The 72,089-nt window shown below is 44.8% G+C and overlaps 1 long non-coding RNA gene across 1 annotated transcript; it reads right to left on the reverse strand.

Annotated features, from left to right (window-relative positions):
• Window positions 1–26,253: 26,253 nt before the first annotated feature.
• Window positions 26,254–39,228, reverse strand: LOC142107913 (uncharacterized). The gene is made up of 3 exons (XR_012680042.1): window positions 38,658–39,228; window positions 27,530–27,685; window positions 26,254–27,444 (listed from the first exon to the last, which is right to left on the reverse strand). It is a non-coding gene; the product is annotated as an uncharacterized LOC142107913 (long non-coding RNA).
• Between the last annotated feature and the right edge of the window lie 32,861 nt (window positions 39,229–72,089).

Raw genomic sequence — 72,089 nt, forward strand, 5'->3', positions numbered from 1 at the left:
AATGAGGTCCCATAGCACTACATAGAGCTCCGCTGGGAGACAGTCACTGCCTGAGGTCCTACCCGGCATAAAGGATCTAGCAGCAGAGTGCAGCTCCCCCAATGTCAGGGGGGTGTCCATAGCTTCCTTACCTACAGGATCAATAGTGTTAGTGATACCTTACAGGAATGTCGCAGCCGTGTCTGTGTCGATGTTCTTAGGGGAGTAGAGGTTGCTGTAGTAGTCTGAGATGACTCCCATGACACACTCTTTCCCCATTCTGGGATTACCGGTCTAGTCTCGCAGCTTAGTCAGGGGCGTGTGGCCAGAGTAGAATTTTCTGAAAAGAAAGAGTTACATTTTTTCCTGAATGGAATCTAGTTTGAAGAGGCTTCCCTTGATGAGTATGGCAACCCCCGCAGACTTACAGTCACTTCCTCCAGAGCAATAGGGGGGTCCATGAGACCACTGCATACCCAGATGTCTATAAGAGCTAGAAAAAGGCAAAGAACAATCCTGCAACACGTAAATACCACATTTCTGACTATCAAGAAAGGTAAACACAGACTGACGTCTAATCTTATCCATAACACTTCTCACATTAATGGTAAAAAAAGAGAAATTAGCCATTAGTTGGGAGAAAAAAGAAAGCTAGCACATACAATATATCAGTTACCATCCTTGTCAGATGGGACTTGGTCTGGTCTGCCCGAGTCCCCATGTTGAGATGAGAGCAGACCTCTCTTGTCCAGCTGATCAAAAAAGGAGAGGTTGGTCAGCTTCAGGAATTCATCCACCTCCAACTCCTCCATTTCCTAATCCTGAACTGCCAGCAGCTTATCCACCATCTCTTCCAGGGTTCTCTCCTGTGGAAGAAGGTCCTCTCTGAGTTCGACCGCTGGCTTCTTGGAAGTTGGCTCTTCCCTGTTATGGGTTTAATCTTACAAGTAAGTTTTCACTCTGTACCATATTTGATCTTGTTCATTAAATTTGTTTAACTTGTCATGCGGTTTTTGGAGACAGATGTCCCAATGGGACAGAATATATGGTGTTCTAAGTGATTAAAATCTTCTGATTATTATAGTTTATTTATAAGGAACCACAAAGGGTCTGCAGCATTGTACAATGGGGGTAGGGTGTGGTAGAGTAAACATGTGCAAAAGACTCAATAAAAAACAGCAATGAGATGCATAGTAGGGCAGAACAATTACAAACTACATGATCAACTATCAATAATGAGTTGCATAGTACATAGGGGGGTGGGTAGATGGAGTACAGAAGAGGAATGGGAACAAATCAGGGATCATATCAGAGCATAGAGACAACAAATAGGGCTAGAGATGCTAAGTGAGGAGATCAGGTAAAAGGTGCCTGTTGTGGGTGCGAAGGTAGATAGCAAATGCTAGAAGGGCCGATGGCTATATGGGCCAATCCAGCCGTCCACAGGCCCACCTGAGCAGCAGCACCTCACGGCACTCTGCTTGATGTGTGGAGACCCAGTAATGTGGAGCAGCACAATGTGACATCATGACATCACATCGCGCCGTCGCGTAGTGACTGTTTCAGTCAGACAGAGGTCAGTGGTGCCACAGGATAATGCAGTTACCATTAGCCGACAGTTTCCAAGGTTCTGTGCTTTCTCTCATTAAGTGCAGCTGCATATGCTTCAGTCTCAAGTTGAAGGCTACATGGACAAGTGAATTCAAGTTTGAAAAGCAGAGCTAACTTTGCCCAAAGTGTGACAAGCATGCCTATCTGGCCCTCTTACCAAAATGGCTAATATCAGCAGCTATGTGAAGGCCATGAACACCTAAGGCCAGCAAAAAGTATGTGCATATCTGGCAATGGAAGAGTAGTGACAGGATCTACTGCCAATATTAGATTTCCTTATCTCCCTAAGTATGGGTTTTGTGTCTCTACTTCATTGTTCTTTCTGGTTGTGGTAAAGCTGTGCTGTTTCAATATTATATTGTTGGTTCTGTCACAGTGGACTACATCAGCTTCTGGTTGAGCTGGTAATGGTCATACAAAAGTGGTTCAGAAATGGAAACAGCTGTTAGGACATCCCTTTGTTTACCTACTGGTAACATGATTATTCATCCCTGCTATGGAGGGATCTATAAATATGTCATTAGGTCGTTTTTGCTGGGAGTAAAGGTCTGCAAAGCTCCATGTGGAAGAGTAGAAAGTATAAACATTCGCTACTAGTAAATATGGCATGACAAGGATTGTAGAGCCACTATAACAATATCATGTGTCACATCGTTAGATGCACATATTCATGTCACTATAAAGATCCATTATTTATCCATTATTTATTGTTTTTTAATTAAGAGGCAAAATAAATGTATTTATTTTCTCTACAGATAAGACAATCTAGCTTAGTCTGATAGAACAAGGGAGATCTTTCCAGTGGTGGGGGGCAGCATGGCAGAAATCTTGGTTAACGGAGTGAGATGTGGTTAACAGAGGGGATGGAAGGCGATGATCATTGGCCGACCAGAGAGGTCGGGAGGGAGTATGTATGGAGATGAGGTTGGAGATGTAGGGAGCAGTGAAGTTGGAGAGAACCTTGTCTGTGAGGGTGAGGAGTTTGAAGAGGATTTACTAGGGGAAGGGGAGCCAATTTAATGCTTGGCCGAGAGGGGAGGCAGACATGGAACAGCTAAAAAGGAAGATAAGTCTAACTGCAGCATTAAGTATAGATCAAGGAGGAGCCAAATGGGAGTGGGGGAGGCCAGTAAGGAGAGAAGGTTGCAGCGAGAAATTCAGTGAGTGAATAAGAGTTTTGTTGGCATCATGGGAGAGGAAGGGTCTGATACATATGCTACTTAAAAGTCTTTTAGATTTGGGCATACAGGTGCGAGATCTATTATTACGAAAACCCATTCTCCTGAAAAATATAAAGTCAATAACTGCTGCTGTCCAGTGACAACCGCATAAACACAGACATCATCAAGCATATCCTCACACATTGTTAAGGGAGATCTTGTGACCCTTTTTACTGGCTGTATGCCAGTAATTCATTATGCAGCCACTGTGCTGATTACTACTGCTGGGTACCTTTTAGCTTCATTGGCCACTAGCAAACATATCAATTAGGCTACTCCTGTGGAGGCTTCTTGGGCTCTGTTCTGATTGGCCCTTTGTACTATTTAAGGCAGTGAGGACTGAGCCTCACTGCCGGTTATAGCGTTCTTGTCACGGGCACTAGGAGTCTTTACCCAGGGATCACCAGGTGGTAAGCTTACCGGAGCAATATAGATGGTAATAGTGTACTCTGGTAGCAGGGTGATCACGGAACAGGCAATAGTAGATGATGAGATGCTCAGGAAAGTCTATGACTAGCAGCACTGGTAATATGGAGGTGATAATACACGAGGAACTGTATGGACAAGGGCAAGTGGAGGTAGTCAGTGGTCTGCGTTAGCAAGTTGTACCACTGCTATAGTGAGAAGGAATGTCCAACAGAAACGAGGAGGTGGTGAGAGTCAGCGGTCTGCGGATAGCAAGTGGTACCGCTGTCTGAGTGAAGGAATGGAATCCAAGTGGAGGTATCCGGGAAGTCAGTGGTCTGCGGTAGCAAGTTGTACCACTGCTATGTGAGAGGAATGGAACAGGAGATACTGGAACAGGAATCAGTGGTCTGCCTTCAGCAAGTTGTACCACTGAAAATATATGTGAGGAGGTGTACGGGGAGAGACTGCAACACAGGATGTACACGGGCACATTAAACACGATCCACAGTAATATGCACAATATATATAAATGACTGAACAGGTCTGCAAATGTAGGAAGTCTCTGAAGTAATCCAGCACAAGGTAACACAGTCAATGATGGCAAAAGACTCAGCGGTTTGCAAACTCCAGAGGAGAACCAACACAGTCCAGCAAGATATGCAATACACCAGCACAGTCAATGAGAAGTATGCATACCGTGGTTCAGAAGGCAGTCAGACAGGAGTGCAGTGATACCTAGGCGGCAGGAGGCCGACAGGATGAGAAGTCCCTGGATGTAAGAAGCAGGAGTCTACTAGGTGCAGCGCACAGGTAAGTAGACCAACAGGGACACGAATCCAATGCTGACAGGAGGGTAGCGACCAGGGGAACCAGGAAGGCGTGGAGAGCGGATCAGCAGTAGATGGACGATAGGACTGGCAGCGGCAGCGGGACTCTGCGAACCCACGGGAGAGATGAGATGACGCTGAGGTGCACAGGAGCAGCGGGTAGAAATCAGTTAGCAGTCACGATGATGAACACAGGCGAGTTGCCAGCTGGAGGCTGTAGTGCACGGAGGCAGCGGATAGGAATCAGCTCACGGTCACGATGATGAACACAGGCGAGTTGCCGGCTGGAGGCTGTAGTGCACGGAGGCAGCGGATAGGAATCTGCTCACAGTCACGATGATGAACACAGGCGAGTTGCCAGCTGGAGGCTGTAGTGCACGGAGGCAGCGGATAGGAATCTGCTCACAGTCACGATGATGAACACAGGCGAGTTGCCAGCTGGAGGCTGTAGTGCACGGAGGCAGCAGCTAGGAATCTGCTCACAGTCACGATGATGAACACAGGCGAGTTGCCAGCTGGAGGCTGTAGTGCACGGAGGCAGCGGATAGGAATCAGCTCACAGACTTGATGATGAGCAGGTGAGTGAATAAGGAGAGAAGGCTGTAGTGCACGGAGGCAGCGGATAGGAATCAGCAAACAGTCACTATGGAATATAATAGCGTTGAAGTGGTATAGGAGACTGTAGTGCACGGAGGCAGCGGATAGGAATCAGCAAACAGTCACTATGGAATATAATAGCGTTGAAGTGGTATAGGAGACTGTAGTGCGCGGAGGCAGTGGATAGGAATCAGCTCACAGTCACGATGATACAGTTGATCGTATAAGTGGTATGGGAACCACAGTAGTAGAAGTGGTTAGGAAACCACAGAGGTAGAAGTGGTTTGGAAACCACAGGAATCAGCAGCGCTGAATACACGAGGAAACACCTTCAGAGGCTCATGGGGAATGAGACTCCAAGATCAGGCAACGTGGTGTTGACCACAGGTGCTTAATATAGGGAGTGTTGCCTGATCTGCCAATTGAGTTAAAGGGACATACACTGAAGTATAGGAAAGGGCTGCGCATGCGCAGACCCTCAGGATGGAGGACGGCCACGGTTCCTAAATGTCCGGGAAGCGGCACTCACGGTCCGGTGAGTGACAGTACCCCCCCTTTTAAAGGTGGGCACAAAACGCCTGGAACCGGGCTTGTCCGGATTTTTGGAATAAAACTTCTTCAAAAGGGCAGGAGCATTAAGATCTTCAGCTTTGATCCAAGAGCGCACCTCAGGACCAAAGCCCTTCCAATGAACGAGGAAACGGAGTACTCCTCGCGAAATTTTTGCGTCTAGTACCTCAGTAATTTCGAAATCCTCCTCCTGATGAACTTGAACTGGCTGCGGAGCTGAGGGAGGTTTTGAAAAACGGTTGATAATAAGAGGCTTGAGTAAGGACACATGGAAGGCATTAGAAATCCGAAGATTCTTAGGAAGAAGAAGTTTCACACATACTGGATTGATTACTTGAATGATCCTATATGGACCAATAAAACGAGGGGCGAATTTCATAGATGGGACCTTCAAACGAATGTTTTTAGTCCATAACCAGACACGATCTCCAATTTTTAGTGGTGGAATAGCCCGCCTCTTCTTATCTGCGAAAGATTTATATTTGATAGATGTTTTCTTCAAACAGGTTTTGACCTGAGACCAGATATTTTTAAAGGTCTGACAGGCCGTCTCCACCGCTGGAACTTGGGTGGGTGGGAGGGCAGGAAATTCCGGAAAAGACGGATGGTGACCGTAGACCACAAAAAATGGAGTTTTGGATGATGACTCATGGTACATGTTGTTATGGGCGAATTCGGCCCAAGGAAGCAACTCTACCCAGTTGTCTTGATTGGCTGAAGAGAACATCCTTATAAAAGTCTCAAGATCTTGATTGACACGCTCAGTCTGTCCGTTAGATTGCGGATGGTAAGAAGATGAGAGTGCTAATCGTATGCCCAAGGTTTTACAAAGGGCTCGCCAGAATCTGGAAACGAATTGTACTCCTCTATCTGACACAATCTCAGACGGACATCCATGGATGCGGAAGATCTCTTTAATGAAATGTTCGGCCAGGATAGACGAGGAAGGCAAACCAGACAGAGGGACGAAATGAGCCATCTTCGAAAATCTGTCCACCACCACCCAAATAGTGTTATGATTCTTACTAGGTGGTAAGTCAGTAACGAAATCCATACTAATATGGGTCCATGGTTTGGACGGAATGGGTAGTGGTCGCAGCAACCCTGCTGGAGTTCTGCGGGAAGATTTGAATTGGGAACATAATTCACAGGAAGCAATGAACTCTTTGACGTCTCTCCTCATTGAAGGCCACCAGTAACTTCGAGAGAGCATCTCAAAGGTCTTGTGTTCACCGGCGTGTCCAGAAAAACGAGAGGCATGGAACCACGAAAGAATTTTCCTCCTTAGAGTAGGAGGCACGAGAGTCTTCCCAAATGGTAGCGTTTTGGTGGATGAAGCAGCCAGTGAGATACATTTGGGGTCTAGAATGGTATGGTTGGAGACCTCTTCTATATCAGAGGACGTCACAAAAGCTCTAGATAAAGCGTCAGCTTTTTTGTTCTTGGCAGCTGGTTTGAAGGTTATTATTAATTCGAAACGGGAAAAGAAAAGAGACCATCTTGCTTGGCGAGGGTTCAAGCATTGGGCAGACTGAAGGTATGACAAGTTCTTATGATCCGTGAAGATCGTCACTGGATGGCGAGCTCCTTCCAATAGGTATCTCCACTCCTCTAATGCAGCTTTGATAGCCAGTAACTCCTTGTCCCCGATAGTGTAATTCTTCTCTGCGGGCAGAAGACCCCGAGAATAGAAGGCACAAGGATGGAATTTTTGCTGTTCAGAGCGTTGGGAGAGAATAGCTCCCAAGCCCACATTAGAGGCATCTACTTCTAGAAAGAAGGGGAGTGTCACATCAGGCTGTCGAAGGATTGGAGCCGAAGAGAAGGACTCTTTGAGTGTTTGAAAGGCTTGAGAAGCCTCAGGCAACCATTGCTTAGGATTAGCCCCTTTTCGAGTCAGGGCCACAATAGGAGATGCAATGGAAGAAAAGTCTTGAATGAAGCGTCTATAGTAATTGGCAAAACCTAAAAAACGCTGAATAGCACGAAGAGTAGTTGGCTGGGGCCAATGTAGTACAGCATTCACCTTGTCTGGATCCATCTTCAGGCCAACTCCGGAAACTATATACCCCAAGAATGGAATCTGGGGTAATTCGAATGAACATTTTTCTAATTTACAGAACAATGAATTTTTTCGTAGCCTGGAGAGGACTTCTGCCACATGTTGGTGGTGAGAAGGCAGGTCCTGGGAAAAGATCAATATGTCGTCCAGGTAGACGACGACACATACATATAATAAGTCCCGAAAGATCTCATTAATGAAGCCTTGAAAAACAGCGGGGGCATTACACAGCCCGAAAGGCATTACCAGATATTCGTAATGCCCGTCTCTGGTGTTAAACGCTGTCTTCCATTCGTCACCGGAACGGATTCTGATTAAATTGTAGGCACCACGAAGATCCAACTTAGTGAAAATACGGGCTCCCTTGATGCGATCGAATAGCTCAGTGATCAGCGGAATGGGGTACCGATTCTTGATCGTAATGGCGTTGAGTCCACGAAAATCTATGCAAGGGCGTAATGATCCATCCTTCTTTTTGACGAAGAAGAACCCAGCTCCAGCGGGAGAGGTGGAAGGTCGAATAAACCCACGCTGGAGGTTCTCCTGTATATACTCAGATGTAGCTTGAGTCTCAGGTAACGAGAGTGGATAGACCCGGCCCCTGGGGGGAGTCTTGCCAGGTAGAAGGTCGATCGGACAATCCCAAGAACGATGAGGAGGAAGACGTTCAGACTGAGCTTTATCAAACACATCAGTAAATGAAGCATATTGAGGAGGGAGTCCCGGTGAGGTAGATGAGATGGAAGATTGCTGTACTTTGAGAGGAATAACTTGGGAAAGGCAACGATGGTGACATTCAGGCCCCCAAGACGTGACTTGAGGGGTGCGCCAGTCAATCTGGGGAGAGTGACACTGAAGCCATGGAAGGCCTAAGACAATCGGACTTGTCGTAACAGGAAGGATTAAAAACGATATTACTTCATGATGCAGAGCACCAATCTGAAGTGTCACTGGAGACGTACTCTGAGTGATGAGACCGTTGATGAGACGTGAGCCATCTATAGCCGTCACAGTAATGGATGTTTTTAAGGTAATCACTGGTAGAGACCATTGATTTACTAAAGATTCGGAAATAAAATTTCCTGCTGCTCCGGAATCAATTAATGCCTGTGACTCAAAGGTTTTGGTAGCAGAGGAAATCGTAACATCAAAAGCGCAGACTTTAGATTTCATGGAAGATGGAGAGGACTCCAGGGACCCTAACTTCACCTCTCCAGAACTAGTTAGGGCCTGGCATTTCCCGATCTCTTAGGGCAGGAGCTGAGAATATGAGTGGAATCAGCACAATAGATACAGAGTCTATTCTTTACTCTTCGTTTTCTCTCCTCGGAAGATAATTTGGAACGTCCTATCTCCATGGGAATCACAGAGGGTGAAACTGGACGAAATTGAGGGTTAGAACGAAGAGGTGCTTTAGCAGAAGTTGTTTTCTCAGCCTCTCTTTCACGAAATCTCATATCAACACGATGGCATAGAGAGATCAAATCTTCAAGTGATGAAGGAAGCTCTTGAGTAGTCAGTGCATCTTTAATTTTATCGGAGAGCCCCTGCCAGAAGGCGGCAACTAGGGCTTCAGTGTTCCACTGAAGTTCAGAGGCTAAGATCCTAAATTGAATGACGTACTGGCCTACTGTATGAGATCCTTGTCGTAGGCGGAGGATGCTGGAAGCAGCGGAGGTCACACGACCTGGTTTATCGAACACACTTCGGAATGTAGAAATGAATTTGGCACTATCTTGTAATATCGGATCATTTCTTTCCCACAGAGGGGAGGCCCAAGCCAGGGCTTGTCCTGAAAACAAAGAGATAAGATAGGCCACTCTGGAACGATGGGTAGAAAAATTTTGAGGTTGGAGCTCAAAATGGACTGAACATTGGTTCAGGAAACCCCTACAAGTTTTGGGGTCTCCATCGTACTTTGACGGAGTAGGCAGGTGAAGCGTGGAAGCTGTAGACACCTGGGATGGCACTGGGGAAACGGAGGAAAGCACAGAAGCCTCAGGAGTAGCTGTCACAGTCTGTCCAGATGTTCCTTGGGAGGTTAATGACTGATAACACTGAAGTAACAGCTGTTGGCGGGCATCCTGTTGCTCCACACGGCTGACCAGATGCTGCAGCATTTCTTTGGCGGTAGGTTCCGTATCTGGGTCTGTCATGGCCTGATCTTACTGTCACGGGCACTAGGAGTCTTTACCCAGGGATCACCAGGTGGTAAGCTTACCAGAGCAATATAGATGGTAATAGTGTACTCTGGTAGCAGGGTGATCACGGAACAGGCAATAGTAGATGATGAGATGCTCAGGAAAGTCTATGACTAGCAGCACTGGTAATATGGAGGTGATAATACACGAGGAACTGTATGGACAAGGGCAAGTGGAGGTAGTCAGTGGTCTGCGTTAGCAAGTTGTACCACTGCTATAGTGAGAAGGAATGTCCAACAGAAACGAGGAGGTGGTGAGAGTCAGCGGTCTGCGGATAGCAAGTGGTACCGCTGTCTGAGTGAAGGAATGGAATCCAAGTGGAGGTATCCGGGAAGTCAGTGGTCTGCGGTAGCAAGTTGTACCACTGCTATGTGAGAGGAATGGAACAGGAGATACTGGAACAGGAATCAGTGGTCTGCCTTCAGCAAGTTGTACCACTGAAAATATATGTGAGGAGGTGTACGGGGAAAGACTGCAACACAGGATGTACACGGGCACATTAAACACGATCCACAGTAATATGCACAATATATATAAATGACTGAACAGGTCTGCAAATGTAGGAAGTCTCTGAAGTAATCCAGCACAAGGTAACACAGTCAATGATGGCAAAAGACTCAGCGGTTTGCAAACTCCAGAGGAGAACCAACACAGTCCAGCAAGATATGCAATACACCAGCACAGTCAATGAGAAGTATGCATACCGTGGTTCAGAAGGCAGTCAGACAGGAGTGCAGTGATACCTAGGCGGCAGGAGGCCGACAGGATGAGAAGTCCCTGGATGTAAGAAGCAGGAGTCTACTAGGTGCAGCGCACAGGTAAGTAGACCAACAGGGACACGAATCCAATGCTGACAGGAGGGTAGCGACCAGGGGAACCAGGAAGGCGTGGAGAGCGGATCAGCAGTAGATGGACGATAGGACTGGCAGCGGCAGCGGGACTCTGCGAACCCACGGGAGAGATGAGATGACGCTGAGGTGCACAGGAGCAGCGGGTAGAAATCAGTTAGCAGTCACGATGATGAACACAGGCGAGTTGCCAGCTGGAGGCTGTAGTGCACGGAGGCAGCGGATAGGAATCAGCTCACGGTCACGATGATGAACACAGGCGAGTTGCCGGCTGGAGGCTGTAGTGCACGGAGGCAGCGGATAGGAATCTGCTCACAGTCACGATGATGAACACAGGCGAGTTGCCAGCTGGAGGCTGTAGTGCACGGAGGCAGCGGATAGGAATCTGCTCACAGTCACGATGATGAACACAGGCGAGTTGCCAGCTGGAGGCTGTAGTGCACGGAGGCAGCAGCTAGGAATCTGCTCACAGTCACGATGATGAACACAGGCGAGTTGCCAGCTGGAGGCTGTAGTGCACGGAGGCAGCGGATAGGAATCAGCTCACAGACTTGATGATGAGCAGGTGAGTGAATAAGGAGAGAAGGCTGTAGTGCACGGAGGCAGCGGATAGGAATCAGCAAACAGTCACTATGGAATATAATAGCGTTGAAGTGGTATAGGAGACTGTAGTGCACGGAGGCAGCGGATAGGAATCAGCAAACAGTCACTATGGAATATAATAGCGTTGAAGTGGTATAGGCGACTGTAGTGCGCGGAGGCAGTGGATAGGAATCAGCTCACAGTCACGATGATACAGTTGATGGTAGAAGTGGTATGGGAACCACAGTAGTAGAAGTGGTTAGGAAACCACAGAGGTAGAAGTGGTTTGGAAACCACAGGAATCAGCAGCGCTGAATACACGAGGAAACACCTTCAGAGGCTCATGGGGAATGAGACTCCAAGATCAGGCAACGTGGTGTTGACCACAGGTGCTTAATATAGGGAGTGTTGCCTGATCTGCCAATTGAGTTAAAGGGACATACACTGAAGTATAGGAAAGGGCTGCGCATGCGCAGACCCTCAGGATGGAGGACGGCCACGGTTCCTAAATGTCCGGGAAGCGGCACTCACGGTCCGGTGAGTGACAGTTCTGTTCCAGTACTGCTGCCTGCTCCTGTTCCTATCTTTGGTGTTGAAACCTATGATTGATTTCCCGTGTATGACCTTTGCCTGTTCCTGGATTTTGAACCTGTGCTTCTGACCCTGATCTGTTGCCAGTACCTGGATTCCGAACCTCTGCTAGTGACCCTGACCTACAGCCTGCCACTGGATCCTGAACCTGTGCCTGTGACCTTGACCCTCCTGCCTGTACCCGACATACTCTCTGGTGCTCTGTCCCGTCCGCTGATCTCTGGCCTCCGTGTGCAACCTCCTATACCTGTGCGCTGCCGTGTTAGCATAAACTCATACTACTCTGAGCATAAGACCTGGGGGCATCTGAGTACCTGTGAGCACAACCAGTCTCTACGGGAAAGGTGGCTGCTAAAGGTGAAGACCTCTTCTACTTGTTCTATGAGTTTATGCCGCACTGGTGGCCATAATACACAGGTTCTCAAAAAACCCTTATCTGGACAACCCAACATCCCAAGTGCTCCAGATAATAAAACAATACATTTACCTGTATTTTAGATTTAGCGGTTGTGACCAGATGGGCTTACTTTGCTACCCGGTCTGTGGGAGAAGAAGGTTTTTCTTACACAGTTTATCTGATTTGCTTCTCACCATCAGTAACCCACTGTAACTGACCACTCATTCTGTGATCACCTGCCACCAGACACTCACCGACTTGCAATTGCCAACTACGCAATAGTTGTTGGAGGATTTGGCTGCCACCACCAAGGTCCTTCGAAGGCACCTAAAACCATTTACTTCTGGATAGCTGGTATAGTTGCTGCAGCGCTTCTTTACTGTTGTCTGTCTGATACCTCCTGACCACTTACTATGGATCAGGACTGCTGGGTAGTGGGTAGAGCGTTTACACAGAAATGTTGGTTTCAACACAGCTGGTGAACTTATTACAGTGCAAGCTCTTATCTGTTGGTCACATGATACAGCAAGCAATAGGCATCAGGCAGAATTTTCACACAATGGTGATTATTGTTCAAGATACACACTAGTTAGAGGTACTAGTGATCTCCAGAAGTTCAGATATTATAACACAGTTAAAATACAAAATACAGTGCTTTATATACAGTTTCTGAAACACATGTTGACAGGGGATAACCCACCCACCTGATCCAAGATGACATGTTACATCCAATGTTTAACATCAAGATGTAATATATTCTTATATTCTGTAAACTTGGTTTTAACGCAATTTAAACTTAACAAAATTCACATCACTCTGTGATCTCCCAAATTACTTGCTTTTTCAAATAGAATCCCATCTTTTAACAAGACAGAATGCAGAGGAAAAAAGATAGTGACACCCTGTAGTGTATTCAGGCTAGAAAGATGTGTTGGTCGCTATGATGAAAAGACTTAAGTAGCATGGGTCTTCCTTTCTTCAGAAGAGTGACAGAAATAAGTTTCCTCCAAAATCTCATAACAAATCAATACATGACAAAATACATTTACATTCCCATTACCCAGCACTGGCACTTAACCTTTTCAACGCTGCACGGCGGTTACTTACCTTAGCGCTGGGGTTCAACCCTATGGCACCAGGTATTAACCCTCCTGTCGTCAGAGTACATTTCAAGATGTACCCAGACACAGAGGCCTTTTAAAAACAACGTGCAACTGTCTCAATGTACGTGTTTTTCGTTGCAGTTCTTTAGTGCACAGTACTTCAATTGCCTAGCTAGGGTAAAAAATCCCAACAAATTGTAATATAAATGAAAGAAAAAGTGTGCTGATGCTTTATGTTGCACTGCACCAGCATGCAACAATATCGTGCATGGAGCCCAAAGCAGGTGGGCCTGTGTGCTTTAAATGCCAGGACTGATTTTTAGTCCCAGTCTGGCCCTGGTAGATAGGATAGTATAGTCAGGAAAACAAGAGGAAAGTGGGCCTTGCTGGTGAGAGCATATAATCTAAAGAGTTGGGCAGATACAGAGTCAGTGACCCTGAGTGGGGAGTAGTGGGGGAGGGCAGATTTTGATGACGTCTTTTCATCTCCATCTTCCAAATCATTGTGATTCATTATGTCACATTTTGGGTCTGATTCATGTATAACTTACATTAGTTTGTGTAGCATATCCTGCCTGATTCCACATTGTGCATGCACAGAAAAGGTGGTAATGCCATTGAACGCAATTGCATGCAAATAATTTATGAATACAAATGATGTTTATGACTCCCTACAACTTGAGAACCGGAACAGAGGAGTGAAGGCACGGACTAATGTAGGCCATGTACAGTAAGGGGTTCTGACCCAGATGCAGCCGATTCAAATCATTTGTTATAAGTACGTTGCCTTTCAGACATATGGTTCAAGGCAGAAGTAACTGAGGAATAATAGTCATGGCCAAACACAGCATTGCCTCTCACAATCTAATGGGATGACTGCCAATTCACCTGCAAACCTAACAGCACTCACCTCATTAAACAACACTATATAACACCATTGGAGTGATACACCTATTGTGCAATTTTGTTTCTAAAAAATAAAAATATCACACATGTGTCTCAGTAGCAACAAACAAAAGTAAGCTTTTTGTTAATTAAACTATTTGTATACGTTAGCATTGCGGTTTTCTTGTGTTTAATATTTTATCAACCTGCATAAGTATTTGCATACGTTAGCATTTAATAGTTTTTTAAAAACATTTTTAAAATAACAACCGTGATTATACTGTATGGTAATTAAATATTTTATTATATAAAGTATATTGTTATTTTTGTTCCCACACAGCACCCGAAAAAAATAACATTCTGAAAATATGAAAGTTGTGCTAGTTGTATGTATTTATGTTTATAATATGAAATTTCAAAGAGGCCAGAAAAATCTTCAATGCATAAGATAAATATCTCCCCCCCATCTTTCTCACATACAGCGATATCTTGTATGACCGTGTGATTATGGAGGACGACAGACGTTGTCCACATCAAAACTAGCAACTGGTACACTGTTGTCGGCCCAGGGAACGTGTCTTCAGGACATGTGTCAGCCTCTTTGGGATGTCAGATTCGGAGGTGATCTGTCACTATCGGTGAGTGTTGCAGCTACATTGTCCAAACCTACCTTTAGTCGTGTGCTGAAGGTGGTGCTGCAGGCCTTCCTGTCATGCATCCTTCAAGTGTCCATCTGCCACTTGATAAGGAGTCCCTTTTGCCCATGCAAATTTGACACCATAGCTGTCTTTTCACAAGCAACAGGGGCAGTAGATGGCACACGTATAGCCCTGATCCCATCAGGTGGAATAAGAAATGTTTCCACTTCATAAATATTCAGGCAACATGTGCTGTATCACTGCAAATTCAATGCCTGTTTGCTATATGGACTGGATGCAGTCATGATTCCTTTGGAGGAATCATTGTTGCAGGGACGCGCAAGGCGAAATGGAGACTCGTGGCAATTAGGTATTATTTGATTTAAAATGTTTGATTATTGTAAGTCAATTATTTGTCCGCTATATATAGTTAAACATTATGACAACACTCTTTGCATAATGGTGTACTTTTTAAAAAATATTTTGACTACAGTTTGATTTTAATAGTGCCTTATAATGAAAAAGTTTTAAATTCATTTAGACACAATTGTGCTCCAATACGCTCATGTTAATATTTTTCCCCTCATTTTATTTCAAAGTAGATAATACTTACTCTTGCCATCTTTGGCTCCTCACTTAAATTTTTCATCCACACACAGAGGTCGCATTCAATTCCAGGCATATCTCAACCAGATTGTTTCTAGAACGGACTTTCTGGCTTTTGTGGCTCTGTTTGTGATATTTCATAATATTGCCTTCTAGAGTAGGATTCCAAGGGTGGAAGAGGATGAAGTTGATGGCCAGAAGGAAGACGAAACCGGTGCTGTTACTCCAGAATCACAAGACTATGTAAAAGTTACATATAGTTGCTTCATTACTCATGTAAGTACCATTTTGATTTAGTTCAATTTAATTGCAATTTTATCTTATAATAAATGTAAAAATAAATGAGGAAAGCAGATATATTTTCAAACAGTTTATAAAATAGTGACAAAAACAAACAAAAGTGAATCACCCAAATCATTGTGTTTTGTGCAATATTTTTCCTCCTTTCCCAATATTTGAAGTGTTGAACCGCAACTACTTCTGATTAACTTGAGCAGGGAATGGAATAAGCTCAGAAACAGGTGGTACAGTCTCTGGCTCTGCCTGCCCAGGCTCCCCGAAAGCCAGCAGGTGCAACAGGTCCCTTCCTGATGGGAAGGGACCTTGTTTTGTAAATGACTTATCATAGTCTGACAAATATGCTTCAAAATGTGCTGCATTTTAGTTTAGCAGTCTTTCAGGTCCTTTAATAGTTGACAGATCTGCGTTCCTCGCCACTGTCACGGGGTTCCTCACCATGTACAGCTCGCATGGTAAAAAGAAACATTAAAATCACATCCTTTACATTCTCCAAGGGATAATCACATAAAATACATAATAAACTTGACAATGCTTTATGTGTGATGTATAATAACTACTTTATTGTATTTTTTTTAAATAAAATTATAGCTTCTATGTAATTTTTAATTATTTAAAAATCGTGACTTATTTGATCACTTGATAAGATAAAACAGTTTTACACATTTTAACAAGTATTTTCCCATGTAGTTATATTGATTTCTTCACACCATTAAAGTGTTTGGAATAGTTAATGCATGTATTATGATATGATATTTACCTGTTGGTGATTGTTGTGTAGCTTGGTGAGGACTTTCACCAGTGTTGATATATATTCCACTCCCTACAGTAGTTGCTCTTCCATGCAAGCCAGTACTGTGCGCTCCAGAAGTGTGAGGTCCAACGATGCCATATGTCCACCACATGTCCCCCTCGGTGGTAGTTTCACGATACTGACTACCAGGCCCGGCGCTCCCATTAGACAAGGTTAGGCAATTGCCTAGGGCGCCGGGCTCTGCAGGGCGCCTCGAAATTAAAAAAAAAACGGAAATCCACGGGGAGGAGAGGAGGGAAGGGGCTATTGAATCTTACCTGCATGAAGCTGCTCCTCTCTGCTCTGTCTTCTCCCCTCCGCTCACTGACAGTGACAGGCCGTGATGATGTCATCATCACGGCCCGACAGTGTCTGTGAGTGGAGGGGAGAAGACAGAGCAGAGAAGAGCAGCTTCATGCAGGTAAGTTAAAGAAAGACATGGGGAGGGGTGGGGAGGGGAGCTGAGGGGAGGGAAGCGCAGCGGCGATTTTTAAAGGGGGGGGGCGGTGATTTTTAAAGGGGGGGGCGGCGATTTTTAAAGGGGGGGGGGCGGCGATTTTCACACTGTGCCTAGGGCGCCAAGGACCCTAGCACCGGCGCTGCTGACTACCCCGACAGAGGACAGAACGCCATGAGGAGTGCTATTACCTAGTACACCGACCTTCCAAGAAAACTACTGATTGCAATCCAGATGACTTCATACTCCGAATAATATAAATAACAAAGAAAAAAAGAGCGCTGGGTTAAATATAAACACTAAAGTTTATTAGAACAAATTGCAATAAAAATATATGCATAAAAGACACTGTGGGGTAAATGTATCATACTCTGGTTTCTTCAACTCGAGGGAGTTCGGCGACATGACAGCTAAAATTTAAAGCGGCGCTGCCTTGTAAAGGCAAGTTTCCCTTTACAAGCTAGCACTACATGAAAAAACAGTCAGTATTTAACTTATGTGCAAAACAGAAAACTAGTTTGCACCCCTTGCATTGTAACATGGTTTTGTCCAGGAGACTGAAATAAGATACCTCTTCATTTAAGATCCTTAATGAATCAGGCCGAGATCCTGAGTTCATCGAGAAACTGGACACAGTTGAAGTGTGAAAGTGTTTATGCTGTAAGGCAATAAATAGCAAGGATTAAAAATGCATCACATACTCCAGCCTGTGGAAAAAAGAGACAGACAGCCGTCCTGAAATTCAGCCCTTAGGCTAGTGTCAAGACCAAAGTCAGTGTTAGAACTTGACACAATTGTATATGGGAGCAGGAAACGATGATACCATATAGCAGTGTGATGAAAAAACTGCAGAAAAAGCACCAAATTGTGTATTATACTTAGCTGGTGCCACAGCCTGCGGAGAAGGAGAGCAAGCATCCGTCTTAAAAACTAGCCTGTCAACTGTTCCTGAGAGTATAGTTCAGCGCAGTGTAGGAATAAACTCCAGGGTTATAGGACACCAATATTGACCACAGCTGTAGCTTGACACTTTTCTCGGCCAAGTGAAGCCATTTCATGAAACGGCTTAACTATATTTTTATTGCAATTTGTTCTAATAAATTTTAGTGTTTATATTTAACCCAGAGCTCTTTTTTTCTTTGTTATTTATTTTAGTCTAGTAGGTTCCAGAGCCTAATGATAAGAACTGCAGGCTTAATATATATTTTTCAGGTCATTATTAGCGCCCTATATTGTGTGTGTTCCCTTAAAGAGGCGCTGGACGGAACCGCCTGTTACTTATATCCTGTAAGTATTATTTTAGGGGTTAAGGTTAAGATTAGGATTAAGGTTAGGGTTAACCCTAACTCCTAACCCTAACACCCCTAACCCCTAAGATAATACTTACAGGAAATAAATAACAGTCATTAGCATACAGAAGAACCTGTTTCGCCCTGAGAAGCAGCTCACATTTATATATCCAATGCTCTGAGCCACACCACACACAATGACTGCTTTGTGTGGAGTTCTGCGCATGTAAGGCAGTTTATGATGTGAAACTGTTGGTTTTGTAACGGAGTTTAATTATTTATTGTTAGAGTATGGCTAAGGATACAGAGTTTGTACTAGTTATAATGTGAAACTGAAGTAACGGAGTTTGAATGGAAAAGTCTGTCTATGTGATTGTATGTGACAAGAATGAAGTTAGAGGCAGGGCCGGTGCAAGGTTTCTCGGCACCCTAGTCACAACTTCAGCCTACCGCCCCCCTCCCCCCAATCCCCACTTTCTAGCCCCTCTCACACTTGACATTTGTAAAATAAAAATAATATCTCTTACCTCCTCCTGGCTGACTGGTAAGGCTGCAGTTCAAATCCACTGATGTCCAGACGTACTGATGTCTGTCGCAGAATGCTGTCCAGACTTCACTGCTGCCCAGGAGTAAATGCAGGATACCTAGAGGGGAAGATCCAAATGTTAGATTTCAGAACAAAACCAAAAGAAAAAAAATGACATCACACACCTATTACATACTGTCCCCTGCTGCCCACCAACTTTTCTTATACATGCCTATCTGCCACTAGCATTTCTCACATAAGCTTTTGTCACTACCCACATAGCACCAGCTTCATTAACATGCTCCCCTGCCCACTAAAGATCCCTCTACCACAATGCACTCCCTATAATGCAGAACATCAGAGTCAAGCTGCGAAAAGCTAGACTTTTTGGAGCTTGTTAAATTGTCCCAGACCGCCGACCCCATTGCAAATTATGGGGACTGCGATTTAAATAGAAACTTAGCCTAATGCTGGAGATATCTATGATACCTCCTGTGTTAGGCTTTTGTTAGCCAGCTAGGTTACTTAACAGTTCCTGAACCATGTGGAAAAAGCCATTTTAGTATGGTTTATGGCTTAATAAATAGGTCCCCATAGGCTGTAACGCATTGGGGATTTCTGAGCGCACCCTTCCTATTTTATCCCATCACATATCCCTAATATTTCCAGCCTTTCCCCCCCTCATTTTCTGTAGCCCCACCCCCTTGCTTTTTGTAGCTTTTTCCTAACCCTCATTTTTTGTAGCTTTCTCCCCCCCCCCTCATTTTTTGTAGCTTTCTCTCCCCCCTCATATTTTGTAGCTTTCTCTCCCCCCCCCACATTTTTTGTATCTTTCTCCCCCCTCGTTTTTTTGCAGCTTTCTCCCCAACATGGTTTTTGCAAATTCCCCCCCACACATTTTTTGCAATTTTCTCTTTCCCCCCCTTCGTTTTTTGCAACTTTCTCTCTCATTCGTCACCTCCCGTTTTTTGCAACTTTCTCTCTCTCCCTCCCCCACTTTTTGCAACTTTCTCTCCCCCTTCCATGTTTTTTGAAACTTTCTCTCCCCTCCCCCATTTTTTGCAGCTTTCTCTCCCTCCCTCGTTTTCTGCAGCTTTCTCTCTCCGCACCTTATTTTTTGCAGCTTTCAGTCTCCCCCCTGTTTTTTAGCAGCTTTCTCTCTCTCCCACCTCCTCAGTGTTTTGCAGCTTTCTCTCTCATCTCTCCATCGTTTTCAGTATCCACCTTCACTCCATTTTCTGTAGCCTTTACTTACCTTCTCTTCTTCTTTTCTTGCTTCTCTGCTTCTTAGATCTGCTTTCACTTCTCTTGACTCCTCTCACTGATGTCACAATGCTGCCAGTGAGAGGAGCCAGAATCTGGCTAGGGGAACACAGTGGAATGAAGCACCGCAATGCAGACCTGTCTGCAGAATTGATAAGTAGCGGGCTGGCGCTTGCACAACATGCGTTAAGTTCACTAATAGTGTCTCATTATGAGACATTATTAGTGTTTTTAGGTGGCCACAGTGGTGCCCCCTCAGAGCCGGCACCCTAGGCAGCTGCCTAACGCTGCCTAATGGTGGCACCGGCCCTGGTAATTGAAATTTATTTTTGTGATTGTATATTATATGATTGAAGCTATATGCATTATAGTGTTAGCAAGAAAGTTTCACAGGATTGTGGATGTTAGAATCTGAACTCATAATGTTATAGTGTTAAGAGGAAAGTTTAATAAGATGTCAGATGCCACGCAGGGATCTGAACATATTATAATATTGAGAAACATTCTCTCCTACAAACATGCATATGATGTGTGATATAAATGGTAAAAGTTTCTGCGTGAAGTTTGATTGAATATATTGTTTAGCACAATGTGGATAGTGTGCGATGGCTTCTACAATGCATGATGATTACAATGTACATGTTATGAGTTTGCTTGAGATAGCTGGAATAAAAGAGTGTGAAAATGGTTTTGGTTTATTTTTAATAGAGATGGGCGGGCTCGGTTCCCCGAGAACCGAACCTGCTCGAACTTCACCTATCCAAGTACCGAGCCGAGCAGGCTCGGTACTCTGGCTCCAATTCGGAATCTAAATCGAGGCAAAACGTCATTGTGACGTCGTCAGATCTCGGAGCTCGGTTCTCGCAATATTTGAAATCCATAAATACGCGCCTCCACGGCAATCCATCACCATTTGACAGAGGGAGAGAGCAGGGTTAGGTCGCAGGCAGCATTAGAGCAGGGAGAGAGCAATTATTATTGAAATTCTTCTACCAATTCTTCTAGCAATTGTTATAGCAGGAAGAGAGGAGGATAGAGGAGCCATTTTTTGCAAACATTACCAACATTTTGGGGTGTCATATTCTCTCCTCCAGAAACTATTTTCTGGCTGCAGAAAGTCTTATCTAGCAGCACTATCTATTGAATATTTTGCACTACAAGTGCTTTGGGGTATCCCATATTCCCCAGTGTGAAACCAAAATTTTTCTGGCTCCAGAAAGTCTAATCTAGCAGCACTATCTATTGAATATTTTGCACTACAAGTGCTTTGTGGTGTCCCATATTCCCCAGTGTGAAACCACAATTTTTCTTGCTGCTGAAAGTTTTATCTAGCAACACTATCTATTTAATATCTTGCACTACAAGTGGTTTGGGCTCATTAAAATGGATTCAAAGCAGTCCACATATGAGCAGGTTCAGAAAGCAGGTTCTGGCACCAGTCCTGATGGTAGTGTTCTCAGTAAGTCATCTGGAAAAGCCTATGTAAAAATACATAGTCTTTTTAAATCAGGGAAAAAAACACACCCAAAAATTTTTTTTACCGTGTTGAAGCGAAAAAGAACTGTAACTGAGGAAAAGTTAACTGCCGATAAAAAAAAAATTGCTAACATGCCATTCTACACACGCAGTGGCAAAGAAAGAATGAAGCCTTCGCCTTTCTCCATTAGTACCAGATCAAAAAATGTTACTGAGCCTTCTTCTTGTACGGTCACTTGTGACCAAGCAAGACCAAGTAATTTGCAGTCCAAAAGTGGTGCACAACTACTGTTACGCGTGAAAGCCAAGCTGCAAGAAAACAGTAAGGCATTATAGGAAAATATATGTTCAGAATCAGAAATGACACCAATCCCTGTGGAGAGTCCATGCACCAGTGGTATGTGTAATTGTGAGCATTCTGATAGTGTACCCATAAAGAAGGGCCCTTTCAGCAGTTCTGCTGATGTGTGTCTGAACAGCCCGAGTGTAGCCGGTGATACACTAATTGAGGATGCCACTTTGGAATTAGAAGAGGATGAGGGGGAGATTTGTGCAGGGAACGAGGGCGCTAATGAGGATGTTGATGAGGATGAGGTTGTTTGTGTAAGTCCTGCACCAGTGGCAGCAGTTCTGTCACGTGACAAGAAAAAGGCCAATATCATGCCTGGACATAAAACAAAAAAATCCACTTCTTATGTGTGTAAATATTTCTACCCAAATTCTGACAACAGTTGTATAACCATTTGTAGTGTATGTCAAGCTACAGTCAGTCAAGGGACGGATCTTAAGCATCTTGGTACCTCATCCATGTTACGCCATTTGACGAAAGTTCATAGCAATTGGTGTTGGGAAAAGCTGAAAGTTCTTCCAAAAACATTACAAGCACGCCATCATCAGATAGGACCCTTCGGTCACCGACATCCAGACGGCTACAAGATACACCCACTACACCATCCTCATCAATATCCTCAGTAGCGCTCAGAGTTAGCCCTGCATCCCACTTAGTAAGGCTGGATGTCTCCTGCACTATAATTGATTCCTCTCAAGAAAGCGTTAGTCCCACTGCTGCTGCTGCTGGGGGTGAATCTTCATCCCAAAAGAAGACCAAGAAAAAGAGCAGTCCTACATTACAACAATTAACTGTGAAACAATCATTTGCTAGGAGAAGCAAATATGACAGCAGTCACCAAGGGAATCACAGACGCCATGGCTATTATGTTAGTATTTGATCTGCTTCCAATATCCACAATAAACGCAGCTGGTTTTTCACAGTTATTTAATGTTTTGTGTCCGCGTTACAAAATTCTATCGCGACACCATTTTTCCACAACTATAAAGCTATTCCACAACTATACCAAAAAGTGTGTTAAAATGTAGTGATTGCACTGAAAAATGCCATTCTGCTAGCTGTCCACTTTACCACAGATATGTGGACAAGTGGAAGTGGGCAAACCAAAGACTATATGACTGTGACAGCCCACTGGGTTGGTCATTCGCCTTCACCAGGAGGAACAGTAGCAGCATGTACAACACTACGTAACATTTGTCACAGGCAGGCCACTCTTTGTATCACCGGCTTTACTAACAGGCATACACCTGATAAATTGTTACGAAAACTAAGAGATGTGATTGATACATGGCTTCTACCACTTGGACTCTCCCCCGGATATGTCAATTCTGATAACGACAACAATATAGTGCGAGCATTACAGCTGGGTGAATTCCATCACATTCCTTGTTTTGCTCACACCATAAACTTGGTGGTGCAGAGCTTCCTAAGAAATAACTGTGAGGTGCAGGAGATGCTTTCGGTGGCCCGTAAAATTTCAGGCCATTTTAGGCATTCTGCCACAGCATGTAGGAGATTGAAGCAACTCCAAGAACAGTTTAACTTGCCCTGCCACCAACTTAAGCAAGAGGTGTTAACTAGGTGAAATTCAACCCTGTATGTGTTTCAGAGGATGGAGGAAAAGCACAAAGCCATCTAAGTGTATTGCACAAGCCATGACATTGGGAAAGGAGGGGGCATGTATTTCACTCTTGCACAGTGAGGAATCCTTTCAGTGCTGTGCAAGGTGTTGAAACCATTTGAAGTTGTAACATGTGAAATGAGTGCAGTGCTAGCTTGAGCCAAGTCATTCCTTTAATTAGACTATTGTAAAAGCAGCTTGAGAAACTGAAGGAGGAAATTAAAGAAAGCAATTCCGCAAAGTATGTTGGCCTTGTAGAGCAAGTACTTAATTCGCTTCACAATGATCCTCGAGTTATTAAAATCTTGAACTCGGATAACTACGTTTTGGCCACTATTTTTGATCCAAGGTTTAAGACCTACATTGAGTCTTTGTTTAAAAATGAGCGAGATGTGAACTTTTCCAAGGAGATATTGCTCAGCAAGTTGTCCGCTGAACTGGGCCTTGGCTTGACAACGTGTCCTCCTTCAGTTTCTCAAGCAGCTGCTGCTCGTAAAAAATTAAATTTTCAAAAGCGAAGCAGGGAAGACGCAGGGGGCAGACCAGAACAGTTTAACATCTGGGCTGGTTTGAAAGATTATTCAAAAAAATGTGTGACCTTGCCCATAACTCCATCCAATTTGAGTATTAACATGCAAAGGATGGTGGAGGATTATTTTTAAGAGGTAATTGATATGGAAATGTCAGACAGTCCCTTTCCTTACTGGGAAGAAAAGCAGGCCATTTGGAAACCCATGTACAAACTTTGCAATACCTAAGCTGCCCACCCTCCAGTGTGTACTCTGAACGAGTATTCAGAACAGTCGGGAACCTAGTCAGTGATCAACGTAGGAGGTTACTTCCAAAAAATGTGGAGAAAATGATGTTCATTAAAATGAACTACATCTTCCATGGGGAAGGTCTTTACCATCAAAGACATCCAAGCACTGACAGTTCTCTAATGGCGGATTCAAGCGAGGATGAATTGATAGTCTGTGTGGATGATGTACACACTAATGAGGGTGAGGATGATGCTGAAGATGATGATGATAACATCTTTTTAAAACTTTCTATATAAGTGTAGGGTGTAATCTACCCCCAAATAGGAAAGGGACTTGGGGCATTTCTATATCACGTACAGTCTTGAAAGGCTGCTGTTTTGTCAATTTCACGATAAGGGTAGGGTGTCATACACAGATTGCCACAAAACTGCCTTTGTCCATTTCTATTTATATTATACAGTCTATACCGGCTGAATTTTTTCTATTTAACTACAAGTGGAGGGGGGATCTGATACAGACTGCCACCAAACTACCTTTGTCCATTTCTATTTATATTCTACAGTCTATAATGGCTGAATTGTTTTCTATTTAACTAATAGTGGAGAGGGGGTCTGATACAGACTGCCACCAAACTGCCTTTGTCCATTTCTATTTCTATTCTACAGTCTATAATGGCTGAATTGTTTTTTATTTTACTACTAGTGGAGAGGGGTCTGATACAGATAGAAATCAAACTGCCTTTGTCCATTTCTTTTTATATTGTTCAGTCTATAACGGCTGCTTTTTTTCTATTTAGCTACAAGTGGAGGGATCATAGACAGCCACCAAACTACCTTTGTTCATTTTGTTTTATATTGTTCAGTCTATGCAGGCTGCTTTTTTTTCTATTTTACTACAAGTGGAGAGGGGGGTCATAGACAGCCACCAAACTACCTTTGTCCATTTCGTTTTATATTGTACTGTCTATGCAGGCTGCTTCTTTTCTATTGAACTACTTGTGGAGGGAGGGGGTCATAGACAGCCACCAAACTGCCTTTGTCCATTTCATTTTATATTGTACAGTCTATGCAGGCTGCTTCTTTTCTATTGAACTACAAGTGGAGGGGGGGTGGTCATAGACAGCCACCAAACTACCTTTGTCCATTTTGTTTTATATTGTACAGTCTATACAGGCTGCTTCTTTTCTATTGAACTACAAGTGGAGGGACTCATAGACAGCCGCCAAACTACCTTTGTCCATTTCGTTTTATATTGTACAGTCTATGCAGGCTGCTTTTTTTCTATTTAACTACAAGTGGAGGGGGGCCTATACAGATAGACACCAAACTGCCTTTGTCCATTTCTATTTTTATTGTACAGTCTATACCGGCTTTTTTTTTCAATTTTACTACAAGTGGAGGGGGGGGGGGGCGGTGGCTGATGCAGACAGAAACCAAACGGCCTTTGTCCATTTCTTTAGATATTTAACTATAAGTGTAGGGTGTAATAAACACCCAAAGACGATGGCTGCATTGCCTATAGGCTAAGATGGAGAGGAAGACAATCAGGTTTGTGTGCAGAATTAAGGACGGCCTACCAGGGATTAAACTGTTTTTTTCCTAATTTACTAGCTTTAGAATTACCTTACTTATCCAAGAAACAGGTGGAACACTAAATAAGCTTAATTTAGGCCAAAAAAATTTGATTTTTAAACAAAATTGCAAAACAAAACCAAAGAAAACCAAAACCAAAACACGCAAGGGTGGTTTTGCCAAAACCAAAACCCGAAGGTAATCCAGATCCAAAACCAAAACCAAATCACGGGGGTCAGTGACCATCTCTAATTTTTAATGATTGTGAGTGGTATGGTATATAAATGGTATTTTAGTTTTATAGTGTAGTGAGGGTTATGTGGTATAAATAGAAGTTTTTTTTTTGGTTGGATGTTTATAATGGAGGACAGCCTGAGTTTGTCTCCCTACCCCACACACAATACAAACTTGTCCAAAGAGCACAAAAGATAAAACTGATTCAGAGACACCTTCACACCATTCAATACAAGCACAAAAACACTCCTTTAAACAGTGATTCTTACACACCAACACACTCACATATATATGAAAATGCAATGTTTTGTATTAACATCCATGTTAACATTTATGATAGCTTGTATGCTAATAGAGGAAACAAAACTCGTTGATGTATAAAATTTGTTTACTACACTGTGTTGTAGGGCAATTAAGGAAACACAAGTAGGTGTGTTCAGATGCGAATTCGGAGTAAATATACAAATAGGGAAAAAAGCAATTACTTCCTCCCACACTCGAAAAGCATACTAATAGGCTAATTTGCTGCTCTTAAATTGATCTTGGTCTCTGTTTGTGGTAGGGAATTTAGACTATAGGCTCCTGCTGAGTATTATCATAGATACTATCACAACAAAATTTTACCTTTCTGGGGCACTATCACTGGCATATTATATTTTACTTATAGTATGTAATATTGATAATATTATTAATCTTCATTACCAAGTTTTAATAGCACACCTAGGTACTGGCATTAGGCCAGAAGACAATTGCCACTACCGCATTAGTGTGTACACTGCAACGATGAACGTTTATTGTTCCAAAGTTCATTGTATTGTTTCATTTGATCTTTAAACTGAACTAATCTCATTCAATGATGGAACAATGTCGTTCTAATTCTGCAGTGTGTATGCACTCAGGATCGGCAGTGTTTATAGATCTCTATGGAGTGTACAGAGTCACAATCTTTTCAACTGATGGTTATGACAGATAAAGAGTACAGATTAGAAGGTAAATCTTGTAAAATATGTATAGTGTGTACAAATGAATTGGCATGCTGATCTGGACTTTTTTTTTAATCGTTGGTAAAATCATTAAGGATATCGCTTCGGAAAAAGTTTGTATAGTGTGTACCCAGCCTTATACTCAGTTGTCCAGTTTTATATTGCATATTTGTGGCTTTATCCCTAGGCACAGCTGCCTGGTCTCTCATTTGTATTATCTAATTCTTCAATCATAAGGGGTATGTGTAGGAGTGGTTTGGGACCAGAGTTACCACATGAGATTTACACTTTGATTTTGCATGAGGTACTGACACGGACTGCAAAACGGGGAAAGTGTACTGGCTGAGGACATCTACATTCCTGCATACATAAATTAATATATAATAACAATGGTAGAGAAAAAGTTTGTGTATTCTGTCCGTTTGAGGACATCCGCATGCCATGGAGGCTACAGCCCTGTTCAACCACTTGAATCATTTCAACAAGTTTGATCTCTCTTTAAAGCTGCTATGCTGTTCTTTATGTAGAATTTCACCCCCGACCAGTTCCGATCTTTGAATATGGATGGTTCAGCCATGAGGCACGCAACACAGTCTTGCTTTCCGGGCATCCAGCATGTCTGTATAAAACTCATCAGGTGTTTCTCCACAACCTGGACCTCCTCTCTGTCCCAGGATTTACTCCGCACTTCTTTGCAACCTGAAAGGAAGTAGAGTGGTCCATTATCGCAAAATACAGAGAAGGCAAAGTTCTTCTGCCTAGCAAAACTGTGTGCTACACCTACCTGTGGAAGCCATGGTTGGGCGCTGGTCCCGTGTTGCCAGGTCCATACACCACCTCTCTTCTGACGTGGAAGTGTTGACTAAAGGCTTGGCCACTTGTCCCTCTGTCACAGGGGATTGCTCATCATCCGATATGTCACTCTGTAGCTGGACCGGTTCTGAAAAGAAACAGATATGTAAATGACCGAGGTAAGAGTCAAAAGCATACATCAGACACCAGATTTACCAATTACCATCCAGATCAATGTGCATCTCGTCCAAATTTTTGCCTTTGAATTCAGCCAATCTGCCACTCTCGAGAGCCATCAACAATTTGCTGATCTTGGCAATTTGGAGGGTACCTTCTGGGAGGCGGTAATACTGCGGATGCACCAGTCTGCCAACTGATCCAGTTCTGTGTTATTTAGGTTGGCGACCTTCGAGAGAGTGGCAATGTGCTTTCAAAGCATTGTGGAAGCCAGTGTATGGGGATGCTGGGCCCCACACTCTCGGGCAAACAGTTGAATGCAATCGGACCCTCTGAAGTGTGACAAGGCAGCTGGTCTGGTGAACATGTAGACATTTTGGCTATCCACGCCGCATTTGTCACGCTTTTCTGCGAAAAGTTCCATTGCAGCTTGCATGGCTGGTGTCAGCAGGATGGGGACTTTTTTCCCTAGTTTTCCTCAGATTTCAATGCAAGTGAAGTGCCGGCGGAGCTTCCTCTCAACCTCGGAAAGTGCTAGGGACACATCTTCATGGAGATCCGAGGTATCTCTTGATGAGAAGGTAGTCAGCAACATTTTTGAAACTACCCCTACCCTTCTTCGATTGAACAAGATCACCTGTGACAGGGTGATTTTGCAAGTAGCGCCCAGTGGTTAACCGTAGGCTTGGTGGATAGCCCACTTCAGTAGGCTTGCTGCTTCTCATCAAGGTACAACTGCATCTTTTTCACATCCCCGTGAAAGGTAAGAGCTGAGGCATGTTCCACTTGGACTCCTTCAGAGTTTTCAAGGCAGCCAATGAGATCAACTCGTTCCATTTCGCCTCATATAGCTTCCTGAAATTTTGTGTGTTTTCAACCGCAGCAGTGCAGCCCACCATCATGACTCGGCACTCCACAATGCTCGCTATCTTTTGCAGGCAGTGCCCGACCTTGAGTGCCAGCGAGGGCATCTTAAATGTACCTGTCTCCTCGTCATAGCCAGCTACCAGCTTCACTGCGTCTACTACGTCCAGAGAGTTTATGGGGCAGCACAGTGGCCTAGTGGTTAGCACGTCTGTCTCACAGCACTGGGGTCATGAGTTCGATTCCCGACCATGGCTTTATCTGTGTGGAGTTTGTATGTTCTCCCTGTGTTTGCGTGGGTTTCCTCCGGGTGCTCCGGTTTCCTCCCACACTCCAAAAACATACTGGTAGGGTAATTGGCTGCAATCAAAAAAAAAATAAAAAAAAATTGACCCTAGTCTCTCCCTCTCTGTCTGTCTGTCTCTGTGTGTGAATGTGTGTCTATAGTAGGGAATTTAGACTGTAAGCTCCAATGGGGCAGGGACTGATGTGAATGAGTTCTCTGTACAGCGCTGCGGAATTAGTGGCGCTATATAAATAAATGATGATGATGATGATGATGATGGGGTGGTAAAGTCTTCCATCCTCTCCAAAGGGGTAGCTCTTCTAGCCTGTAGCAGTAACCTGCCCATTTCTTTAAGCTTCTGACGGATGTACTTGTGTCTGCCAACATCTGATCCGACCCGGTTGAACATTGAACAGATGCTGTCCCATCTGCATGATGCATCGATCATTTTTGACTGTGAGTAAGACTCATCCTGGGTCATGTCACTCAAGAGCTTCCAAAAGCCATCACTGATGTCAGGTGAAACAGGCTGAGCAAGGGCACACATTGACTGGGCTCTGTTCTTGCCAGGTGTGAGCTTGTTTCTCCTTCGGTTTAGCTTCTCTTCATGTGTCGCCACAGTTATTTCCTTGCAAACAAGCCCTTGCAGGTTACACAGTGCATAAAACCTTTAGTATTCATCTCTTGCACGGGACCAGAACTCCATCGCCTGCCCTCATTGCCTCAGCATTGTGTACAAAGTTGCCCCTATTGCCGAAGCTGTGCCATTTGCATGCACCTTTCTTTAGAGTGCTTGGGGAATTTGAGGGCCCAGGCTACTTTAGTCTCATTGTGGTGAACATGTTCCATGTGCCGGGCAATTTTTAAGAGGGGCTTCTCACAGTACAGGCAGTACTGCTTTTTGTTATTCTCCCTGGAGCCATCACTGTTTCTGGATAGCGTTTGGACAGACACCGCGCCGTCTCTCCGACCCTCTGTGTTTAAAACACGGCTAGCAGAAGGTCAAGAATGGTCGTACATAGAACTCATCTCTGGGTACCTGCTCTCTGCTGCGTTGATGGGCAATGGGGCATCACCGCTGGTGTCTGAACCGCTCTCCTCCGAAGTGTCAGGGGCATTGTGACAGACCCGGGCCTTATATTGGGAATATCGTGCCAACCCGGTCTGTCCTCAGTGGGCCAATTGAACAACCGTGGCCCACTCTGTTATTAAATGCCGCCCAGTGGCCAGATCTGTTATTGCTGTGGTGTCCGGAGAGGGAGGGGGGAGGCAGCTCACAGGAAGTGTGAAAAAGCTGTGGACCTTGTGACATCACAAAAAAGTGGAAGGGTTTAAAAAGAGAAGAGTCAGGAGCTTATCTAAAATCAGGAGGGGGTCTCTTCCTGTTTGCAAACTATTGTTATAGCAACTCTTCAACACAGTTTGAATGGCACCATCACCGCAGGTGGGAGACCACTGATGTCATGCTCTACTTCCACCCCTGTTACCACCCAAACTCTTCACACCACCAATAACAAGAGGACAATGAGCAGGGGGTTGACTCAGGGAGGTGGCCAGGATCGGGTGTCTTGTGAGAAGGGACAAAAAGGAGCAGTCTGGGGGAGGGGGTTGTTTTTGGAGAATCTTGAAAGAGCAAGGACTTGGACTGATTGAGAGTAACCATATTCTCTCAGGGCCAGAAAGGAATGCTTGAAACAGGAGCTTCTTGACACAGATCGGGCAGTGTACCTCTAGGACTGATTCTGTTACCACTCCATCAGGAGACACTCGCAGATTCTGGGGAATTGGTGAGCGTACATCGGTACGGAGACTAATACACAGGGTCCCACCAAGCTGGTGGAGAGTTGGCCGAGCAGCTGGGGTCATCAAGATACACCGACCCACCTTACGGGTCAGAAACCCTGGCCCAATTGAATTGTCAGCTGTGGATTTTATTACCAGGGGTTTGGGCCTGCTAGGTCTCTGTGCTTGTAGGTAACCTGCTGGGGACTTTGTTGGGGAGTTTATACTTGCACTGGTGATTTTCTGACACTTGATATATTTGGTGGGGGAACAAGTTTCTCCTTGAGGAGCACTGTTGTATTTTACTAAGTGTGTGCATTTTGTTTAATAAAAGGGAGTATTATTTCTTTCCTGTCTCCTTACCTGTGTGACCTCTGAACCTAGAGGACTGGGTATCTAGTTAGCTTAAGTTCCAATCCCGGTGTCCTCACAATTTTGGTGGCAAGCAGTGGGGTCACACAGTCCCAACGTTTGGGTAGAGCGCAGGGACTCGTATCCAGATACAATCAGGCTCCGAAAGGACACAAGGCAACAGTCTGTAAGAGGCCAGTATTAGTGAAAAACCTAGCTAGGAAGTCAGCAGGAATTTGCCACAGAAGCAGAGCAGAGCAGTTTAAAAGCCACAGAGAGATTCGATATGAAAGCCAGGAAACAACACTTGCAGGGGTTCTGAAAAACCAAAGGGGTGGACTTTGATGACACAGATGTGCGTGAAGTTCTGGTGGCCAAACTAATCGCATGGGAAAAGGCCCACCCTGAGGAGATGGAAGAGTCAGGGGGGAGGAGGAGGCCAAGACCAGCCACAGAGATCCCCCAGTGGTACACAACCCAGACCACTTTCCGGCACTTCAGCAGTGCTGCAAGATTGGCTGACAGCACTGGGGTAAAGGGCAACCCTGCATGAAAGTGCAGGAGTGCTCCAAGCATTATTGTTGGTAGCGATTGAGGTACCTCAGACTCAGAGAGAAGAAGTTCGGAGAGAGGCCCGGTTGAGACCTCAGCTGGGATATAGTGGAGTCCCAATGGTGATTTTCTGACATTTGATATATGTGGTGGGGGGAACAAGCTTCTCCTTGGGGAGCACTGTTGTATCTTACTAAGTGTATGCACTTTGTTTAATAAAAGGGAGTATTATTTATTTCATGTCTCCTTACCTGTGTGACCTGTGAACCTAGAGGACTGGGTATCTAGTGAGCTTTGGTTCCAATCCCGGTGTCCTCACAGGCATTCTCATCTTCACTGCTCTCCAGACTATAGTTGGAGCTACCGGTGGGCTCTGTCATGCTTCAATGTCCCCGATTTACCTTCAGTAGTAGACGGATTCGACTGTGTCTTTAACCGCTTGGTGTACAAAGCGCCGGCAGGATGCAGTTATTTCCTTTTCCTGCTCCTGCTATACATTTGGACGGAATACTGGCCTCTAGCGGTGGGATATACATACACTTTCTCCCCTGCACAGTTTTGTTCCGACAATTGTAACTCGCGGGGACATACCAGATTTTTATGCTGAGCATGTCAGCAAGGTCCCCTGCATTGAATAGCCTTGAGAAGCTTTCTGGGGACTTCAATTTTTGTCCTCACTATGACTCAGGTCCCCACAGCGTTGGTGTGTACACAGGTCAATGTCCCCACAAGCATATTCGTCCAAGCACACACACACAGTTTTTTTTTACTAGCAAAAAAAGTAACTTACATAACAAAAAATTAACTAACCTAACAAAAACTGTAGCTAAACTACCCACAAATTAACTATAATGCTTTGTTAGCAACTTGAGATATTATGATATTTTTCTCCTTTTTCCCCCCAAACTTCTCAACCAATATTTGTGCAGGCGGTATTTCTTCTGCACCTTGAAAAAAGAACAAAACAAAACATTTACCCTCACAACATTATGACATTTTGTAAACATGTCTTTGCTCTATGTTTGCAAATTTGGACCCCATTCATTAAGAAATGCAAAGCGAATGTGAAGAACGTTTAAAAAAAAAAAAATGCACATACATTGGGTATATGGACATCTGTATTCAACAAGAATCTGATCTAAAGAAACATTCCTTGATGAATTACGTGATGTAAAAACTGACACACACACAGGGCCTGTTCAACCACTAGGCTGATCAGGCTGCAGCCTGGGGCGCTGAGTCCTAGGGAGCGCAGCGCGGCACACTAACAAGCTGTTTGTTTTTTTTGTTTTGTTTTTTTTCTTCAAATGCCGGCGATCGGCTTCTTTCTCCTCTAATGGTGCCGCCCCTGGCCTCAAGGGGGCGGTCCCGCATGTTCCTGTACCCAATCACGCAGCTAGCAGCATCTGACGCTGTTAGCTGCCCTGTCAGTGATTTGCCTAGTGTAGTCACGTGAGATCTCACATCTCACGTGACCACACTAATCACACAGAGCGCGCCCACAGTGACAGTGCAGCTAACAGCGTCGGATGCTGTTAGCTGTATGTGAAGATGACAGAAGCATCGGCCTCTGGAGAGAGGAGGAACAGAAGACATCAAGGTAAGTGCAGCTTGTTAAATATCGGGGGGGGGGGGGAGAGTGACACATCGGATGTGGGGGGGGAGAGATGACTGGGGGGGATTAATGAACTGGCTAATAGGTGGGTCTTATAAATTGGATATGGGGGGATTTATGAACTGGCTAGTATGGACTGGATAGGGGGGATTATTGGAGTTAAAATGGGGAGGTAATGAACTGGATAGAGGGGGGCTTATGAATTGGATGGGGGGGATTAATGAAATGGCTAGAGGGGGGATTAATGAAGTGAAAATGGGGATTAATGAACTGGCTAGAGGGGGGGTTTATGAATTGGATAGGGGGGCTTGTGAATTGGATGGGGGTTAATGAAATGGCTAGCGGGGGGGGATTAATGAAGTGAAAATGGGGAGGTATTGCACTGGCTAGAGGGGGGGGTTAATGAATTGGATAGGGGGATTAATGAAATGGCAATGGGGAGGTAATGAACTGGCTACGGGGGGGTTAATTAATTGGATGGGGGGGTCATAAGCTGTCTGGTGCGGCTTGATAAAAATGACAGGGGGATGAAGTGGCTGGTGGGGGAGGTGATGAAATAGCTTGTAGGGGGCAGGATCTCTGTATTGTGTGGCGTTGATGTGGATGCTGATTGTGGTTTCAGCGGTCACTAGAATACTAAATACTAGATAGACAGGGTTGGTAGATATTACCATAGGAGTGTAAATAATTTTCATATATTTTATTGTCTGTCTGTACCAGGGGGTTGTTTTGTATCATTCAGGGTTTGTTAAAATTTTGCATTATAATACAATTTTTGCACATTTTAAATACAGAACTCCCAAGTTTCCAGAAGCCACACAACGGACAACGCTCCAAGAATAAGCAAAAGAGAACACCAGGTAGTCTACGCTGCAAGATCAGGTAAGAGAGGAAGTGCATAATGAAGTGTGTTTTACGTATTAATTAATGTTTTACAATTTTATTTACATACAGGGGCGCACCCAGGGGGGGTTTCCTAGTCCGCAGAAACCCCTGTCCTACCTAGGGTTTTGTATGCTTACAGTGGATGGGCCCTCTCCCAGGACCAACCACTACTGCTTGCAGCTTTTAATCGTCTCCCAGTCAGTCTCCTGCTGTGTGAGCACAGCTCTCTGCCGGCAGTTTGGCCCCGCCCCTTCCTCCCACACTGCCAGCATGGTGAGTTATGCAGGAGGCAGCAGCAGAAGTAGAAGGTAAGAATGTGTGTGTGTGTGAGTCTGTGTGTGTCAGTGTATATGTCAGCTTACATGTCTGTTTGTTTGATCCAGTGTGTTTATGTATGTGACAGCTTACATATCTGTGTGTTTGATCCTGTGTGTTTATGTGACAGCTTACATGTTTGTGTGTTTGATCCTGTGTGTTTGTGTGTGTCTGTACTGATCTGTGTATGGGACAGTTTACATATCTGTGTGTTTGTAGCCACGCCCGTACACATATTGGACACGCCCACTTGTACATGGCGTGGAAACCCCCCTCCTCGAATCCTGCGTTTGCCCCTGACATATATCTATATATATCACATATATATATATATATATATATATATATATATATATATATATATACATAATTTTTTTTTACACCCACATTGGTGGGGGGGAGGTTTTGGCGGCAACCAGTGTAGTTGCCTAGGGTGGCTGTGACCCTTAATCAGGCCCTGCACACGTAGCAGTGCATTATTATTTGCCTCTCAGGCTAATTCACCGGCAGACATACGTTTGAGTACAGTATGCATTTGTATTGTTAATTAACATTGGAACGCACGGGCATGCAATTCCTTCCTTACAATTATGTTTTATTATTATAGTTATTATCATAATGTCATACTCAGTGGTAATCGTTTTATTCCGACAACTACTTCACCTAGAAACAAAACACGAAAGTTAGAGAAAGTGATGTTAATACTTATAGACTTACCTTTAATGCGACTCTGCAGATCACTGATGGACCTGAATGTTGACCGCAAGTGATTTCGATTGTAGAGGTGTCCAGCACAACTGTTTACTGTCATCGCGTGTGTTTAGTGTCGTTCTGCTGAATATTTTTTTTATGCCAAGCAAAACGAGGAGTGTATTTTATTTACATTATGCATTCAGGGCCCAGCAGCACTGGGTATCAGGACATGCTAGCACTTGTAGTTTCCCAACTCCCAGCATGCCCTGGCAGCCATGGGTATACTGGTGCTTGTAGTACTACAAACACTTACATGCCCAGACTGTTCATGGCCGCTTGGGCTTGCTGGGCCTTGTAGTTCTCAAATGTAAAATAGCATTTCATTAATCTATCATTTAACACTTTTATTACCACATGCCTGGTGCCCAGGGATGTGGGAAGAGCCCTAGTGCTGTCAGAATTTTTAATTGTAGACCAAATCCCTAGGGAATCCAATCCCGTGCTGACCAGTCTGTCATTATTGCAGTGGGACCTCCTACTGTGGGATACCCTGCTATAGTGCCACCATTCCAGGCTGGCAAAACCTAGAGCTGGCTGGAGGAGAATCTGGGGGACCCCACGCTATTTGTCACCCCTACTTCCCTATAACCAGCACAAGCCTAGCAGCACTAGAGATAACATGACTGGGGGGATGGGAGTAGGGGCACACTTTTTTAAATGTATTTCTTTATTTTTAATGCTGTCATTGGCATTGCTAATTTTAATGTTGGCATTGTGACTGCCGTTAACCACAATCTCTGTATTTATCAGAGTTGGGCAAATTGAAATACTGGTATTTACCCTCTCGGCATTTTCATGTCGGCAAGATAAGTGTTGCTATTTCTTCCATCGGGAATTCACACCCAACTGTGTAGCAGGCTTTGTACTTTGTCTAATTAAAGCTATTACAAGCCATCCATTCTGTTCTATTGGTGAGTACAAGGATATATATGAGACATTTTATAGGCCCTTAAATGCTTTTCAGTAATGACTGCCTTTCCCCCTGTTTATAAAAGTACACTTTGAAAATCTGCATAAACTTCCAGTTCTTTTGGTATACAGTCTTCCCTCCATTCTGTTCTGTTGGGAAGTACAAGGAGCCTGATTCATCAAGGCACGTATCTGCCGATTTTGAGGATGACATCTATGAATGCAGCCAAGTCCACTGCATGTTTGTACGCAAAGGACACTTACTACAGCCTATGATTTTGGGAACTGAACTGGGCAGAGAAGGGGCATTTTGCGGTAGTCAATGTACAGTAGGGGTGCCAAACTCAAGCGCAAGTAACCATGTCCGAATCCAGCTCTGGGCATCTCAAAGTTGATGTCAGTTGCCCACAAAATCCCTAAGGTGGGACAAAAGGGAAGAGATCGAACACTGAAGCATCTGACACAGAACTTTTTCTGGCCTGGAATGTCGGATAACGTCCGGGCCTACTTTTATTCCTGTGATGTGTGTCAGTGTCTTGGGTGCCCCAGTGCTCGTGCTCCCCTCAGGTCCTTGCCAATAGTTGGGGAACCTTTTCAGCGAGTGGCTGTGGACATAGTAGGTCCTCTAAGCAGAGATAGGTGGGTCAGTTCTCCCTTGTATAGATAAAAGGGTTGCTGCCTGCAGGGGTAGAGCTAAAGGGAAGTTCCTACCCTTGAATGGTGAGATATGTAAAAGTAAAGAGCCCCTAGGCGCAATAAGGATAACAAACAGAGAGATGCAGGTGATGTATACTTGTATTTTCACAATAACTAGAAATAGTAATGAACAAGTTATAGCAGAGCTGTAGTACAGTTCAGGTGAAAAAACAGAGTATATATATATGGAGGGTATCACATGAATCAAAATGTGATATAGGTAAGGTACTGCCCCAGGTAAGGGGGACCTATGGTGTCTGCTGGTAAACACCAATAGAATGCAGAAAAATCCAGTAAATAAGGAAAACAGTTTCATGCAACAATCACATAGAGTATCGGATCAATAGTAAAGTCAATTTAATGATAAAGATGATGAGCAGAGTAGGAGGACTGCTGGAGAATAACAATGAAACTCCAAATAATGTCCAGAACGAGTATATCTGGCAGGAGGCACAGAATATCATGGTAGATAACCAATAATCAGTGGTTCGTTGTGGCTAAACTATATTAGTCCATATACCTGACATACTCTGTAATGATGCAGGATGTGTAATAGAATATAGTGTCAGCCGTGCTCCGAGAGGGATTCACTGAGATCAAGTGTTCAACAACTCCCGAAATAATAACAAAATGTCCAGAAAATATGATTCCGCATATAAGCGAGTGATGTGACATTTACCCTAAATGAGGGAATGATGTACCATCTACAAAGCGGCTATGGTGTCCTGTAGTGAAATGGACGGCTGCCGGGTGCAGTGTATAGAAGGCAAACGAGTGTCCAAAACTCCCGATAAAGTAACAGCAGGCTTATCGGGTCTCACCAGAGGCCAAGAAAAATATATACAAGATGGTACAGGAGATGCTTGAGGTAGGGGTGATCCAGCAGCTGTGGTGGAAGGAGGTGTGTCTTTGCTGTCTGAGAACCAGTGTGGAATCTGGGAGCAAGCCCAGAGAGGATGGAGGATCCCTGGGGAGGAGAGCAGGAAAGTCCCCAGGCTTTTGGGCCTAGCTTAGTCCATGCTCCTAAGGAGAATAATCAAGCTGAAAAGGACAAGGCGAGTTCCCAGGCTTTTGAGCCTAGCACAGGCCCTTCTTTGAATGTGCAAGCTCCAGGGAAAACCTTGGTAATACCTCAGGATGAAAACAAGGTCCAGCTGCAGAGGCCCAGCCTGGGCCCTGTATTGACAGCACATACCCAGAAGATTATCCAGACTGTGGATTCAGCTTTTTCTACTGCAAAGGCCCAGGGGCCTATATCAGGCTCTGTACCAAGTAAACCTGTTTATACTAACAACTTGGTGGTGAATCCAGCTACCACTAAGAGATCTAGTCCAGACCCTGCATCAAAAAGTGCTGCTGCAGTGGAAAAGGCACAGGTTCCTAATGCAGGCTCTGTGCCAAGCAAGCCTGCCTCTGGAAATATGGAAACAAGTACAGCTACTGCTAATGTGGAGGTTCAGGGATCCAGTCCAGACCCTGCATCAAAAAGTGCTGCTGCAGTGGAAAAGGCACAAGTTCCTAACCCAGGCCTTGTACCAAGCAAGCCTGCCTCCAGTAATACAAAAGTAAGTTCAGTCACTGTAAATATAACTGGTAGTGCTGGTAATATGGATGTGCAAGCTAATGTTAAAACTGTATTATGTGAAGTGGCTATGGAGACGGTGCCTGCCGGCAACACTGAAGCGGCACAGGAGGGGTGTGTGAATATGTACCTCCCAGTGAGGAAGATGAGTCTGCGGTTAGGGAGCAAATACTGGACCTAGAATCTGGGATTGCAAGGGTTAAAAAACAAATTGCTGCAAAAAAAAAAAAGGAAAAGGAACAATGCTTATAGCACTGACAGGGTAACCTTCACAGCAGAAATTCAAGAATTGGAAGAAATCCTTCTTAACAAAGAACAAGTACTGCAAGGGTTAATTAAAAAGTTACACTCACCGTCAGAAGAATCATTGTCTGAGAAAGAGGAGTGCTTGACATCTGAACTCTTGCCTATTAATGCTCCTGTTTCTGATGTTCAAGGTCCAATGGAGAACATTTTATATAATAATATAAGGGTAAAGTAGGGTGACTTGCCAGTGACGGAGCTGCAAGAAGCCACGGCCATTGTAGATAGGGAGATGGTGCCTGCTGTGGTTGGCTCAGGATCCCCTGTCTGTGGCCCGATTCCTGTGAGTGCAGGCTCCGTGCCTGTTATTACTGATGCGGCTGCAGCTGTGATGTCTCGGCCCCACCCTGCTTGTGTGGTCCATTCAAGCCGCAGCGGTGCTACTTGCTCTCATGTTGTAATGAAGCCTATTTCAGTGTCTGACAGGACCGCGTGCAAGGCATCGGTGAGTGCAGCTGTGTCGGATCCCCCGTTGCCTGTCTGTGCCAATAGTAATGAAGCCATCCTATCCTTGCCAGCAGCGGAGGTTAACTCTGCGAGTGGAGGGGGCAGAACTGTGGTGCCGGTGATCAGGGGAAATCTGCCACCTCCATGTCAGTGAATACAGGTACAACCCAGCAATGTCTGAATAGATGTGATATGAATAATGTGCAGGTTTATGTGGTAGATACTGTTTATGGTCCATTATGTGTGCCTCCTATAGCAAAGGCAGCCCTTGAGGTGATTGAGTCAGCTACAAAAAACATGCCAAATATGCTGCCACAGGAGATTAGGGTAAAAAGCAAGTTTCTGGTGTAAATAGTAGTGGGAGTTTCCGGGGGTTAAATCTGCTGTTGCAACAGCTCCCTGTTTGGTGACCACTGATGTGCCCTCTGCAGTAGTGACCCCTAATCCTATGTGTTAAGCTCCCATTCCTGCACCAGTTGGGGTACCTGGTCCCATTTCCTATGCTAAGGCAGTATTGGGGGTGGTTTTGGAGTAGGTGGCAGAAACCCTTTTGTCACACGCCGGTACCATAGTTAGGTGCCGGTGCTGTGACTTTCCCTTTAAGAACCATGAGTCTGCTTGTTTCTGCCTCAAAGACATTACTTTCACAGGTGTTCCTGGCTACTGTGATCTGGACCTCCCCTGAACCTCATTAGTCCTGGAGCACTATATTAACCTCTCATGGTTATGGGCTCATTGCCTGTTCTTCGTGTTACTCTGATTGCATTTGGATCTGCTGTTCACCTGCAAGCTGCAAACTCCTCACTTCTGTTCATATACAAGCTGCAAACTCCTCACTGCTGTTCACCTGCAAGTTGTAACTTCTTACTGCTGTTCATCTACAAACTGCAAACCCCTCACCGCTGTTCACCTGCAAGCTGGAACTTCTCTCCACTATTCATCTGCACGCTGAACGAGTATCGTGAGTTGTTGCTAAACCTGTGCTTTATCTATTGGTTCAACTTTACTGCTGGCTGGCTAAGATCGCTGCATCTCACTGTTAGAGCTACTATCAAGTTACCTGTCACCTGTAGTTCCACATCTGACACGTGTTATCCTTACTCTGTTGTTACCTGGTTACTGAACTGTTATTGTGAACTACTTGCTGTGCCAGTGGCTAATACTTGGGCTCAAGTTGCGTGTCTCTGTTCAGTTGCTCCATACTACAGCGAACTTACCATTGCAGTTACAACGAATCCTGCTAGCTGTAGTTCCACACATGATTCAGATACTACTCACGTCTCTGCTACTTCTAGGCAACATTCTACTGCATGTGTCAGTGTTCATCCAAGTCCTTGGGTGATGTTTAACGCTTACTGCTTTACTTAATAAGAATCAGCGAATCCAGTACCACCTGCTATGTTGAGTCATCTCTACTCTCGGATCAGCTAAGTTCTATATACTGGTTGGACTGTATGCTGTACCAGTGACTCACATTCATCTGCTGTGTGGTTCTCTATTGGATCATACTGTTCTTGTTTATCATCACTGCGTTGAACTGTATATCATCTCATCTCATGCTGTTGCCAAGGGTTACCGACTATGAAGTAGCATATGTGAATTGTGTCTGCATTACTACGAATTGCTGTGTATTCATTTCTTCCAATATATATATATATATATATATCTCTATTCCTGTTGTACCAACATTCAATACACTACATTGCAGCACTACTACTTTCTCCCGTGTTATTATTGATGCTTGTAAGCCGTGAATGTATCCTGTGAATATTATTGTATTCTGCCTTCACCATCCTCGAACGTGGGGTAGGGGATCTGCAAATAATCTCAGAGCCGTGACACCTTTTGAGGGGGCTTACCTTGGACGTCTGTGCTTGGTTTATGTGTTTTGAGGGTTGTTGCCGCCGTAACGGGTGGTCCGGGTGTTCCAGTTCCCGTGCTTTTTGGTTGTTTCTTTGTTTCTGCCGTGGCGCAACCTGGGATGGAAATAAAAAGGGGGGATGCGGGGGGGAAAAAGTAACAAAACAGTATACACGGTACAGCCAATCTCTTGGATGTTGCTGATGTGGGAAATGCTTATAGCTTATTTTGCAGTTTTGGTCTATAGCTCTTTTGCTCTGTTTATAGCTCTAGTGCAGTGTATACTGTGGTTGTGGTGATTCTGCTATAAGTATATAGCACTGGGGATTAGAACGGGCAGTGGGGTTAGTTTGCCCTGTTTATAGCTTGGTGTTTATAGCTCGCAGTTTTTGCTGTTTATGCTCTGAGGTTAGTTGTTTATAGCTCAAAACGTTAAGCTCTTATATTGCAGTGGAGGGTGTATTATGTTATAGGAATATGTGTGTGTTATGTGTGTAGTGCGTTAAGTGTCTATAGTAGGTGCTTAGCTGAATGGGATATGAGCGGGTAAAATAGTGATAAAATGGATGCTATGTGTTGATAAATGTTTATGAATCCAAGGGGATCAGTGCTATGTATGCGTCTAATGTGGTGTGCATATAGTGGGTATAATACTGTTATGCTCTTTTGCTCTTAGAAGAGCAGTTGTAGGATATATAATCCTTTTTGTGGATGGTCTGGGCACGATATCCGTGGGTGGGCTGGTGGATGCTGATTATAACTTGTTGATTGTAGGGCTGGACGAGCGGTCAGAGTGACTGCGGCCGAATGGCTTCCTCCCGTTGCACTTGGAACGCATAAGCGTTCCAAATGCCTCACTTCCGGTTGCGAGGTGGAACGCACAGGGAGAGTTGGTCTCTCCGCGTGTGCCTTTCTTGCCTGTGGATGTGTTGCACCTTTAGTGAAGCGGCTTTTGATTCGGTGATGCTCTCCGTGTGAGGGCTTTAACAGTCTTCTTTTTGGGATCTCTTTGAGGATCTTGTGAACTGTATTACCAACGCGTTTCGTCCAGAGACTTCGTCAGGGATGTGGCTGGTCTGTTGCTAAGTTGGTCTTCTTATCCTTGTCTTCCAGTGTTGTGTCCAATGGGATTGCGGGATGGGAGGGGGAAGGGGAGGGGGCGGGAATGGGAAGGGATTGGTTTTCTATGTATGATAGCTTTGGTTAACTAAGTGTATAATATTAAATAGAGATTTGATCGTTATTTGGGGGACCTTTAAGATGTAACATTTTAATAGGAGTTGCCATATATTCTTTAAAGTTTCTGTGTGTGAGTGGCGGGGAGCCTGTCAGGGGTTTAATATTGATTGGGGGAGTTAAATCAATGGATATAATGTTGCCCCGTTCCGATTTAGTAAAGGAGGTGTTAACGGGGATTGTACCTTATAGTTATGATAATGACTATTAGTCTTGTGAGGTTAATAAAGAAATGTGCCGTGGGCAATGGTTGGTGCGGGGAGGGTATAGATGGGCGCCTATTACCCCCATACAATAGCTATGGGTTTTGAGTGGATGTGGAGTGTAATAGTTGAATTTTATGAGCATGTGTAATCGATGATTTGTTGCATGTGGTGCGGGTCTAAATAACTGCTGGATGAGGGGAGTTTATACTTACAGGAAGATTCCCAGATCGAAGTCAATGTTGAGGCCTTTCGGCGTTAGGTTTCCTAGTTTATGGATCCATTTGGCTTCTTCTTGCGAGATCAGTTTAATGTAGTCTCCTCCTCTCCATGGTTTTGGGATTTGTTTAATGCCCATAAACTTCAGTCCTGTAGGGTCTTGATTGTGGGTCATTCTGAAATGTTCTGATACACTATGGTTTTGTATTCCTTTTCTTATGTTCCTTATATGATCTGGAATTCTTGTTTTCAGGTTTCTGATGGTTCTTCCTATGTAATGTAGTCCACAGGGGCATTCAAGTAGGTAGATAACTCTCGTGGAGTCGCAGGTTATTTTGTCTTCTACTTTGTGTTTGCTTCCATTTGATTGTGAGATGAAGTTGGTGGATGGTTTGGTGGAGCTGTGTTTAGTAGTTTTGCATGCCGTACATCTGTTGCAGTGGTAGAATCCCTTCTTCCCTTCTTTTATACAGGTTTCTTTATTTTTCTTTTCTTTTCCGTTTGTTGGGATGAAGCTGGCTGTTAACATGTTTTTTCAGGTTTCTTGCTTTCCTGTATATTACCCGTGATTTCTCTGGTAGGTACTCTCTCATTTGTTCGTCTTCTAATAGGATGTGCCAGTGTTTCTTTAGGATGTTTTCAAGTTTTCTGTGGTTGCTGTGGTAGTTCGTGATGAACAGTGGTGTGTTTTCTTCTTTTGTTTCTTTCTTTTTGTAGGTAAGGAGTTCCTCCCTTTCCAGTTTCTCTACCTTTTCCAGTTCTGTGTTTAGATGATTTTGGTTGTAGTTCCTCTCTAGGAACTTTTGCTTCATTGATTCCGCTTGGTTCCTTGAAAGTTTCCATGGAGGAGCAGTTTTTTCTTAGCCTCCTGAATTGTCCTCCTGGGATGTTTTTCAGCCATGTCTTGTGGTGGTTGCTGTTGACCGGAATATAGCTGTTGCAGTCGACTGGCTTCATGTATGTTTTTGTCCTTATGTTGTTGCTTTCCATGTATATGGTGACGTCCAGGAATTCTACTTTTTGTTTTGCTGGAGTTAGATGTGAACTTCAGGTTGAGATTGTTGGTGTTGATGTGTTGCAGGAAGGAGAGAAGGTCTGTGTCGTTACCTTTCCATATGAAGAGGATATTGTCTATGTATCTTATCCATGTAACTAGGTTACTGTGGTGGGGGTTGTTGCTCCAGATGTTATCATCTTCCCATTTAGCCATGTATAGGTTCGCGTAGCTTGGCGCAAATTTTGTCCCCATTGCAGTACCTGTGACCTGTTTGTAACAGGTGTCTTCGAACCAGAAGTAATTGTGGTTGAGAATGAAGGAGATGGCTTCTATGATGAAATCGACTGGGTGGTGGGCATATCTGTGTTCTTTCCTTGGTAGTGGTTGCTGTATTCGCATCCTTTCTTGTGGTCTATAATAGTGTAGAGGGAGGTCACGTCACACGTGACTAAGGTGTAGCATTCTTCCCACTTGATTTTGTTCAAAACCTTCAGGATCTGTGTTGTGTCCTTGAGGTGGCTTCTTTGTGTGTTCACTAGTGGTTGCAGGAATTTATCAATGTATTCTGAGAGATTGCTGGTAAGTGATTCAATTCCTGATACTATTGGTCTTCCAGGTGGTTTCTCTGTGTTCTTGTGGATCTTCGGTAGGTAATAGAAATCCTTGGGTGTGGTTTGTAGATGTAGTTGTGTTCTTTTTTTGTTCAGTATACTGTCCTTTAGGCCTCTGTTTAGTATTTTCTGAAGTTCTTTTTGGTATTTGCTTGTGGGGTCATGTTCCAATTTGCTGTATGTTGTTCTGTCATTGAGGAGTCTCTTTGCTTCTTCTAAGTAGTCTGACTTGTTCAGGATGACTATTCCTCCTCCCTTACCAGCTGGTTTCAGAACAATGTTCTTGTTCTCCTTGAGGTTTTTAAGGGCTTGTTTTTCCTGTAAAGAGAGGTTAGGTAGTCTTACCTTTTTGTCTTGCAGCTTACCGAGGTCTGTCTTGACTAGGGTTTCGAAGGTTTTTATGTATGACCCTTTTATGTGTTGCAGGAAGAAGTTTGACTTAGTGTTAAGGTTGGTGTGGACGCATGGGGAGACATTTTCAGGATCTTCTTTTGTTATTTCTTCTTTTCTCTCCCTGTTGCATCTGTTAAAGAATTTCTTCAGGCAGAGTTTTCTCGTGAATCTGTGAAGATCCACATAGGTGTCGAAGATATCTATTTTGTTCTTAGGTGCGAACTTAAGGCCCTTGTTCAGAAGTGTGGTCATGTGGTTGGCCAGGGAGAGGTTGCTTAGGTTAAATATGCCTTCTGGTTTTATCTCTTCTTTTTCTTTTGCGTTTCCTAATTCTTCTTTTGGCGAGTAGTCCTTCTCTTTTTCCTCTTCTGAGTCTGTGGATATTGCTTTTCTTTTTGCAGTTGGTGTGTGGTGGGGTTGATCTGGCGGATCTGGTTGTTTCTGGAGAAACTCTAAAAAATGCTCCAGTGATTCTTCTACTTCCTGTTCTTGGCTTGTGTGGGTTGTAATGTTCAAATCTTGAATTGTGTTCATTATTCTCTCGTTCTGAGTGTAGAGAGTTTTCGTGGGTTCTCTTTCCTTCCCTGTATTGTTGTTTCGCTAAATCTTGGTAATGGGTCCCGTAAGTGAAGTTTCTTGCGTTCAGTGGTTTGTAAAATCTTCTCTGGCTGTTGTTTCTTGGTAATGTTGCGATTAGTGGTGGTCTTTGATTTTTTTTTTGTGGTTTTCTTTTTTTTTTTGGAGAGGTGGGTGAAGTGTTGTGGTTGGTGGTCTTTGCGTTCTCACGGTGTTTGGGGCTTGGTGATGTGGAGTTTTTAGATGTATTTGTCCTTCTTCATAATCTTAGTAGTCTCTGTAGAATTTATTGTGTTTTGTCATGATGATGTTGTCTTTCAGTTTGTTGAGTTTGTTCTGGGTGAGTGTTTGTAGTTGCTTGTAGTCTTCTAGGTTTTCTAGAGGTTTGAAATCTTCTTGTATTCTTGTTATCTCTCTATTTCCTTTAGTGATGCTTTTCTGTCCTTTTATGATGCGTTCTATCAGCTTTTTTGAGCATGTGTCCAGAATTTCGTTCCATTCTTTCTCGAAGTGGATGTTGTAGGGTGTGAAGGAGGGTGCTTTCTGTATTTGTAGTCCTCTTGGTATTCTGTCCTGTTGTAAATACTTGCTTAGAGTTGACTGGTCCCACCAAAGTTTGATTTCGGTTGTTAGGATTTTCTCTAATCTCAGGAATTTGGTGCAGAAATTTACTTCTATTGGGGTGTCTATGGGGGTGTCTTGCGGTGTGCTGTTGAAAAGGTCTTTGAGTTTCTGTGTTCTGAGAGATCTTGCGTGTTCCATGTTCAGGGGTGGTAGCTGCTGACAGTCCTTTTGGAACTTGGAGGTTTAGGAGTAGGTGTCAGAAACCCTTTTGAGGGGGCTTATGTGTTCCAAGTGCAACGGGAGGAAGGCGCTCGGCCGCAGCCACTCTGACCACTCATCCAGCGCTACAATCAACAAGTTATAATCAGCATCCACCCACCCACCCACAGATATCATGCCCAGACCATCCACAAAAAGGATTATATATCCTACAACTGCTCTTCTAATAGCAAAAGAGCATAACAGTATTATACCCACTATATGCACACCACATTAGACGCATGCATAGCACTGATCCCCTTTGATTCATAAACATTTATCAACACATAGCATCCATTTTATCACTATTTTACCCGCTCATATCCCATTCAGCTAAGCACCTACTATAGACACTTAACGCACTACACACATAACACACACATATTCCTATAACATAATACACCCTCCACTGCAATATAAGAGCTTAACGTTTTGAGCTATAAACAACTAACCTCAGAGCATAAATAGCAAAAACTGCGCGCTATAAACACCAAGCTATAAACAGGGCAAACTCACCCCCCTGCCCGTTCTAATCCCCAGTGCTATATACTTATAGCAGAATCACCACCACCACAGTATACACTGCACTAGAGCTATAAACAGAGCAAAAGAGCTATAGACCAAAACTGCAAAATAAGCTATAAGCATTTCCCACACCAGCAACATCCAAGAGATTGGCTGTACCGTGTATACTGTTTTGTTACTTTTTCCCCCGCATCCCCCCTTTTTATTTCCATCCCATGTTGCGCCACGGCAGAAACAAAGTATTGGGGGTGGTGCTTGGTATTACAGCACCTACTGTCCCTCAAATGTCTATCAGGGGGCAGCCCCCTAAGAGGAGGAATGTCGTTCAACTGAAATGTGTGAGTGGTGACTAGACCTGCCTTTTTGGATAGTTTTTTTTTGCAAGTTTTGGTTATAAAGCTGAGGATCTTTTTGCATACATACATCCTGTGAGTTCCCCTGATTTTGATGTCAGCTTTTGTTCTTACTATGGGTTGCAAGATTTTTGGGTGGGGAAGGCAGAAAGGTACAGAGCCATGGTCCAATTTCCTGTCACGCGCCAAGAAAGGGTGAGTGGGACCATATTAGTTAGGAACGAATTTCTACCTAAATCTGACTTGTGTTTTTGGTTAAAAAGATACGCAGACTTAGTGTCCCCCTTGGAGAAAGTTCCCAATCTGAGCTGTCATGTCTGGGGTGGCGGGTGGTCTGCCATGGTCCATCTGCGATGCACGGAGTCTGGTGTGCTGCACGTACCATCTGCGGCCTTTATTGGTCGTGACCGGATTCAATGCTTTTACCCGGGCCAGCCGAGGATGTGCCATTGCTGTGGTGACTTCCGTTACCTCAGCATGAATTGTCCCGTTCAAAAGTGTGTCATTGCGGGGATCAGAGACATGAGGCCAGGTCATGTGTAAAGATTAAATGTAATTTATGTGGTGAGGTTAGCCATCCCTTTAGACGTTGCCCTCACGCCTCCCACAATGCGTATGAAATATCTGATATAGACCTGGTTCAGGCTGCAGAGTTAATGGAATTAGGGGTAAGCGTGCCATTTGTGGTGAGCCCTGTCCAGGCCCCAGGTTCTTCTTCTGGATCTTCCCTCCCCTCCCCTACAGGACCTTCTTCGGTGTCTGCTCCTGCTTCCCTTCTCCCCTCCCAGCCGGTGTTGGCCCAGTCCACTGTGCCAGTTGCAAAACCAACAGTTATGGAGGAAAAAGCCCCCTTTACAGTGCAAGGGAAGAAGGGGAGAAGGAGTTGGGCTGTAAAGTCTGGCGGGGAAAAGCTTATCCTATCTAACCGTTTCCTATCCTTCTCAAGTGATGAGGAGTCAGAAGGAGAAATAGTGAGGGGTGTGAACGGTAGCTTGCAATTTAGGCCTAAGGTCATGAGGAGGAAGGCCAAAAGCCCATCCCCATTAAGGATAGAACCCAGGTATAAGAAACCAAAGGACAAGTAAAAAAAGAAGGTAGCGGGTAAAATGACTCTCTTTGTGGAGGAGTTGGCCACAGTAACCTTTTCCTCCCTGGGAATTCCCCCCACCCCTTTAGAGATTTCTCCCCCCCCCCGAGGCCTCTTTCCCTCAATTGGTTCCTTCAGTTTCCTCCAAAGCCTCACCTCCTGCCCTGGTATTGTTTATTCAGGCCCCTTCCCTTTTGGTTCCCCCGGATATTCCAGACCCTGGTCCCCCACTCCCTGGTCCGCCTGACCTGCCAAAGGTTAAGAAATTAGTGGGTCTGCCTAAGGGTGAAGTGGAAGTTGGTAATCCTCCTATCTCTGCCATTTCTTCTGGTATTGTTTCCCCTGGGCCGGATAAGGTGACCTCTGAAGATGAGGAGGTAAACCTTCTTGACATCGATATGGTGCCGGCCGGGGTTAGTGTAAAAAGGTGGGGCTCCTCTGACGAGGACTCCACTAAGCAAGTAAAGAGAAAGTGATCTGGGTCCTTCTTGCTATAACTCAGAATGGTAGTTTCCCAGCCCATAAGGTTTGCCACTATTAACGTGGCATCCATCTTGTCTGAACGTGCTCGCCATATGGACTTCAATTTTTTCAACACGCTTGAGGTTGACATTTTTATTTTTGCAGAAGACTAGGGTGGGGCGGCTCGCGGATCTCCATAAGGCGAAGTGGGAATGGAGATGTAGCCCCTCATTCTGGTCTCTTGCAGCAGAGTCGTACTGTGGGTTGGCGGTCCTTTTCACCAATATGATAACTCTCCAGCGAGTTATAGAGTTACAGGAAGGTAGATGTATGAATTTAGATGTCAACCTAAGGGGGCATAACCTGAGACTAATTAATATCTATGGTCCTCAAAGCAAGTGGGACGGGAAATGCCTTTTCAGGGAGATAAAACCATACCTTTTTACAGCCCGACAGTTGGTTTTTGCAGGTGATTTCAGCACCATCATCAGACAGGGGGGGCGCTAAAACTACTCTGGGCTATGATTCTAATTTTTAGTTAACATGGTTAGGCAGGCAAGTCTGGTGGATATGCACGTTCGCCATTTCCCAGACCTCACGGGTTTCACCTTTATTAGAGGTAGTTGTAGATCTAGAATAGACAGTGTTTTTTGTTAAGGAGGACTCGACTACTTCGGCACCAGTGCTTGAGGCCTGTGGAGTTCTCCGATCACATTTGCCTGTGTGTATCCTTGAACGCCTCAGAAACTCCTCAGAAAGGTAGGGGCCTTTAGCGTCTGAACCCTAGGCTCCTTGAGGCGGAGTTGATTAGACAGTCCTTCAGTGACTTCTTTGAAGCACAGCAGTCACTTTTGGAGGCGGGATGGAGTAGGTCTGAGTGGTGGGAGGTATGTAAGAAGAGGACTAGGAGCTTCTTCCGCAACCTTGTAGTCAGGAATTTTCATTCAGCAAGTTCTTTCTAAGAGGCCTTGAGAAGGAAATTAGGGTTCTTGATCTCTGAGCAGGGAGATGGTTGGGATATCTCCCGGGTGAAGGCTCAGATGAAGGAGTTACAGTACGACCGGTTTGCTTCCTTGATTCTGGAGAGGGATTATGGGAAATACCACTCACCTGATCCTTACTAGAGTTGTAGGAGGTCGGTCAATGCTAAGGAGGTGAGGGGCCTGTGTGATGCCGGGGGTGTTCTCGGGAAAGATAAGGAGGGCATTCTCTGTGTTGTCCGGTTTCTGAGGGAGACACCCGGACTTGTGAGTCCTGACAGTTCGTTTGATGCCTTGGTGATGAGATAACAGCAGATGAGGTCAAAGTGGCCATAGATCAATTATCTATGAAGAAGTCACCAGGACCGGACGGCTTAACCTCCGAGTTTTATAAGACCTTTAAAGACCTTTTGACCCCTCGTCTTGTGGAGGTATTCAATGAGAGTTTGGGCAAAGGAATCCTTCCTCCCTCCATGAGGCTGTCTGCTCTTATATTATTATCTAAAGGGAAGGACCCGTCACATATTGAGAACTGGCGCCCCATAGCCCTTCTCAATACTGACAGGAAGATTCTGGCAAAGGTAATTTTCAACAGGCTGATGTCGATCTCTGGCCAGATTCTTTCTCCCTCCAAGCACTGCAGCGTGAAGGGCCGCAGCACATTTAGTGCTGTCCTTGGGGTCCGGGAGGCCATTGAATGCTGCCGTGCTGAGAAGTGGGGGAAATAATTACTAGCGTTGGATCAGTCGAAGGCTTTTGATCGGGTAAATCATGAGTACCTGTGGGCTCTCCTTCTGTGGTATGGGCTCCCAGTATGGGTGGTTAATTGGCTCCAGACAATCTACAGGCAGGCCGAGAGCTTCCCTCTTGTGAATGGTTGGGTGGGTCCATCCTTTGCGGTTGACTCTGGTGTAAGGCAGGGTTGCCCCCTGAGCCCTCTTCTGTATGTGTTCGCCATCGAACCCTTCATTCGGAGGTTAGGTGGCAGCACTGCAGAGGGGGTGCGACTGGGCCCAGGTCGTCTGCTGAGGGTCGCGGACTATGCCGATGATGTCCCTGTTGTCTTGTCAAGTCCCGCGGAGGCATTGGAGGTGGCAACTCTAATCCGTGGGTACTCCGAGGCCAGTGGCTCAGAGATAAACCAGGAGAAGAGTGAGGTTTTCTGGATGGGGGAGGAAAGCCAGCAGTTTGACCTTCCGGACACCCTCCCCCGGGCCAGCCAGGAGATCAAGATCTTAGGCATTAAATTCGGCCCTGGTGATTATGCCAGTTGAAATTGGGAGGCTAGACTGGTTGTAGCTACCCAGAAAGTAGAGAGCTGGAAGAGGTGGAGGCTATCTCTGAGGGAAAGGGTAGACTTGATCAAAACCTTCCTGATTACAGTTTTTCTGTACGTTAGTTAGGTGTGCCTCTTGCCGGAGTCTTTATGGACCAAGGTCTATGCCGTGTTTTTTCAGCTGTTATTGGGGAACCGGTTGAACCTTATTAAGTGAACTGTGACCTATAAATCGAGGAGGGAGGGAGGCCTGGGGATGGTAAACCCAGTGCTCTTCTTTCTAACCACCTTCCTCAAGTTACATCTGGGGAGTCTCTTTTTAGAGACCCCTCTTCGATGGTTAGAGGGGTTTAGAGTCTGGGTGCATCCCTTCCTCAGTGTCTGGATAGAGGGAGGTGCGGTAAAAAGTTTCCAGGTCCGGCATGGATATCTCCCAGCTTATGTGACTCTTTGCTTGACAGTGACAAGGCTTGGAGGTGGGGGAAGTCAAAGGCTTTTCTAGGATGGAGTCGGAGAGGAGAATTTTGTGCTCCCACTTCTCGGAACAGCTGTCACTGAAGGACTGCCCAGGTAGTGTGTGTTCGGAGGGGCTGGCTCTTAATTCCCGGAGGATCCCCCCCAAAATATTTGGACATTGCCTGACTCTCTTTCCATGGGAGACTCTATGTGAGGGGAAATTTGAAGTACAGAAATGCCGATGATCGTGGTTGCCCACGGGAGGAGTGTCTGGGGGAGGTGGAGGCGATGGACCATTTTTTTGCTCAAATGTCCCTTCAATGTAGAAGTTTACAAGAGGGTTTCTGGTGCCTTGGGCTTTCCCTGCATTTCGGGGCTTAGTTACCCTGAGTGGGTTTATGGGTTAGGTGCTGGGATATTAATTTGACCACCCTTTTTCTAGTCAGCTTAGTAGTCCGGTACTTAACGTGGAATGCACAGTGTCATGGCTTTTTTGTCCTGCACCCCCCATAGATTTTTGAGCTAACATCTTTATTTTATGTGCGGTTGCACATGTTTAAAAGCTTGGATTAATTTCTCTTTGCTTGCAGTGTATATAGTACTAGTTATGTTATGATTGTATTTTGATTGTATATTTGGTTGTGGGCACTTAATATTTTATGTTGTTCTCACTATGGACATTTTAAATTGAGACTCTCGTGTGTGGGGCATTCTACCCCTAAATGTAGTATCCTATGTTTTGAATTTTTACATAAGTGCCACAACTTGTTTCAGTTTGTATGTATTTTGTTGCAATACAACTTTTTCAATAAAACTATTAGGAGGAGTTTTTGAGCTGTGCTATTACCAGAGCGATGCCTGGGATAAGCCCAGGAGAGATGGAGGATCCTGGAGGAGGAGGGAAGGAAACTCCCCAGGCTTTGAGGCCTTGTCCAGGCCCAAGCCCAGCAAAGCAAGATCGTGCTGGATTTTTAGCTGGGGGAAGGCAGGAAAGATCTGATACTCAGCCTGTGGAAGATAAGGTACCTCCGGATAAAGATATGAGAGAAGAAGTAGTTACTAAATCTGCTACAAAATCAGGTAAATCCACCCTGGCTTTAGAGCCTAAGCAAAGTTTGAATGCAGCAAATCAAGATCATGCTGGGATATCAATGAAAGTAAAGCAGGGGAATTGTTGTGATTTGAATGTGAAAGGTAAAGAGCCTACTAAGGGAAAATTAGGGGCTGGAAAGAACATGAGAGACGCTGATTAGACTGTATGTCCCCCTTTATCATCTGTGTTGCCTTTGAGAAAAGTGGAAGGTACAATGGACATTGAAAAGCAGCTTGTTAGTAAAACTCAGTCTGCAGTGTTTGACAGTGATATGGCTGGTGAGGGGTTAACCAGTCAGCCTGTGTGTAATGAAGGTTATCCCCACTGTACTCCCTCTGCATCATGTACTATGTCAGTTATGGAAATTCCCCAGGCTCCTGAGGCAGCCCCCATGGCAGGAGTGTCAGATATTGCAGATGTTAACAAAAAATTGGCTACTCACCGTGAAGGGGTTACTGCAAAAGTTGAATTGCCAGATTCTGGACAAAGTTAAGCTGAGAAAATGTTGTTGCCAGAGTTGATTCGTCAACTAGAATCAGAGGTTGTCAAGCTGCGCAGACAGAATGGCGTTAAAAGGAAAAAAAGGAATTGTGCTTACAGCTCGGACTGGGCAGTATACAACCGCAAATTAGTGGTTATGGAAGCTGAATTGTCAGAAAAGATCTGCAGAATGAACTTTCTAAGGGATCAGGAGAGTAAAAAGAACATTATTCAGCTCTCTAAGGACTCTGGGCAGTTACCCGCAGATGAACCTGTTCAACCTGATGATAGCGTGCCAATTAACCCATTGTATAACACCATTAGAGCCCTGGATGGGGAACCGCTGGTGATGGGATAACAAACTGCCGGTGCAGAGGTGGAGGGGTTCGCGGACTCAGCGGCAGTCAGTTCTGCTGGGCCGGCGTCCTTTTCTCCATCCTCTGCTGCGGTGGTGCAGCAGGCGGTGAGTGGTGTCCTGGAAGCGGAAGCTGAGTCATCAGCAGGTGCGGCACTTCTGGTTGTTTCGAAGAGAGAGAGCAAATGGGCTCAGCTGCATACTCCAGTGCAGGAGACTAAAGCTGATGGCAGTGTGAATCGGTGCGCTCTTAACCTAGCAACTGTGGACTGTGACTCTAAGTTAAATAATGATCTGCCGCTTTCTGTTGCTTCTGTAAATGCTGCTTCTAATGCTAAGACTAATTTTGACAAAAATGCTTTATCCCCAATACAGGCTAAGGTAATTGAAACAGTGTTTGGTCCATTAAAAATAGCGGAGGGTACCAAAGCTGCCTTTAAAGTAATAGAGGCTGCTGTCAGTGTAATGCCAAATATGCTCTCACTGTCAGAAAGTGCTGGTATCTCAGTGAGTATGGGAGGTGCTGCAAGGAAAGCTCTCTTTTACTTTGTAAAGCTATTGATTCATGTGTGGTTCAGGCCTCTGCTTCTTTAGGGGTTAATAGTTCAAAGCATATGACAGGCAATAGCGTGGGGCAGAATAACATTTGTTCTAGTGTTGTTTCTCTAAATGAAAATCAGGTTCCCACTACATCCACTATAGTAGTGGGGGATACAGCAGCAGTTGTCCCTGTAGCTGGTAAAATATCCTATGCAAGGGCTGTCTCTGGCAACTAGAGAGATAGGGCTAATACGTCTCATTCCCACCCTCAGCCACAGCCACAAACGCAGACAACAGGGCAGCCTTTTAAACGGAGAAATGTTGCGCAATTAAAGTACATTGGGAAAGAGTCTTTTCCAAACCGTACAGACTTTATAAGCTTGTTATTTTCCCATTTTGGCTTCAATGCATCTGATCTGATCTGATCTGATCGCGTGTATTCATCCCATAAGCTCCCTGGAATATGACGTGAGTTTTATGTCTTACCGGGGGCTTCAGATGTTTTGGTCTAAGTGGGCAAAATCTTAAAAATACCAACCCGTGGTCAAGCTACAGGGCTGTTCCCATAACTCATCAGGAAAGAGTAAAGAGTACAATTCTTGTCCGGAACGAATCTATCCCAGTAGAAGATCTAGCGTTCTGGCTGAATAGATATGCGGACATAGTAGCCCCATTAGAAAAAGTCCCAGATCCCAGCTGTCATGTCTGGGGTGGTGGGTGGTCAGCCGTAGTCCATCTGCAATGCGCGGAGGCTGGCCCAGGGCATATTCCATCCTTGGCTTTTATTGGCCGAGATCGCATCAAATGCTTTTACTATGGGCAGCCGAGGATGTGCCATTGCTGTGGTGAATTCCGTCACTTCAGCGTGAACTGTCCGATGACTAAGTGTGGGCATTATGGAGGCCCGGGGCATGAGACGCGGCAATGTAAGATCATTAGATATAGAAGGGCATCCCTTTAGCCGTTGTCCCCAAGCTTTCCACAATGAGGGTGAAATTCCGGATGGTGAACTGGCTCGGGTTGCAGAATTAGTAGAGACAGTCAAAACCTCTATTGTTTCACTGGCACCTGATTCTGCTCCGATGAAACCTGTTCCTGCACCGAGGAGGGTATGGTCAGTGACTGTGGTGGAGAAAGCAGTAGAGGAGCCATTTTTAGTCCCAAAGAAGAAGGGTAAGAAAATGTGGGGGGGTGGGAGCTTAGAAAAAGGGGAATTGATTGTGGAAAATAAATTCCTTGGGCCTGATTCATTAAGGATCTTAAGTTAAGAAACTTCTTATTTAAGTCTCCTGGACAAAACCATGTTACAATGCAAGGGGTGTAAATTAGTATTCTGTTTTGCACATAAGTTAAATACTGACTCTTTTTTCATGTAGCACAAAAATATCAACTTTAAATTTCAGTGTACAAATAAGCTATCAAGTATTTTGTGTGCTACATGGAAATACAGCCAGTTTTTAACTTATGTGCATAACAGAATACTAATTTGCACCCCTTGCATTGTAACATGGTTTTGTCCAGGAGACTTAAATAAGAAGTTTCTTAACTTAAGATCCTTAATGAATGGGGGCATGGCTTGGACACCATACTGTGCGGTCATGGAATCATGGAGCTCCGATCATTCCCCACAAACTTCCAGAGATTTGTGCCCAGGTCCTGATTTCTGTGGCTCATTGGTGTAGCAGTCTTAAAGACCTGACTGCCTAGCTTTCCATCGGGCCGTCTGCAAGTGAGGCTCGGCCGCATTTGAGTGCTGCACTGCTCAGCCCCCCCCCCCCCCCCCGGGCTTTGTGCCAAAATAGCCTGTCTCCTGTTCGCGGGACTCACCTGGAGGCGAGGGTGCCAAAGTCAGCGGGTGTCTTTTTCCCTTGTACCTCTGCAGCGATGGTGCTTCAGTGGAGAGAGGCCTGCTTCCGGTCCGGAGCCTCGGTGTTGAGTGGCTGTGAGACACCCGGCGCTTCACTTCCGGTGGGGGCGTGGCCTATCAGTGGGAGTCTTAGCCCAAATTTATCAGTAGGGTTTCAATCTGGCTGCCACGTAGCTGTTGGCCCCAGGTTTGTGGTGAAGAGCATCACGTTGATGGTCACCTGGGCAGCACAGCAGTGACTTAACACCGATATTGTGGGTCTCTGTGTGTTTAGTGCAATCTGGATTTGTGACAGTTAATTTCCTGTGCCTTGCACTTGTGACCATTTGTTGCAAGTTCTGTGCCCTGATCTAATCTATTTGCCATACCAGGTGAGCTGGAAAATACATCAAAATTACCTGAATCTCAAAGCTGTGACATTGCTGCCACCCACTGGCCAAATATAATATTGCAGCTGCAAAGCACTTTGTAGAATACCTTGGCATTCCTGACATCTCACGGTTGAAAATAATTCTGTATTTTTCATGAAGCACGGGGATCTCCTCGGCCTAATAATGGAAGTCTTTTGAATTAACATGTAGGATACCCACCCAGTGTGACACTCTAAGCAACCAATCGTTAAGCAGAGTTTACCCTCAAATTTTGTCGGCTTTACATAATGGACAGTCTGTTATGGCTCCTAAAAAGATTAAGCCTACTGTCTTGGCCCCTCCAATTAAATTTCAGCCAAAGCCAAAGTTAGCCTCAAGTTCACCTTCTACCGCAAGAGATTCTCCCCCAGTAGCCCGGGCCAAGGAATCAGAGATTTCCCCACTACGTCCTCCTGTCTCTGATCTAAGAACGAATGCTGCACTTGATGCTCTACTAACAGCGCATGTTTTGCATTCTACCCTGCACCAGATGCTGACTGCTCTTCGTGCAGATCTGACTTCTGAAATGAGAGCGGCAATTGGAGCTTTGAAATCAGATATCACTGAAATTGGAGATCGCATCATTCCCTCCAGAGCGAGGTTGCTTTTTTGAGAAGTAAAATGATGGATCAGGAGGACTGCTCCCGCAGAAATAATATTAAGATCAGGGGCATTTCAGAATCTGTCTCCAATGCAGACTTACAAGACTATACCGTTTCTTTGTTCAAGAAGCTATACCCTGCCGGGGATGACAGGGACTTTCTCATTGATAGGATTCACCGCCTTGCACGTCCTCAATCTGTTCCGGGGAATATTTTGAGAGATACTCTTCTTCGGGTTAATTTCTTTCACATTAAGGAGGCTATACTTCGAGGGGCTCGTGACCCATCCAATGCGTCAACGCTGGGGGATCTACAGCTCTTCCAAGACTTGTCACTCATCACCATTAACCAAAGAAGAGCTCTTTATCCAATAACGGGAGCTCTGCGAGCAAATGATATCTTTTACCTTTGGGGCTTCCCAGTTAAGCTGCTGGTGCGATATGAGAAGTCCTCATATGTCATCTCATCCCTTGAAGCCGGCATCAAACTCCTGGAAGAATGGCACATACCTCTTCTATCTGGAACCACTATGAGCAAGACCCCGCTCCAATCAGAATGGACTCGCGTTTCCAAAGACTGAGGTCCAATAATTTGGTTAAACCTGTAAAGTTTTACAACTTCTACCTCTGGCTTGATAAGTATAATTATTAGCATTCTCTGTGCCTAATATTTTATACCTTATGTCTGTACTTTTGTGCTTTTCTATAAATATCGATGCATAAGTTACGAAATGTATCAATCAGGTTTATTTAAGGATAAGTTGTGACCATGCGAGGATAGGGATGCCGCAGTGGATGACCTGGTGCTCCCATTGGGCGTGCATCCCTCTTTGCATTGTACATATTGTATTGTTATAATAATGTTTTTGGTTCGTTTTTACAAGTATATCAGAGATTTATCCTGTTGTTATATGGTTGCTATATTGTTGATGCTTTCTTTCATCTTTACCCTTTTTTGAGTGTTACATGGGTGGGATCTTAGTCGTATTCCACCACCTCCCCACATGGTACCCAGTTTGCCACATGCTTCCCTCTGTGGCAAATGCTCTGACCCCATTCTACGGGTCAGTTCAGTTTTTTTTTTCTTTTTTTTTTCTCTTTTGAACTCTTCCACCCTGGTTTCCCTTCTCCCCGGATCACTCACATTACACATTACAAGAATAAATCAGGCTCACTACCGATATCTTTCTCCTTTCAGGTCCTATAATTTATGGCTCAGTTCTACTCCCTGAATGTTAAGGGACTTAACTCCCCAAATAAACGTCGTTTGGCGCTTACTACATTCCATAAACATAGAGCAGATGTTCTAGCCTTGAAAGAAACACATTTCTCGTCCCGGGCCCCTCCCCAACTTAGAGACCCAAGATATCCCTTGGGATTCTTTGCTAATGGTCCATTCAAAAGGAATGGCGTGGCTGTGCTGTTCAGTGCTCGAGTATGCTTTTAATTTACAGTTAAAAATAGAGGATAAATCTGGCCGATTTTATAATTCTGGTTGGACTTCTAGAGGATAAACAGATGACCTTAGTCTCCTTATACGCTTCTAGTTCCCGCTAAATCCCTTTCCTCAAGTCATTATGTGAGGAGATACAGAAAGTACGTAGAGGCCACCTGGTGCTGGTGGGAGACTTTAATCTGACTCTAGATCCCAAAATAGACAAGTCTAGGCCACTAAGATCGTCAGGCCCAGATCCTACTCTATGCCCCTCAACAGCTTTTCGTAAGTTATTAGCGGAATATGATCTCTATGATGTTTGGCGGGTCCAATCTCCAAATGTACGGGATTATACCTATCATTCTGGTGTACACAACACATATTCTAGAATAGATATGGTTCTGACGGACAAATGGATACTACAACACACTAATATAGCTAATATCCTCCTCATTACATGGTAAGACCATGCCCCGATAGCGTGGACCTGGAATTTAAATCTTACTTAAACCCCCCAAGGCCGCGGCGGATGTGGGCCTATTTAATTACTTCCCTGGAGGCCAGGCTCGGTCTGTACGAGGCATTGACACAATACATGCAGGTGAATAACCCAGAGGATACATATCTTTCTACCCATTGGTGTGCATTGAAAGCAGTCTTGCATGGCTCAGCCATTCAAATAGGTACACGCTTGAAAAAGCAATATCTCTCTCGCCAACATTCGCTTGAATCCACTCTAGAATCATAGAACCAGACACTCCCTTCTAAAGCCCTCCAAAAAGAAATAAATGAAGTTCGAAAAAAGCTTAATACACTTTTTATATCTCGTATGAAATCCGCCCTTACTAAATTACGGCAGAAATTTTACTCTACGGGTAACAGAGCTAGTTGGCTTTTGGCCCGCAAACTAAGAGGTAAGCAAGCTAGAAATCGAATAAAAACTCTTCAGGATTTAAGGGGCAATAAGATCCACAACCCCTCTGATATAGCAAATCAATTTGCTAAATATTATGCTAAGCTCTATAATCTACGAGATGACAAAGACATGGTACAGCCATCAAAACTGTCCATATCTAACTTCCTTCACCACCTGAATCTCCCTTAACTGGATCCTGATAGTTTGGAGCTGATTAACTGCCCTTGGTCTCAGCAAGAGGTTGAAGAGGTTATCAAGTGCCTCCCTGGGGACAAGACCTCTGGTCCGGATGGCTTCTTGAATGCATTTTATACTACATTTCAATCGGAGCTGGCCCCGCTTCTTACCAATCTCTATAATAATGTTTTGATGGGGGGGTAGCTTCCCTGCTGAGATGTTAGAAGCGCAAATAATAACGATCCCCAAACCTGGTAAAGATCACTCCCACTGTAAGAACTATAGACCCATAGCGTTACTTAATACCGACCTAAAAATCTATGCTAGGTTGATAGCTGATCATCTGAACCCCTTGTTAATTCAGTTGATCCACCCAGACCAGGTGGGCTTCATATTAGGCCGTCAGACATCAGATAATACGTGGCGCATTCTAGATGTGGTAGATCTTTTGTCAGGGACCGGAGAGGAGCTTGTTATGCTTTCCCTTGATGCAGAGAAAGCGTTTGATAGGCTTCATTGGCTCTACATGAAGGAAGTTTTACTTAAATTTGGTATTCAGGGTAACATCTTACACTCCATATTGGCTCTATATCAGGGACTTTCTGCGAGAGTATTTAGTAATGGTTTCCTATCTCCCCCCTTCCATATTACTAATGGAACAAGGCAGGGGTGTCCCCTTTCTCCCCTGATGTTTGTCATGGCCATAGAACCCTTGGCGCATACAATTAGACAGGCTTCTCATTTCCCAGGCGTTACTTTTCATTCCCATACACACAAATTATGTTTATTTGCAGATGATGTGTTCCTATTTGTTACCAGTCTGGACATCTCGTTGTCAGCCTTGAAATGCATCCTGGATGATTATAGTCCGGCCTCGTTTTATAAACTGAATATTACTAAATCTGAGGGTCTACCTATTAATATACCGCAATCTTTACTATCGTCTTTGCAAAATAAATTTCCGTTTGTCTGGGTGAAAGATTCTTTGCCATATTTGGCTATACATATTACCCCTACCTTGTCCACAGTATTTGAAATCAACTTCACTCCAATTTTTTTGCATCTCTCCTTTCTAACCAAGAATTGGCTTAACTTCGAGGTCTCCTGGCTGGGTCGCATATCTGTCTGCAAAATGATGTTATTACCTAAACTAATGTATATTTTTCGCACTATTCCATACATCGTACCTAAACGGTTGATGGCCCGCTTCCATGCGTTAATGATGTCATATGTGTGGCGAAAGAAACACCCCCTCCTTTCCCATAGACGCATAGCCTTATCTAAACAACGTGGGGGATTGATGCTTCCTAATTTAACTTACTACCAAGAGGCCTGCATATTGAGCCACCTGTAGGATTGGGTGCTCCCTCACTCCTCAAAGTCATGGGTAGATTTGGAGAGAGCCCTGTGTCCTATTTACCCGTTACTGGACCTTCTCTGGACACCCAGGTCTGCCCGCCCATCTGTTGTATACAGGCTACGGTCCATCTCGGGTGCCATGCAGGTGTGGGATAGGATCATTGGGATGCATACCAATTTTGCACTTCCATCTCGCAATCTCTCCCTCCAGACTGTATGTCAGCTCATCTCAGATTTAAATCTGGTCATTTGGAAAGATAGAGGGATCTCTTCCCTGTCAGACTTGTTTGCCCAAGGCCTCTTTCTTCGCTTTTCTCATCTTCAGAATCGGTATAGCTTGTCAGCCTCAGGTACTTGCAAATCAGACACTGGGTTGGAACGGTCTCTAAGACCCCCCATTCCCTCATTTCGCTCCCATCGTCTGTCTTGGATAGACTGACGAAGAGTGGTAGTAGAGGTGGAATAGCTTTCTGGTATCACTACATTTACTCCCTGATCCCCTCAACCAAAACTCCTGCACAAACCCAATGGGAAACGGATGTGAATCTAACTCTCACCGAGCAACAGTGGAAAAGAATTTGTTACCTCCCATCGCATGTCTAAATGCATTAACCACACACAGAGATGCAGGTTAAACTTATCAATCGGTTGTACCTTACCCCGGTGCGGTTGCACAGGTTCTGGCCAGGTCAATCAAAATTTTGCTGTCGGCAATGTGCCCAAAAAGCAGATATCTTTCATGTCTTCTGGACATGTCCGGTGCTCCAGCCGCTGTGGAGCGAGGTATTTGCTTTGATCTCAACTGTCTTAGAGACCACTGTTGCTCCAGATTCAGTCCTAGCTCTTCTTCATATTTACCCAACATCCATTCCAAAGCAGGACCGCTACCTATTGGGCCACATATTGATAGCTGCTAAACTGGAAGTCCCACGTCCCCCCTACCATTACCCGAATCATTTCTAAGATACAGTATAGCTTTGAGATGGAAACAACAGATATGCCCTATTCCTCATCTGCATCAGCTCCCATCATGAGGTGGTTTAGGTGGCGGGGCTCCCCAGGATATCCCTCATTACCCAATAATTCACTCACCAGCAGTCCTAATAGAATCCCCCCAGTCCACTGATCAGCTCCCATCCCCTGGTACTCTTCCCAGAGTGGAGGCATCTTCAGACAGTCATAATGAAGGCTAACATGTCTTAATGTATTTCTTTATCTGGAATTGTATATTGTCGATATTGTGTGCCTATCTTAACTGAGTGATCCCCTTCCCCCTGCGCGGGGAATCCTTGTGTGTTTCCCTCTGTATGTACTTTCTTCTCCCCCCCCCCCTTTTTTTCTGTACCTCATATACTTTTGAAAATCTTGAATAAAAATATTGATGCAAAAAAAAGATCCTTAATGAATCAGTCCCCTTGTTCTTTTTAAGCGATGAGGAAGCGGAAGGGGATGTGGTGAGGCAGGTGTATGGGAGTTTGGTACTTAGACCAAAGGACAAATGTAAAAGCAACTAAGTGGATTCTCTGTTGGGTAAACATTTCTTGAAGCCCTCTGCAAGTTTTAAGGTTAATCCACTAATTGTGGAAGAGTTAGCTCCTCAGTCTTTCCCCCCATGCTCCCTTCTCTGATATTTCCTCCTTCTTTGGTAGCCACAGTTATTACCTCTGCCCCTGAGAAAATTCAATTCACAGCCCTAACTCCTTCCCCATTAGCCAACCCCCTTTCTGTCCCCGTAGATCCAGGTCCTTCGGATCCTTTAGTCCCTATCCCCTTAGGTAATTTAGAGGTAAACAGGGCAATATCTTCTATGGATGTGGCGAAGGCATCTTATTCAGAGTCAGTAATATGTAAAATAACAAGAAGTAAGATGGCTTATGTTTTTGAGTCTTCTGGAGAGGAGGATGTAGAAATTTCCCTCTCTGACAGTGAGAATGTCCCTTCGGGCGTAAGAGATGGGGTGCATCAGAAGAGGACTCCACCAGACAGGCAAAGAAGAAGTAATCTGGGTCCTACTTGTATAACTCAGAAGGATGGCTACCCAGCCCATAAAGTTTGCCACCATTAATGTGGCATCCATTCTGTCCGAACGAGCTCGTTACATGGCCTTTGAGGTTTTTCAGCACAGTTGAGGCAGATTTTTTATTTTTGCAACAGACCAGAATAGGTCGGCTTGCTAACCTACATAAAGGTAAGAGAGAGTGGAGGCGTGGGCCTTCATACTGGTCTCTTGCGGCCGAGTCGTACGGTGGGGTGGTGGTCCCTTATACCAACATGATAACTGTCCAATGAGTTATAGAGCTTCAAGCAGGCAGATGTATGATTTTGGATGTCAACCTGAGAGGACACGACCTGAGATTGATCAACATCTATGGTCCTCAAACCAAATGGGAAAGGAAGTGTCTTTTCAGGGAGATAAAGCCATATCTTTTTTCGGCACAGCAGATAGTCTTTGGTGGTGACTTTAACACTATTATTAGGACCAAAAACAGGAAACGTTGAAGGGCTTCTCTGGGATATGAGTCTATTTTTCTAGTTAGTATGACGAGGCAGGCGGGTCTGGTGGATGTGCATGTTCGCCATTTCCCTGACCTAACGGGTTTCACTTATTATAGAGGTAGCTGGAGGTCTAGGATAGATAGGTTTTTTGTTAAGGAGAGCACAAAAACTTTGGCTCCAGAGCTGAAGCTGGTAGAGTTCTCTAATCACGTTTACGTGTATCCTTGAATGTCTCAGAGACTCTTCAGAATGGTAGGGGCCTTTGGCACCTGAACTCTAAGCTCCTAGAGGAACTTCTTTGAATCCCAAGTGACGCTTTTGGAGACAGGGTGGAGTAAGTCAGAGTAGTGGGAGATATTTAAAAAGAGGACCCGGAGTTTCTTCCAAGACCTGGTAGCTAGAAATAACTTGCTAAGAGAAAATACCTATTCAGCATTAAGAAGGAAACTTGGATTCCTGATCTCTGAACAGGGAGATGGGGGGGAAATCTCCTGAGTGAAGGCTCGGATGAGGGAGATACAATATGACCGGTATGCTTCCTTGGTTCTGGAGAGGGATTACGGGAAGTACCACTCGCCCGAACCTTAGCTTAACTGCAGGAAATCGTTAGATATGAACGAGGTGAGAGGCCTGTACAATGCGGAGGGTGTTCTCAGGGAGGATAAGGAGAGCATCCTTGATGTTGTGCAGTCTTTCTACTCTGTCTAGTGATTTCTCAGACAAGAAATCAGATAGAAGATGGACCTTTTCCTAAGGGAGATACCTGGTCTTGAGGATCTCAGCAGTTCATTTCAGTCTTTGGGCAGCGAGATAACAGTGGATGAAGTCAGAATGGCCATAAATGAGTTGTCTAAAAAGAAATCTCCAGGCCCAGATGGTTTAACCTCCGAGTTCTTTAAAATCTTTGCGGACATTCTGGCTCCGCGCCTCGTGGAGGTCTTTAATGAGAGCCTCGAGAGAGAGGCTTATTACCTCACTCCATGAGGGTTTCAGCACTTATTTTGCTGTCCAAAGGGAAGAACCAGTCGCGTATTGAGAACTGGCGCCCCATAGCCCTTCTCAATACCGACAGAAAGATTTTGGCAAAGGTGATTTTTCTTCTTTTTTTTTTCAGCTAATGAACAGTCCAGCGTTTAAAAACAACATCATGCCAAAGTGCGACCCGGCCACTCCTCCCACCAATGTGGTCATTCAAGGAAGCGCCGCGTGCACAATGTTTATTTATTCTACACTGTATAGATGCGTAGCTGCCCCAAATGACCGCCTCAATAAAAAGAATCGCCAGGTCGCACAACAACATGACATTCTTTTTTTTTTTTTTTTTGAAACCACATAAACATGTAAATAAACACATTCAGATTATACTTTGATAAGAAACAGCCAAAACAAAAACAAAGGCATTTTAACAATGGTGAAAATGGCAGAGACGTCCCCAAAGAGCTATAAATAGTTGAATCGAAAAAAATAACATAAAACAAGAAACATCCACAGAGTAGCGGTGGTTTTATAATACTTAAATTTTAGAGAAGGTTAAGGGGAAAAAAGGGGGGGAGTCAGGCGTTACCGGGATAGAGTACTGTTGCCAATTAAACCATGGTGTCCATACTTCCTTAAATGTCGGTACAGTGTCGTTCAACAAGGCAGAAATATGTTCCATATAGGAAATGAAACAGATGCGGTTAAGCAGCTCTGCTTTAGATGGTGCAGTGGGTTGTTTCCAAGCTCTTGCTATAAGTAACTTAGAAGCTTGGTAGATATGTGCGATTAAGCAGTTTTCGGCTCTGCTTATATCGGGGATAGGTTGGTTTAATAAAATCTGAGCAGGCTTCTTAGCAACTTTAATACCAGATGCTTTTCGGGCTATAGCTAAAGTGAGGTTCCAAAAAGTTTGGATGACAGGACATTCCCACCAAATATGGTGGTGCAGTGGGTTGTTTCCAAGCTCTTGCTATAAGTAACTTAGAAGCTTGGTAGATATGTGCGATTAAGCAGTTTTCGGCTCTGCTTATATCGGGGATAGGTTGGTTTAATAAAATCTGAGCAGGCTTCTTAGCAACTTTAATACCAGATGCTTTTCGGGCTATAGCTAAAGTGAGGTTCCAAAAAGTTTGGATGACAGGACATTCCCACCAAATATGCAAAAAAGTACCCTTGGCTCCGCAAAGGCGCCAACATCTATCTGAAACCGATGGGTACATCCGATGCAACCTCTCTGGGACCAGATACCAACGTGTGTAGATTTTATAACAATTTTCTTGTATACCTGCATTAATGGAGACCTTCGCTGTTCTTGTACGAATAGTAGACCACTTCTCGCTGTCCATAGATACCCCCAGATCCCGCTGCCATGCCTCTTCATGGGGCTCAAGGATTTGATCAGGTGAAGTTGTGAGTGTGCGGTATAAGATTGAAATATTACCTCTACGGCCTGCGGAGTATATACAGTGTTGTTTGAATTGAGATATGCTACGGAGTCGGGTGGAGCGGGTTTGTGACTGTATGAAATTACAAAGTATTGAAAATGAAGAAAATGAACCGGGGGAGGGGGATGACATTTATTTTGAATTTCTTCAAATGAGGCTGGGGCGGTTTCCCCTTTAATATGTCAATCTTGTGTCTGCGCCACCACCCGGAGATTACGGCTGATCTCCCTGGTGGAAATAATGCGTGAGTCCATATAGGAGTCAAGGGCGACAGGTACGGGGCTAAGCTGTAACTTTTGTTAGCCGAGTCCCATAAATTCAGAGTCGAAGAAATTGATGGGCATAAGTACACCAAAGCAGGTCAACAGGATTTAGGAAGCCAAGCTAAGTGGTGTACAGGTACTTCTGGGGTCAGAGCATTTTCTATGTCCACCCATTTTTTAAGACCCCGGTTAAGATGCCAAGAGATTACGTTGCTCAATTGCGTGGCCAAGTGGTATTCATACAGTAATGGTATTCCAAGGCCTCCAGCCTCTTTGGGTTTAGCCAGCAAGGACCTACTTAGTCTGGGTTTCTTCCCCTGCCAGATAAAATGGTTGCATGTCGATTGGAGGGTTATCAGAGTTTTCTGTGGAATTGGCACTGGGAGCGTCTGGAATAAGTACAGAAAGCGAGGGAGGATGTTCATTTTGATAACTTGAATTCTACCCACCCAGGAAATGTACATAGGTTCCCATCTAGTTAAATCATGTTGAATGGCTGTTAATAATGGCACATAGTTAGCTTTATATAGGCCCGAAAAATGCTTGGTGATATTTATCCCGAGGTATCTAATCGCGTGAGGACGCCACTGGAAATAAGATAATTGTAAAGCTTCTTTAGTTTTATGTGGAATATGAAGGGGTAGCGCTTTGGATTTAGAGTCATTCATTTTGTAACCTGAAAGCTTACCAAAATGTGCGAGTTCTAACATTAAGTTCGGGAGTGAAACAGTTGGATTAGTCAAAGTAAGCAAGACATCATCTGCAGAAAGAAATATCTGAGATGTCTGGATTAAGACGTATTTTGGCTGCCAGGGGTTCGATACAGAGAGCGAACAATAGTGGGGATAGCAGGCAGCCTTGCCTCGTGCCGTTATGTAGCTGGATAATACTAGAGACCTGGCCATTGGTCATGACCCGAGAGGTGGGGTTCGTGTACAAAGCTAATATAGCTTGTTAGTAATGGCCACGGAGACCAAATGCCTCTAACACTGAAAACATGAAGGGCCAAGCTACCCTATCAAATCCTTTCTCTGCGTCCAAGGCTAGAAGTAGCGAGAGAAGTTTATTTGAGTTAACATGATGGATTAAGTCTATTACTCTACGTGTATTATCAAGGGCCTGTCTGTTAGGGATAAAACCCACCTCGGGGTCTATGAGATCAGCCAGGACTCCGTTTATTCTGTTAGCTAAAATTTTGGCGAAGAGTTTGATATCTGTGTTAAGGAGGGAAATTGGATGGTAATATGCACAATTGGTGTGGTCCTTGTCTGGTTTGGGTATAATTATAATAGTGGATGAGGTAGAGGCAGGGTAAAAAGAGTCGCCATGCAATATTGCATTGAATAGGGCAGTGCGTTTGGGAAGTAACTTAGGTGCAAAAGTTTTATAATAAGCCATAGTGAAACCGTCTGGGCCTGGAGCCTTAGAAGGCTTCTGTGATCTAAGGGTGAATTTGACCTCTTCCTCTGTAATTTCCTCAGACAATTTCTCAGCTTTAGCCCGGCTTAAAGTCGGGAGGTTACAAGAGCTCAAATAATTGGTTATATTCGTTTTGTGCGAGTCAGCAGGTAAGTTGTAAAGTGCCTCGTAGAAAGAGTGAAAGGTTCTGTTAATATATCGGGTATCGTAGGACAAATTGCCTCTTACGTCCCGTATTACATTAATTAATTGAGATGTCCTTTTAGCTTTAAGGCTATTTGCTAGTAGTGAATCTGCTATGTTACTTTTTTCATAGAACCTTTGACCCACCCAACGGAGGCTCTTTTCCGTCTTTGCAGCTATGAGATGACTGAGCTCCCCCCTCAGCTTGGTGAGCTGTTAGCACCTGAGAAGAGTGTGTTTGTTTATGTTCTGTTTCAAGTACCAGGATCTGAGAAGAAAGTGAGTCAATCTGCGCCATCCGCTGTTTTTTTGCGAGAAGATGCGAATTTAATAATCTCTCACCTGATTACTGCTTTATGCGCCTCCCACGTAGTGGAAAGGCTTACATCCTCTGTAGAATTAGTCTCAAAGTATTCCTCCAATTTACCATTCAGCAAGTTTTGAAAATGGGGGAGCCTAAACAGGGCTCCGTTCAGTTTCCAGGTAGTCCCCATTCCTCCAGTGGAGGCAAGGTCAAAGGTCGCTTCGGTTGCTGAATGGTCCGACCAAGGGTTGGAGTGGATATCTGCTGACATTAATGAGGATATTAGTTGTGGACAGCATAGAATCATATCTATTCTAGAATATGAATCGTGGGGGTGAGAGTAAAAAGTATAATTTCTTGCAGAGAGGAAAGTGACACGCCATGAATCAAACAGTCCTGCCTCTGCTATGTGTTTGTTGAGGGGTTTAGAGCCTGGTGTGTGGGCTCTAGAAAGTGTCTCTGTTGACCGATCTAGGGTTTGGGAGAGTATTGTATTGAAATCGCCTCCCAACAGGAGCCTACCAGTGCGCTGGGAATGAAGTATGCAGAATATAGAGTGAAAAAAGGAGGAGTGTCCTGTGTTGGGTGCATAAATCGACATAAATGTTATCGGAATAGGACCAATCTTAACCAACAACATAAGATAACGGCCTTCATTAACTGCAATTGTCTTGGATATAACGAGTGGGACGGAGTTTCGTATCATAATTGCCACCCCATGCCGCTTGGAGGTATAGTTCGAGTCGTAGACCGTAGGGAATTTCCTGGAAGACAGCGAGGAGTGGTGATCTCTCTTGAGGTGAGTTTCCTGCAAGCATACAATATCAGCATTGACTTCCTGACATATAGGAGTGCAAAAGTGATCTCTTTTGAGATGTGTTCAGCCCTTTTACATTCAATGATAAAACCTTGAGGGGCATTTTTATGAGAAATGACAGTTAACTGAAAAAGGAATAAGAGGCCAAGTGTATCGAAAAAAGGGGGAAGGGAGAGGAAGGCTAGAAAACGGGGGAGAAAAAAAAAAAGGGAAGCTGGGGAGGGGAGGGGGACAGCAGTCAGAAATTCCCTGGAGTGGGAGATCTGCTGCTATTTAAGAGCCCTAGGAAGGGGAGGCTCAGTTTCGGGACTTGTAACCGCTTTAAATACGGATGAGAGAAAGCTATCCTTTAATTAGTGTTGACTATAGTAGTCCCTATGTATTAAGATGGAGAAGGGGGGTGGCGGAGGCCTGGGGTAGCCACCGCCGTCCAGAGCATTTAAAAATAACATAAGTAACATTTCAAAAAGAAGGGTCAAATATATGTAAAAACATTAACAATAACAAACTAGCTAATCAGTGGGTGACTAGCTAAAACTACTATAAGGCGGGCTCCGGCGTGGAAGGGCCAGGGAGACTTCCTGACATGCTCAAATGAGTCAGGCTGTTTTACCAAACATTGCAAGAGCTGAGCGACGCTTTACCGTCATCATACACCCTCAATGTAACCTTTCCTTCAGGACCTTCCACACCAGGGCCAGCAATTGTAAGATAACCAGTGCAACAAAATTTAGTCACGCGCCAAACTGTGGAACAGAAAGCTTACAGTTGGGCAGCCTAACTTAGAAAAAGAAGAAAAAACAAAACAAAAAACCATGGATCCATTGGGGCTCAACCTAGAGTTCAATAACCTGCAAGAGAAGCAATACGTTAGAGCATGGGAATTATCGTGGTCAAGCAGGTTGTGAGTTTGAAGCCTCATCCTCAGGAGATAGGTTGGAAGCTGGCGGGTCTGAAGTTGATGTAGGAAATGCCGGCCCTCATCCAGAGTTCTGATGGACACTTGGCAATCTTCTAGCAGCACCACCAGACGAAAGGGGAAGCCCCAGCGGTACCTATAGCCTTGGTTCCTCAGAGCGCTCGTGACTTCTTTAAGGTCCCTCTTCTTGGCAACTGTGGAAGGGGCTAGGTCCTGAAATACTTGTAATTTGGAGCCTTCAAAAAAGATAAAGTTAGAATTCCTAGCACTCCTTGTGACCTCCTCCTTGACTTTAAATGACAGAAGTTTCAAGATGACATATCTGGGTGCGCTCTCTCAATTTGAATCTGGGAGTCGGCCAGGGAAGGGACCAAGTGAATAAATAAACGGAGCAAGAAAGGTTCTAAAGAAGCTGCATCAATAGACTACGGGATGTGCCGGATACGGAGGTTATTTCTTCTCTCTCGGTTTTCTAGGTCTTCATTCTTGTCCCGTAAAAAGTCGAGTTCCCTGCTAAGATATTCCATGTCCGGATTAGTTTCGCTTTGGAAGGACGCAGCCACCTGTTTCACATCTTCTGAGTGACACAAACGCAAGTCGAATCCAGTTGGTCACACATACAGGTCATCTCAGATTCCTTCTGTTACCGTGACTGATGGCCGCTGGTATCTGCGTGTAGTTGTTGCTGAGAACCTGGCAGGTGTAGGTTGGCGAATGTAACTAATGATCTGCGGGTCCCGACTGGCAGTGATCCCAGCAGACAGCAAGAGATTGCTTTCAAAGGTGCTGATCCTCAACGACAACGACTCTTAGGTTAGCCGATAATTTGGGCTCTTGTAGCGCCGACCTCTCGTCCCCTATGCGGGCCACGAATCCTTGGAGTGTAGTCAGCTCTAACAACTAGTCTATCCTAGCCGTCAGACCCAAGTACCTTCAAGTGCCACAACACGACTGCTGGGAAGCTGCTTGTTACACCCTGGTAGAAGTGCAGCTCTATTAAATTTCAATTTCAGACCACTTTCCCCGTCTGCAGTTGTAGTCTGTGGCCACTAGATGGGGATCAAGCGCTGTTCCAGGCAGGCAACCCAATCGGCCAATCAGATTGTCAGACTTGATTCAATCAGCGCAGATGGAAATATCGAGGTAACAGCGCCACTTAGCGGATCCTCCAAATACTACTCAGGCAAGATGACACCGGAAAAGAAGGTGATGGCAGCCACAGCTTCCGGTCTATTCGGGTGAACAGAGCCCCACTCGATTGCAGGTATCAGCTCCTGGGGGGTCTTGTGTAAATGCACGCTGCTCATTCAGTTGGTCTCGCTTCTCGCGCCTCTAAAGCCCGAGACCGAGCGTGCTTTCTACACCACCGGGGACTACCCATTCGGGGGCACCCGCTAGGATCTCAATCGCGGGACCCTATCTCCGCGAGGCACGTCGTCAGTGGGTCACCCGGGGGATGATCTGTAGGCAGTCCCAAGATGTGCAGACAGCGGGAGGGTGCCAGCGAGAAGGCTCCAGCTCCGTCGGGACAGCGGGTCAGATGACAGCTAGGCTGGATAAAAAGTGTGCATTGATGATCCCTCCGTTGGGCTCAGCAAGAGGAGGTCCCCAGAATGGAGAGAAGCCACAAATTATCGGGTTATTTGCCCTATATGTGAGGAGCTCCCCGCCTGTGCGTCTGGTCAGAATGGCTGCTAGGCCACGCCCCGGCAAAGGTGATTTTTAATAGACTGATGCAGATCTCTGGTCAAATGCTTTCCCCCTCTCAACATTGCACTGTGAAGGGCTGAAGTACCTTCAGTGCTGTCCTGAGGGTCTGTGAGGCGATTGAGCGGTGTCGGGCTGAGAAGTGGGGAAAGTATCTTTTAGCTCTTGATCAGTCAAAGGCATTTGACAGGGTGGATCACGAGTACCTGTGGGCTCTACTTCTGAAGTATGGTCTTCCAGTGCAGATGGTGAATTGGCTTTGTACTATTTACAAACAGGCTCTTGTGAATGGTTGGGTAGGTACACCCTTTGTGGTCAACTCTGGATTAAGGCAGGGTTGCCCCCTGAGCCCTGTCTTGTATGTGTTTGCAATAGATCCTTTCATTCGAAGGATTGAAGGCGGCTCGATAGGAGTGGTGCTGTTGGGTCTGGAATGTCCTTTGAAGGTGGTGGCCTACGCGGTTGATTTCACTATCCTCTTGTCGAGTCCTGCGGAAGCAATGGAGGTAGCAACTCTGGTCTGCAGGTACTCCAAGGCCAGTGGCTCGAAAGTAAACCAGGAAAAGAGTGAAGTTTTCTGGGTGGGAGAGCAAGGTTCGACCTTCCGGACAGCCTTCCCCGGGCCAGTAGTAAGATCAAAATTTTAGGAATTCAATTCGGACCTGATGATTATGTCAAAGAAAACGAAGATAAAACTGCAGGAAGCTTCTCAGAAAGTGGAGAGCTGGAGGAGGTGGAAGCTTTCTCTTAGGGAAAGAGTAGACCTTGTGAAGACCTACCTGATCCTGGAATTTCTGTACATTAGCTATGTACTTTTACCACAGTATTTATGATCTTGGATTTATGCAGTTTTCTTCCGTTTACTTTGGGAGAATAGGCTGAACCAGATCAAGTGAACTGTGAGCTACAGATCGAGGACGGATGGTGGCCTGGGTATGGTTAAGCCAGTGCTGTTCTTTCTAACAACTTTTTTAAAGTTGCACCTCAGTAATCTCTTTCTTGAGACTCCTACTCAATAGGTGGGTGGCTTTAGAGTCTGTGTGTATCTCTTCCTTAATGTTTAAGTGGAAGGTGGCAGGGTAAGGACCTTCCGGTTCCGTCAAGGGTATCTCCCGAACTATGCATCTCTAGGATTAAAAGTGACAAGGCGTTGGCGCCTGGAGACGGGGAAGTCAGGAACTCCTCTAGAAGGGAGTTAGAGAGGAGAATCCTGCA

This window comes from Mixophyes fleayi, chromosome 11 (assembly GCF_038048845.1).
Source record: "Mixophyes fleayi isolate aMixFle1 chromosome 11, aMixFle1.hap1, whole genome shotgun sequence".
Lineage (NCBI taxonomy): Eukaryota > Metazoa > Chordata > Amphibia > Anura > Limnodynastidae > Mixophyes > Mixophyes fleayi.